A 62,076-nucleotide genomic window follows, 5' to 3' on the forward strand; every position below is an offset into this window, starting at 1 on the left:
ACATAAAACATTTTTTTACAGATCTCAGTCATATCGTGGCATCTGGCTCAAACCCTAAGGCTGAGGCCCAGTTTAACACTTGCTTTATAGTAAAGCCCCACTCTGAAAATATTTCCCTCTAAGATTGGTGAACACTGTTCTGCTGGTGACAATCCTAACTTCTCTCTTCTTCTCTTTTCCCTCCACAAGATGGGAAACATCTCTGAAGCTCCTTTTAGCACCCTCAAAGACTGCTCCTGGAGCCTTTCACAAGTAGCACACAATCTGGCTATTTCCCTAGACATGACAGTGCCTGCCTGGGAACTCCCAAAGTACCTCTGTTATTAGACACTTGCAGAGATCACATTTATACACAATGGGGGAAAAAATTCTGCCTGGATAAGTTCAATTTCCCACCGCTTGTTTCAAGTAAGCTGACAACAAATGTATAACCATGCACATTTAACCAAATAGCACATGTAGAGCTAATTTCAAACTAAATATTTGAACATTACCCTAACTGATTTATATCTAGTTAGATGTTTGTACAGATTAACTTTACCATAATATTAAGGTTAAGGGAAAAAAAAAAAAAACACAAAACAACAACAACAACAACAACAAACATAGGGAATACAATAATAGTCATGAATAAATTCAGTAGTGGTTCAACTGAAGTATCCATATTACATTAAAGGAAGTGTGAAAATGAATTATTATAGCTAAATGTGTATGTTTTATTGTTTTGAGTTTCATAACTAATATTTTCTTTTTATCTCAAGACAACATAATTTAATATAAAGACATATTACCTTTTCGAATACCAGAAACGCCAAAGCCAAAACATAACATGTGACACATAATGTGAAACATAAAGAGGATAGGCATGGCCCCATCCACTAGATTTATTCCATGAAACAAAATGGAATCACTTAACTAGGAGATTTTGAGAAATATTGCCAACTACCTTTTAATTATACTAATGTTACCAATGTCCTTGAAAGTATTTGTAATTCAACAATTAAGAGGCATAAAATTTTGTGTCTCATATTTTGCCTTTTCTTTTTTTTATAATGGATAGTGATATAGTTGCTATTCCATATGGAATTTCTTCACCAACTTCATATAAATCCATTTCCTCTTAGAGCACAGACGCCTTTATAGCAAGTTGAAAGTCACCAGATGACAACTATGCTCTGCTTAAGCCAAAGATAAAGATACTAGAATTTCAATCACCGTATCGTAGGAGCATGTTTTTGAATTCAATGTTTATACTTAGTAATTGGCAGAACCCATAAACAGACTTACTGACAATATATAAATCATGGTAATAGTGATACAATTACACATCAATACAGAGTGCATCTTGACAGCTCACCTACACAATTAAAAAGTTGAAAGGTTGTGAGACAAGTTTATGATCTTTTATAGAAATAACTTCCTAACTCAATCTTAAATACCTTTCTCTTTCAGATATGTGATATCTCATCAACTAGACTTGTTGTTTTAACCTAATAATTTAATTCCAGTGTTTGACTCATCTTTAACTACAAGTGTTTCCTCAACCACTTCATCATGTAGTTAGGTAGTGAAAAAAGTAATTTCAAAAGTCCCCAAGTTTATAGCTATCTTAATGAAATCCGTTTTGAATAATTCAGTACCCAAATTATATAACGCATTATGACTGGAAAGAAAGGTGTTAAACTGTACAAACTATTCAAGTTTGATCGAGCAGATTTTGTTATTACTTTGTAGGGTGTTTTTTTTTTTTTTTTTTCCTTTTTCTCTTCCTCATCATTTAGAAACTACATCCTCTTTTGCCTACCAGATTAGAGATGTGGGTTGTTTTAATTCTGTCTAATTTATGCCATGCTGATTAACAAACAAAACTTAAATTTGCCTACCTAATTTTGCCACAGTAAAGTGGACTTATACTGCCCTATTTTGTCACTCAGTACCATAAATCAGCAGTCGGTAGTGTGTATTTCTAGTTTGACTTTGAACTTTGCGTATTGTTAATTATCTCAATGTTGCTGTTGGAATTGATTAAAAATAAGAATTCCAGTATTGTTCTCAAATGTTATAAGTCCTATAATCTTTTCCTATGAAATAGAAAAGTTCATTCAACAGTCTTAGAACAGCTTTAAAACAGTTGCATCAGCAATGATAATTAGAAGACAACCTAGATACTTTTCCACTTTCCAGTGTACAGGTGCTTCTTTATAAGGCAAAAATTTCAGCTCTAGCTACTGATATCAGCTGAGGCATACACTGAGAAGTATCTATGGGCTATCATCATCCTCAGAGGCAGATAAATTTAGGTGAAAAGTGATTGGTGCAACAGGCATTTTTAGCAGTTCAAGAGCCCTGACGTAGATTGGTTTCATTAGCTACAGTATTGCTGGGTGCATTGAATCATTATGTAAATAACATAGAAGACTTTTAAAAAGTAAAAAATTAAAAGAAAGAAAAATACTGATACTTCCTATCTCTACCACTCTGATAAGCAGTTGAAGATGTCACCTGACATTAGCAGTTAGATTCCAATTGCTCGTTTCATACTTCTGCAGCTGAGAAATAAACTCAAACAGTGATCACTTGTCATTATCACTCCTCTTGCTTTTTTTGTAAGACTTAGGATACATTATTTGTTTTGTGGTGTTTTCTGATCTTTAACATTATGCAGAGACACCTGAAATTTCTGCTAAGATCAGAATTTAGCCGTCTTAGTGTCAGTGATATTTACTGTTACCATGATTCAGCTTTCATTTCTAATCAATGGAAATTCACTGGAGATCTTGTGCCAAACCGATGCTAATTCCCCCATCATGCACACTGTCAGAAGATGGTATTTGCACTTTGTCCCCTAATTGTGCCTGGGAGATAGCCCCACAGCAGCCCTGAGGGTGGGTTGATGGAGAAATCACACAGAAGCTTGGGTAGAAGAGGAGGAATAGCTTTTTAAACTCATCTTTGCATGTGTCAGTGTGCAAAATGAGGCAGGCTAAGCAAAACTAGAATTCATATATTATCTAATACTCTTTTTAAAGTCTTAGATTTCTTCAGAATGGAATGTTTTCTGCATTTTTATTCCTCCTTTTTTTTGTCTAGGACCATGAATAAGAATCTTGCAGTTTAAGGTAAGAAAAACAAGCAAACAAACAAGAAAACCTGGTAACAAGGGACAAGGAAAAAAAATTTAACAATACCTTGGATAGTTAAGAGTTTACTGTTGTGCTAGCCATTATTAAAGAAACAAAAGTAAAATAGCTAGAAAGAGCTAGGGCCACTCAGGCAAGAAAATGATTGCACATAAATTTAATGACTTTCCTTTACGGATTACGTGATAATACTAAAGATATATCATGGGAAATTATTCATAAAACATAGCTCCATTTATACACCCAGCATGGGCAGTTTTATGAAATGATTCTTTTGACCAGCTTTAGATGTAGGAGAAAAATTTAATTTCAAGATCATTTTTGCAAGTAGATCAAGATTTCCAGAACAAACCACAACAATACTAATGTGGGACGGGCTATCAATTTTTCTGCATTAAACTGTATTGCTTGCAACTAAATTATGAGAGAGCTTTAAAAGCATGTTTATTGTATTACGAGCTTGTGGAAGCCATTAGTAAAAAGTATTTTCCAAAAGTAGTAATATTTTCAATTTTTTTCTCTGCTTGTTTTTATTAAAAAAAAAAAACAAAAAACTCATATTAAAATTTCTGTTGCTTAGGAGTACATTTGTTCCACAGGGATTTTGATTTCAAGTTAGGAAAAAGCAGCAGCAGCAGATAAATTCCTATGTGTGTATTTTTATGCAAATATCTCTAGTAATCAATGGGAAAAAGTGATAAAAAACATATATGCTGTAGAAACAGAATTATTTCTATATAAAATGTTTTCAGAATTTCCCATGAGAAGACTATTGTTTTAAAAAGTAAGTTGCAAATGCCATCCCTAATCAGGAAAAAAAAATGTGGTGAATTTTTCGCAATATATTTGTGAAAGGCATAGAAATAAAGATTTAAGGGTGCATGCACTGTCAACTTTGGAAACAATTCACATTAGTTAAATATGTGCACCCTTCTAGCAATGACACTGAAAATGCCTCTATGGGAGCATCTGGCTGAGCACTCCTTGTCAGCTAGTTACCAGGTTACTGTCAAGGAGGGTATCATCCAAATATTTTAAGCCTCAAGAGTTTCAAGAGAGCCCAAACACTGTCTCATGTCCCTGCTCACTCAGGGGATGCTACTGTGCTGGTTAGATTCTTCCATAGAGCTTCCTCTCCAGAGACACTTTGCCTTCCTGTCTTGTTCTTATCACCTCATTGTTTTTATCACTTTTTCACTGTAATACAAATTTGCCTTTTCCCATTATTCCTGTCAAACCTGCAAGTTGTCTGATTTCCACTTCAGCTCCCTAGAAGGTACACCATAAACGTGCAGTGTATAGGGAAATGAAGTAGATACAAATGCACCATAGATTGCCATAATGCATTGCATTTGCTTGCATCATTACTCTTTTCTCAGAAAGATAAAGCCACTAAGCATTCAAACACAAACTTCTAGAAAACAGTGCTGCTCGGGGTGTTTTAGACTTCTCAGTTTAGCCAGTTATGTTTAAGGATACATGCAAGATCATGGTTGTCTGCCGTGCCTTTAAAGAGACTTGCAGCTTAACACAAAAATGAAAGGTCAAACTCTTGCATGACTTCTTCTCCAGTTGTTTCCCACACCCTTCTTCTTCTGCCACCTTGAGATTATTTTTCACACTATTGTATTTAGTCTTGTTTTTCAGTCCAGTCCTTTGAGACACCTTTCTGTGGATCAGATGCAAAAGTACCTTTTTTCCATTGCAGGAAGCCAATAAGATATACTCAGCTTTGCCTAAAACATGAAACACTCACAGCTCATAGTACATACGCAGATACAGGTGTTCATTTGCACAACTTTAAGAGTATCAGATACATTCCCTCTTGCCCAAATACAAAACAATCTTGAATCTAATGCAATCCTCTCCTTCCAAAGAGCAAACGTCATAAATAAAAAATACATTAAAAAAATGAAACTGCCACTGCACGTCCCACTGCCTTTTTCGTCTGACTCCATCCCCTATTCTCCTCCAGCAGGTAGTTGCATGAGAAGTAGGAAGCTAAAGAAAGTTCATATAACTTGATTTCTTCCTAGTACTGTGATATTTTTTCTCTTTGAGGAGCTATGCAGATAAATAGCCTTTAGGCTGTCATCCACTAAAAAAGGGTGAGTGGTATCTTTCAAATCTTAATGACTCAGGTCAAAAATCTGGCTTTATGTTCAAGATAATATGTTGAAAAATTCTTAATATTAGCATTAACTTCTAAACTGTATAAGTAGTTTCCTTAAATCATTGCCCCAAGTCAATCACTGATCAGGTCAGGGTGAGTTCGGTTTAACAGCCTTCACTGTCCTTTGGGCAAAGGATATATAAGGTACAAAATAGCTCACCCTCTGTTCATCTCTAGCAATGATAAAATCCCTTCACTGCATAGTAATTTTTTTATGTACTTAGCTAAAAATATTCACATTGAATCTAATAAATACTCAGAAAATGATGGGAACTTTCAAAATGAAAATTTCATACAGAAATTCTAAGACCGCTTCAGTATCGATAGGAAGGTAATCAATACTGGGCACAGATAACTTCTTATCTTGACTTCTTTTACGCATTCTTCACAAAAAAAAAAAAAAAAAAAAAAAAAAGTAAAACAGTTTTCATAAACTCAACTCAAACACCACTTAGGACACTTAAACTGTTTTATTAATATCAAATATAAGAAGCTTTGTATAACTACTTTAATCTAATTTATGATAATCTTTCTTTTCAAAGACTAAAAAAGAATTCAAAGTTCAAAAAATATAAAAGGATGTTTTAATGTGTTTTAAGTATAAACTACCAATGTAAACAGATATTGCCAGATTTAATATCATATTTTTGACCAATACAAATTGGACCAAATAGTATTCTATGTTGGAAAATTTAATATCAACAAATTTTCTAATGGCTTTGAGGATCAGAAAATGGATGAAAGAGAATGGAATTTAAAAAAAAAGGCAGAAATTGACATTCAGTGTATGTTCAGACAGTGTAATTTATATGTATAGGAGACAGAGGTAAGTCATTAAAGGAAAAGCAAATTATGGGATAGGGCAAGTCAAAATCTTTTCCCTTAGAACTTTAATTAGCCACCCTCATCATTGCTTTTTCTCTTTTAGGCACTTCTGCCCCCTCTCATTCAAACTACTTGGTGTAGCATGACACCTAAATTCAGGGATAAATTACGTTTTAATAAATACACCCATCCTCTGACAGGCTCAGTCTGCAGCTCGTCAGTCTTTATGATGTTGCTAAAGTTAAGTCAGCTTTGATGGAAGATTTGCTCACTTATTGCAGCCCAGATTTATCTGTCTTGGAAGAACAATCTGAGGCAAGCTCCTCACACTTTGTGAAACTGCAGTGGAAATTTTATGGCAGTAAATATCTAACTTTATGGATTATTTCATTTGATGAAATACAACAGTGCAGACCGTGATTTATATAGCACGTCGGATATTGCATTTATTTCATACTGTCTGGGCTGTTTCAGCTTCCAAAGCACCATAGGCTGTCATTTTTAGGTTTGAGTTAACAGTCCATTAATATGTGTAGGACACTTCACGTTCCTCAGCAATCATCCCGTGATGCCTTTAAGGTCTGGAAAACATCACTAGATCAGTTTACACTTGATTTATATTTTCAAGGCTGTCACCACGATAACAAGGTCTAGGATGTTGTTTATTTATTTGTCAACTGAAATCTGAGACTCTTGAGCACTGTTGTTGGGCAAGGGGTGAAAAGTATTTGAGACTGACTGTGCACAAAGGTTTTTGAAAGGACGGCATTATATTCAGCCCTGATCTTTGTACCATCTTCTTTATCTTCTTATTCCCGACTTTTTTACATCACTTTTGACTACCGTCTCTGGATGCATTTTCTTAAGTTACTATTAGCAATGCTATGAAGCACGTCATATTCCCATTCCTAGCCAGGACTCCGACAGCTATACAGTCATTGTCTCACTTTGCCAATTCACTGCAACAGGAATTCAGAATGAGCCCACTTTCTGCTCAAAACCATGAACCTTTCTGAAGTCACCCCTTCACACATTCAGAGTTCATTCCAAACATTCAGAGACATCCTCCATCAGGCTGGACAGGGGAGAGAGCTGCTCCCTACAGAGAGCAGGCTGAGGGCTGGTCCAGACTGATCCAGCCATCAAAGCCAGCATCAGCCAAAATGTCAGTGCTGCTGGAGCAGATCTCACAACAAGGTATGACAGCAGTTTCTCATTGAACTAGTATTGCTAATATGTGTGAGGGGAAAGATGTTAGAAGACAAATAATGAATTACACAATAAATCTCTTATGTTTCTGTTTCTCACTGCCATTCTCTCAAGTAGTCTACCAAATAGCAGTAAAAATATTTGGGTTTAGTGATCACACATCATTTTCTACACTGAAATAAAAATTAACATTGCTTATTTTACATTATAGTTTTAATATTCTCGTACATGAAGAATGCTTTTTTTTTTCTTTTCCCCAAATGATAGACAAAATAGTAAAATTCCTGTGAAGTGCTTATGAGAGGTGCCTAAAAATTCTTAATTTTATTCAAGACCTACTAGAAATTGCCATGCCTCCTATGGCAAGTCATGTCTCCTTATTATTTTTCTTTTTATAATCTTATCTTTTTCATACAATATTTGATGTAAAGACTAAAAGGAAATGTTTGTACTGTACTTTAACTGTGACAAGAGCTACCAAAAAACTGAATGCCTTTTTTGAATGAAATCTATATTATTTCTCCATATCAATTGAGGTACGCAACAAATAGAACATTTTAACTGAATCTGTGTTAAAATGATTTAAAAATTTTCATGATTTATAAATACAGTTCCCTCAAGGTTTTTGTTTTGTTTTTAAATGTTATTCAACTTTTAAATTAATAGCATTTAACTGGTAGGCCTTTAAGTGTCTTTTAACTTCTCTATTCTCAAAGCATAGTCAGTTATTCAAATTTTTATGAGATCTGAAATGAGCAATATTTGAATATAAACCTACTTTAATCTCTTCTGTTTTAAAACACTATATTGGGAAAACCTTTAATAAAATTGAATTCATTAGATTAAGTTGTAACTACAATATAAACAGGCATACATTAAAGACTTTAATCACCACATCCTTACAGTTACCTCTATTTTCCTACTGATAATAAGGTGAATTTATGGCTCCACAGCAACTGCAGGCAGCTCAAAGCTGGAGGACACACGCAGTGTTCATCTAAGCTTGGCGTGAAATGATGTAGGTGCTGACTTCTCCAAAGCCTGGTGATGGGGTGATGCCATGGCAAGTAGGCAGGGCTGTAGTGTGGCTGAGGGGCTGGGGTGAAGGGGTGGTGATGGGTCAGAAGGGACATTGCTGGTCACTGCCAGAGGGGAGCTGATTGTGCAGCTCGTGGTGCTTTCCCAAAGCACCATGGCAGGATACCAGCAGGTGTATGGCAGGGAGAGTAGGAAGAGGTCCCGGTGCCTTGCCTAAAGGAGAGGGGAGGTGAGAAAGGGACATGAGCTGGTCTGCTGCTTTCTTCTCTGTGTTCAGACTCAGACCCCTATTGACTGGGAACTCATTGTGGTGGGAAGGAATGAGCTTCGGTCTTATTTAAAAGGAATCACTAAACAATTTCAGCTTCGAGGATCAAGTCATGAGATGCATTAAGAACAATGATCTGGCTCTTTGGAGTGGATCCGATGCCCTAATACTTCATTGCTTTGTCCATAGCACTTTAAATCAAATGTGTCACAGACTGTAAGTAAAAGACATTTTACCTATGCACACTATTGATGTGAGATGTTGGAGAAGTCTGACATAAAACTAATTAGTTTTAGTCGCTAAAAATTGCAGAGCTTTTAGGAAGAAAAAAAAATGGGAGGAAGAGATGAAGATGTGAGGAGAAAATGTTGAAAGGAGAAATAGCAGGCATCAGTTGGAAATCTTTGCTCACAAGGGTATTATTGTTTAGACTATGAAAATACTGTTTGAATGTGTCATCTTCCCAATTTGTCTTCATTCATTGTATCTTCTCCTTTTCTTCGTGTATTCATTCATTGTTCTCCCCTGCTGCCTATGCCTCTTCATGGCTTGTTCTCAAAACAGAGAGATACTTTATAGACAGCGCCACCAGCTTATTTGAATTTAAGGTAATGGAAGCAAATAACGTTTAAGTGGCAGAGAAATGATTCCAGAATACTTACAGCTTATTCCTTTATATATTGCTATACTTCAGTGTTAAAAATGATGGCCTGAAATTACTTTAAAATACAATTTCCACTTTGAACATGCTAGAAAATGCTGTGAACGCTTAGCTCTTGACCTCTCTTCTTGTGCGCGGTAGTGAATAGCCATCTGGAAAGGTTGTAAGTATTGCTGCTTTTCCTGTGAGTGCATATTATAACTGACACCAAGGAGTACGTAGAAATGACCCCTTAATCCTCCTGTGTTAAGCAAACTGTGTTTTATTTTTAATTTAATATGGAATAGGTTTTAACACTAGTTTCAGAATGAATTTGGGAAGAAAATAAAGTCCAAATGAAGAGAAGTCATTCACTGTCTAAAAATCATTCAGATAGCATACAGTTTATCAACTCTAGTAATTTTAATGTTATGCAAATGAGAAATTTGCATGGTGATGTGTTTTTTGGAAAAACGTGATTTGTGGCAAACAGACTTAAAAACATACCTATATACAAGGACTTACATTAATTTAACGAAAGTCTTTATTCATGTCATTGCAACTCATTTTAAGGGTATATGAAGTCACTTAAATATCTATGTTTCCCCCTTATCATTTCTTTTAGTGTATCCAGTGAAAGAATCTAAGACTGACTCAATCAAAAATTGCCATAAAATATTCCAATGGAAATATTCAATCCAGCACTTGGAAACATTTCATCCTCATAAAAACTGACGGCTAATGGGATCACAAAGTTCTGAATAAGAGCCAGAAATAAAATCAGACAAATCTAATAACTTCTTCATGAAAATTTTAACAAAAGATAAATTAATTTAGTTAAAATAAGAATGCTCATAGTCTAGGTTCAGAAACTTCAGAATGCTCCAGTCACTTTTTTTCTAGCAAACTAAGTTGAGATCTCAGCACCACAAAATGGCTGAGGTAAGAAGGCCCCTCTGGAGATCATCTAGTCCAACCTCACTGTTCAGAGCTGGGTCACCTCCAGGAGGTTGCTCAAGGTTGTGCACAGATAGGCTTTGAGTATCTCCAAGGATGGAAACTCTTGGGCAACCTGTGCCAGTGCTCAGTCACACACACAGTAGAGAAGTGTCTTCTGTTGTTCAGAGGGAACCTCCTGTGTTTCATTTTGTCTCCATTGGTTCTTGTTCTGTCTGGATACCAATGAGAAGAGCCTGGCTATATTTTCTTTGCATCCTCCTTGAATGTACTTTATACACATTGATAAAATCCCCCTGAACTTTTTCTTCTACAGGCTGAACAATCTCATCTCTCCCAGCCTGTCCTCTCATGAAAATTGCTGCATACTCTTGAACAGCTCTGTGGTTCTTTGCTGGACTCGTTCCTATAAGTCCATATCCTTCTTATACTGGGGAGCCTAGCAGTGGACTCAATGTGGCCTCACCAGGGCTGAACAGAGGGGAAGGATCACCTATTGGCAGCACTCTTCCTCAAGCAACCTAGGAGGCTGTTAGAGTTCTTTGACACAAGGGTGCCTTGCTGGCTCACAGTCAGTTTGTGGTCCACCAAAACCCCCAGTGTCTTTTCTGCCAAGTTTTTTTCCAAACTGTTAGCCCCCAGACTGTCCTGATCCATAGATTTATTCCAACGCAGATGCAGGACTTGACATTTCCCCTTGTAGAACTTACCAGATTCATGTCAGTTCATTTTTTCCACCTGCTAAACACAAAACCTGTTATCTCATCACAGAAGGCTATCAGGATGTTAAAGCACATTTCTCCTTCATAAAGCCATGCTGACTGCTCCTAATCACCTTCTGGTCCTTTACATGTCTGGAAATGTTTTCCAGGAAAATTTGCTCCATCACCTTCACAATAATTGAGCAGAGGCTGACCAGATTGCAGTTCTCCATATCCTTCTTCTTACCATTCTTGGAGACAGGAGTGATGTTTGTTCTTTTCCAGTCCCTAGGAACCTCCTCCAGTCATCATGAGCTTTCAGAGTAATTGTGAGTGGCCTTGCAGTGAAACCAGCCAGCTCCCTGAGCACTCATGAGTGCCATCTCATCAGGTCCTGTGGACTGGTGTAAGTAGTAATTAAATTGCATTTGTAAAGATAAATAAATGTTGCTACAATTCCTTAGAATTCCTTAGAATACATTTTTCACTTTTTAGCCCTTTTGCTAAGAATATTTTACTCTACTACTTTTTAATTCTCTGAGAAAAACCTGAATTACCGCCTGTATAATTACGCCTGCTGCATTGGAGAAGGCCTGCTATAGCAAGACGTCTGACCAAATAATTAAAGTGCCTGAACTAAGTTTGAGGCTTAGCTTTGATAGAAGAAGGCTTTTCCCCTCAGAAGCAGGAAGATATCTGTATTTTGCCATGTTAGTTGGAATGACATATTGGATGTACAAGAAAGGTGTAAGGGAGGGTTAGTGTTGCTGCTGTGGTATGATTAGGGTGTGTGAGAGGAAAATACATGTATGAGAAGTGACTGTGTACTGCAAGCTGAGCAACCTAGTCAGCACTGGAGAGCATGAAGAGTATTATGCATGTGCAGCAGTGCAGGGGAATTGGCTGTGTGCTGACATGGGACATGAACAACTATTTTATGCCCATACTGAGTCTCTCTCTCATAGCGGAGTCTACCTTCTCTACCATGTTTGTGATGCCCTTGCTCTGGAGGAGGTGAATAACCAGCTGGCAGCCTTCAGCCCAGTCCATGGCCCCTGCAGATTTGGCTGCCCCACTAACCCTTGCCAACCTGCAGCCAACAGCAGCACAGGCCCCACTCATCCTGGTCTCTGGCTTCCCTTCTCCTTGCAGCCACTCTGGGCTGTGGTGAGCCCAAGTGTCTCTGCTTTCCTTCTAACACAAGGGAGCAACATCCCCATGTCACGCTCTGCCAGCAACTCGTTCATCTCAGGGCACTGCCCCACTCTCCCTCCAGCCACCGTCACCTGGTGAAGGACGTAAAGCACAGCTGGTCACCCCACATGGAAAGGTGTCTATGGATGGGGGGGACATCATCCCCCTCTGTCACCCCACCTGCCAGGGCTATGCCCTCACTTATCCCTTACCCTGGGTAATACTCAGCCTGGCAGAGCCTGCACCTATAAGGGGGATCCTGTGAGCACAGTCCTGCAAAATAAGTGTCACGGGCTGCAGATCAATGGACTTAGTAGTTGCACCTGGTACAGGAGATGAAAAGCTGGAGAAGGGCCAGCTGATGCGCAACCTAGTAGTGCTCTATTGGAACAAGGCCAGCTGAAAAATATCTTCTCTATTATGGGATCTTTCAAGTCTGTCACACAAGAGAAAACATGGATATTACTGTCATCTCATTTTTTTTCTTCTTGCTCCTTGTTCTTCCCATTTCTCACTTCATTTTTAACCTCTTTTTTACAGCTTGCTACCTACAAAACAGCTAAAGGGAAAACCTGTCTGTATAACCCATGGACACATCTCTCTCTCTCTCTTTTTTTTTTTTTTTACAAGATTTCTGCTGCTTTGAGGGGTTGTTTTGTTTTATTAAGCTGGAAAACAGCTCTTGTGGGAAAACCAGCATTTTACACATATAATTAGGAAGGTAGGATGCTCTATTTCTGGAGATGTACAGTCAAGAGCTGGGAGATTTTGGCACTTATTGAAACAAATAGCTTTTGAACATCTGAAATTACTCCTGAATATATTTTGATTACAGTGTGAGCATGGTAATAAAGGAGTCCCTTGAGAGATAGAAGATTTGGATTCAAATATTGATATTGCTTGGCTGGGAACTGATTATCTCCCAAGCTAAAGCTGTTAAACACTTTCTCATTGATAAACTCTTTCTACCAGCTTGTGGGAAGACTCAGCATTGGGCTTGCCCTGTATAGATGGGGTGAGCCCTGCTTCAGGCAGTAGCAATAGTGGTTCCCACACTGGTCAGTGACAATTTTCCTTTTAGCCTCCAACATGATGTTTGATTTTAATCCCAGATCCCTTATGTTTCATTGTTTCAGCTCCTTATCTTGATTCCCCTGAGTGTATATGGTGCAAGCTGCAGTTGCCAGTCCAGGCACTGCCCTTCATTTGAGGTAGCCTTGACACCAGTATCAGATTTGATAAAACGGGGACAGGAACCACACCTGCATATCTATTTTATTCCATTGGCTCATGGAATTCAAGAGGAGCTGGACCTACCACAAAAAGATGTTTCCTCCTTTTAAAGGACTTTGTTCTTCTTTTCTGCACAAAGACAGAAGTCTTTCTCTCCATTTTGTGCATTGTAACCAATGAGTAGGCTTGTAGACATAGTCCTTGCTTATGGATGTAAATATCTTTTAGTTGTGTTCCACAAAAGCAAGTTTTAGAAATTAAGAAATTCTTGGGGCCCTGCTCCAGGCAATTGATCATAAGCAGAGTAGAGAGATGACCACAAGTACAAAACCTGCTCTATCATTGCTAATTCTGGCAGCTGTATCACAAGTGTTTTGATAATTGCATTTATTTTCTTTTCAATCCTACTTTTTGGGCCAAGATTTTTAATAAAACTCGTGCTTTTTATTAAAAATTAAACATGTTGTTACTGAAAAAAAAGCTGCAAATGAGGGGCCATATGCTCTTGAAGCTTCCTTACTTATCAGTCCCCCAAAATCCACACTATTTTTTTTTAATTTCATAAATTTTAGAACAATCTGATGATTTTTGAATCTTCAACACTGATGAGCCTAATATTATTTTAGGCTTTTAGAGCTTTAGGGATTTTTTTAATGCTCTCAAACTCCAAAACAGTTTCCTCATCTGTAATGGAAGTATAGTTCATTAAAAAAAAAAAGAAAATCCATCAACATCAATGAGGCACTTAAAAAAACTATAAGAAAAGCTCTAAAAATAATGTAGCTGTTTTTCTCTTACTAGTCACTCAGTCACTGTTTATAGATATTCAATAAGTTCCTTTTACAAAGCTGGAGTTAGAGCACTGAAGAATAACCAAAGCTGAACCTTGGCCTCTGTTCCTTCTGAATTGTCTCTAAAAGAAAAGCAAACAAACAAACAAACAAATAAAAAATTTAAAAAGGAAAAATTTGCACTGTAGTTTCAAGAGCTTCCCTCTCTCCACAAATGTTGAATGGTTTATCAATTGTATTGTTCAGCTCCTTCACCATTCAATGAAGACAAATATCCCTCTCACTTCCTAGACATTATAAGGAAATATTTTATAAACATAATGTAACAATTAGAGAACCCAAATCCTCATTTGGTATAGTCTAATACAAAGTGAGTCTAATACACTCTGGTACAACCAGCATGCAAATGATTGTGAGAAGGTCTGCAAAATTAGAGCACCCTGATCCTCTGGGTCACTTGTTTACCTGTATCCACCTCTTTATGTAGCATAGTGAAGTTTATTGAATTCCTTGAGGTTACTAACAGACATAAAGCCAAGAACACAGAAAAACTATGAAAGGTCTACAGCAGAGTTCAGAGTCAACTGAAATTATTTTGCCTTTGAGAAACAAGGCATGCATATCTAATAGTAAAATTAGGACAGCCTAGCAAAATGAAATACATATAGGTATATGCATACAGTCTCATGATACTAATTAATTTGTCTTGTAAAGGGCAAGCACTGTTGAAAGTACTTAAAAAAATTACTAACAACCTCAGACAGAGATTGCTGTCAAACAGAACTAACTGCAATACAGATCTGTAGCAGTAATTGATATAAACATTGACATTAATGTTGAGATAGTTAAATGGAAGAATTCAGCACCTCATAAACCTCTTTCCATGCTAAAAGTGACCTTTCAAAACTAATGACAGAGTTGCTTGTCTCTTCCATGGGAAGTTAGCATGCCCATCACTGCTTTTTCCCCAGTCTGCTAGAACAAACCTGTTTTCATCCTTATTCTATATACTTTTTAGGACAGTTGTATCTCATGATAATGATAAAACAATATAGAAATGAAACACAGCTAGTTCTTTAATCAATAAAATATCCTTTCTTGAGTCTTGTCTGAACAGTTTGTGCTAGAAATTGGCTGAGATCACCGCAAATCAGTATAATAAAATGATGATGGCCAGTTCCTTTGTAGAAAATGAAGCAATAAAGTGCTTTTGTTTTAGCATTATGTTTTTATTGATAGATACCATACTGAAGACCACACACGTTATCGTTATATATGAGAAAAAACATAGCTGTTTCAACAGACAAAAAATAAAGTGCAATTGATTCATCGGCTCCTTTAAGAGCACTGGCATCTGGACCACATGCACATCAAAGTCTAATGCTGTACTGAGATGTGCTGCTTTGAAGTACAGCTGCTGATCCAGACAAATTTTGGAGCCTAAACCAGCATATGAATCTGCTGTACTCAGAAAAAAAAAATCTATTTCAGATGCCAGTTTTGACTCATTTTAGAAAATTGCTGTCTGGATCGGCTGAACTTCAAAGCAGAACATCGCAGTGCAGCATTTCCCTTTGAAGTGTAGCTAATCCAGATAGTGTTCTTTTTTTCTTTTTTTTTTTTCCCCCCTCCCCTTTTTGTAAAGTAGTTAAAATTGGCATCTGACCTTACCAGTATTTCTCCTCACTCTCTACACATTCTTCTCCCATTCTCCCTTATTTCCTTTCCTTTTGACCTCTGAAAAATACAGCAATGCTTGCTATCTTGTTAGCTCCTGCATTATCAAAGCTACTATAAAGAGGGTGGTTTGGGTAATAGCCTCTATCAAGTCACATAATAGACAATGGCCAAATAATGCACATGGCTTGCCACAAAATTTATTGATAAAGAATTCATAATTGTGCCAGCTAAGAAAAATAAAGCTGAAAATAAATTTATTGTAAATGCTTGCATTCAAAATATTCATAATCATGTTTCCAGGGTTCTGGTAACTCATATTTGTCATTAGTACTAGTTTAAAAAGTAGCTGAGCTTAATAGCAACTGAATTAAAAATAATAGTAATAATAATAATTTTAAGCTATATTGTCACCAAGAAGTCTTTGGGGCCAAGTCAGGAAGGCCTCAAGGAAATGGTTTTACTGGGTAAGGAAGGAGATCCTAGGCAGAGTTTGCATAGCTTCAGGGAAGGGGTCCAAGGGCAAATGCAGATCACTCATCAGGACAGGACAGAAAAAGAGCTAAGACCATGTCAGGACCTTCCTGCAAAGGCTATTGACCACATTTGAAAGCAGCCTGGGGGAGAAACCTCAGCTTCCTTCCCCCAGTAAGATCAGCTGCTGTCAGTTCCACAATATAAGCAGAGCCAAGGGGAAGGGATTCCCCTCTGGAGAAGTGCAGAAAAGGCACTAAATTATTATTCTTTCTTAGTAAAGGAAAATCAGAAAATGTGTTCTTTACATTGAATCAAATTATGGCGCTGGCCATTCAAATAACCACCTACTAAAAAGTCCTGGATAGACTAACCTTATTCTCTGATAAACTGACCTGTCAAAAGGTTTTGATCTTCCTGATAGATACTGAGTCCTGCTCACCCATTTTTGCAGGTGGCTCATTAAATCCTCGCTGGAACAAACCTCTGAGGAGAAGGAAATAGCTGAACATCCTCAGGACAAACTTGGCGGAACAGAAACATCTGGTTTTGTAAATAAAAACAAATCCTGGAAAAATGAGTAAACTCTAGCCCTGGACAGTATTTGTGTATTGCATTTGGAAGAGACTTGTATTTCCTGAGTACCTTAAGTGCTGCCAAAGCCACATCAGCAAATTGTGGGAGCAGGGTCAGGAGCACATGAAGAGCCACCTGCCAGGCTGCTTTAGCCACACATGTGAGAAAGGGACACAGCTTTCCTAAACCCTCTGTGCTCAGACCTCTGAAATAGGCATCCTCCCCTCACCTCATAGATAATGGACGAAGGCAGCTGAAGTTTGTGAGGCTTGACAGGGAAGCCTGGGAGGAAATTACTTGTTGCTTCTCTCCTCCTAGAAGCGAGGGAAGGAAGCAGGATTTGTGTCCTTACACCAAAGAGTAATAGGAGAAAGTAACTGCTTTTTTTTCGTTTCAGTCAACTGAATGAAAAACTATCATGCATTTTAACATTACCACAGCTACAAGAAATCCAAATGAATGTTGCAGGGGCACCCTTTATTCTGACAATTCCTGACTCCTGACTGGGTGACTTTGCCACCTCCAAGTTTGTTTTGTTGTGTGGTGTTTTGTTTGTTTCTTTGTTTGTTTTTTAGCAGTTCTGAGTACAGTTATGCACACATAAGGGATACTCTCATTTGCTACTAAATTAGAAGACAAATCACAAAAAACTCTGATATTCTGCTCAAATTGAAAAAAAAAAAAAAAGAAAAGTGAAAGAAAAGAAAAAGCAAACAAGACAATGTCAGTACAAGACAATTTAGTGACAGCATCTCTCATTTGCTGAGAAATAACTTTGAGGAGAAGGACTGGACAATGACCAACATTTTATTTACACAGGTCACGAGACACGTCACTTGGGTGATCTGCTCTTGTCGCAGAGTCCTTAATTAGAAAATTCCTAGAGAGCTCCTGCTCCCACTAGGTGCTTATTAAAACCTAAAGACAAAAGGAGTTAGTAGAAAAACCTGAGGAATAGATGGAGAACTCAGGTTACACTACAAGACAAGAGTCAGCTGCTCGTAGCATAGGAAGAGGCACTCAGGATGGCATGTTGGATTTTGAATGAAAAACTCTCGGTCCTGTTATTAGTGAGTATTTTTAGTATTAAAAAGAAAAAAAATAATTGGATATATATAAATATTTTAAGCTTGTTTAAAAGACATTTTATGGTTTGCTTACAGTAATACTCCCAAGTTAAATGTAAAACTTGCTATAAAATATTCAACAGCCTTTTTATAACTAGTCTTAAAAACAATTTAAAGTCTTACTGTTTTATTTTTAATTATTTCTAAGTCCGTATACATTACTCCTCAGATAAAGGCAACTGGGGTTTGGAATTGTGATTCAATTATATTCTGTATCATTTTCAGGGGCTTTGGTGAATGCATGGGGGGCAGAGAAAGGAATTTCCTTAGCTCCTAACTCCCTCCATTTCTGGAATTCTTTAATTTTAGATTTTATTGCCTTTTTAGAGACCAGACTAAGCTCTGTGTTTAAGATCAAGTTTACCATCACACAGTAAATGTCATCTATATCCTCTGTTGGGGTTGTGGGGATAGGGCTATAATCCTGCATTTGCTAAGATAGCCTCATTCCAGCAGGCATTTGTGATTTCTATCATCTGTGATCAAGAGCTGCATTGCACACCGATTTTGAAGTATCTCTCAGATACTTTTCAAACTATAACCATAACCAGTTTTATATGCATTAAAAATACTCTAAATGTCACTAATCTGCAGCCTGTCTGCTTTGTAGTTGGTGTGGCTGGGATTGAATTTATATTTGTTTATTGATACCTTCCATTGGTATGAAGATGAAGATGCTTACACTTATACACGGATTATGCTGGGAGTAAGTATAAATTTGATAAAGTGCTCCACAAGAAGAATGTATGCATAGTCTGATTTTATTCACAGCTTTCATGATAGTATTTTTTTGTTGATGCTTCAACAGTAAATTTCACATATAAAAGTATTATGTTACTGTAGTATTTCCTTTTCATTTTCTTTTCTTTTTTTTTTTTCTTACTATACCAAACTTGTAATCTAATTTCTTTATACTGTTATATATACAGTCAACGCTGGCTTGGGCAAGAGCTTCTGCAACGTGCCTTAATTTTAACTGCATGCTAATCCTGTTACCAGTCAGTAGAAATCTTATTTCATTCTTAAGAGGAGCAAACATTGTAAGTACCATTTCTCAAATAGACATATTATCCTCCCCTTTTTACTTCTGCAGTTCAGCAATATTGTCCATATCAAACAATTTCCAAGGAACTTTAATTTTTGATAGACAAGTTTGTACATTGTTGCCTAGCTATTACCATTTAAATTGTCAGTATTCATGACTGAGGAGAAACAAATGGCTTATTTAACACAGCACTGAATGCAACACTGATTTTGGCAGCCACTGCATAGCATGGTGTCATGAAGTGAAAAGTGAGGAGCTACAAAAAGGGGACATAAGAATGCAACTCGGCCAAATGGAGACAATATGTATACACCATGAGTATCCCGTGTAACTGCAAAGTGAAAATCAGTAAGAGGAAATGTATAGATAAATGTGTCACAAAGATAATAAGGAACATGTTTAAACCCTTTTGACTGAGTGGCCACCATTCAGGTCTTCCCTTCTTGTAAACATGAGTATTTGTAATTGAGTTGTCATCTGCTTAGAGGCATTTACATTAACTTCAGCATCACACATAGGAAGTACTTATGGCTTTATCTTTACTAGCTATAGCTTCAGCTTGCAGTGAACTATTACAGTCAGAGCAATTCCAATACCACAAGTTTAGGTAAAAAATGACTGATCACTTCCTGACTCAAAGAACAATTGGAATTTAGAAATCATAGCATTAATTTATTTTACTGTAAGCTTGTTATTATTCTCAGTTATGTCTTTTTTTTTTTTTTTTTTTCTTCAGAGCGCTGTTACATTTCAAACGGTCTTTAGGGGTTGGGAATTCATACTGTTTTATAACTTTTTGAGTCTAAGAGCTGAGAATTTAAGAAAAAAAAAATCTTCCTGGACTTCAGTTTGTGAATTATAAAATATTTCCCTGCCCTTAAATGCTGTTTAAGAACTTGGAGAACTGGAGCTCCTCTCACAGACGATTAAAATTTTGATTTTCTGAACAATATTCTGCCCTTTGTAAGAAACAACTTGACTGGCTCCAGCATGGTCAGCTCAGGGCTTGATCCAATGACCTTCCAAAAGTCATTGCCACCCCACATGGCAGATTTTTGGATGATTTGCTAGTTGGGAAGCAACGTGGATACACATCAGGATCTTTCGCATGGCAATTTGCCAGGCCAAATGAGCAATCCAGGCAGCCAGCACACACCTCAGAGGCTGAGTTAGGCCCACCAGTGCTGTCCAGGCTCCAGCAGAGCGTGTTAGCTTTGGCTCACTGCAGCCCACCCTGGCACCAGGTGGGTTCTGCACAGAGCCACCCAGCTGCCCACCAGCATGCCAACGTCCAGCACATCCTGTAATGGGAAGATGGCTCAGTAATGCACAAGCATGCAAACACCCGAAGTCTAGACAGTCTCACAATCCTGGGATCTGCATTTCCTGAAAGCAGCAAGAATGTTTTCATTATAAGTTGTGAGCTTGCAAGCAGTGGTGGCCCAGCCTGGTTATGCACGCAGCCAGGTCTTGTGTTTTTATGCCAGCAAATGAGTTGCCAGCCTAGATAAAACACATAAATATCACAGAGAAAAGCATCAGAGTTTTGCCCAACCTCATTTTGAGCCCCTCATAGACTGAATAGTTTTAAGAAAACCTGGAGTGTTGCTAAGCTGAAAACAGTTACTTATACCCCAAAGTTATGTTTGATTCAGAACTTCCACCAAATTCCTTCAGCATTAGATTTGAAAATGTACTGAACTCCTCTGTTCTCCTCTCCAGAATGTGAGTTGCAAGTAGTAATAGGAATGATGTAAAACAACTTTTGCTTTTTCACTAAGTGCTGTGGAGGAGCACTGAGGAGACAGCTTGACAAAAACATCATATTTCACAAGATGGTTGCCTATGGAATATCTGTAAATGCAAGTAAGCTTTCTTTATTTTACTTTGTTGTTCTTGTTTGCCTTTGAACTGTTTTGAATTTCACAGTGATTCTGTAGTCCCCATCTGCTCTGATATGTGCTATTTTAGTGCAATCATTTGGTGACTGCAAATTTAAATAGGTGCTGGAGTCCCAGCTGATTAATGATCTGTAACCTTTTTTTCTTTTTTTCTTTTTTTCTTTTTTTCTTTTTTTCTTTTTTTCTTTTTTTCTTTTTTTCTTTTTTTCTTTTTTTCTTTTTTTCTTTTTTTTCTTTTTTTCTTTTTTTCTTTTTTTCTTTTTTTCTTTTTTTCTTTTTCTTTTTTTCTTTCTTTCTTTTTTTCTTTTTTTCTTTTTTTCTTTTTTCTTTTTTTTCTTTTTTTCTTTTTTTCTTTTTTTCTTTTTTTTTTTTCCACGAGAAAAGTTTGATTGTTAATAAACTTTCAATTTGGATAGTAACTACTAGTTGCCCTTTAGCTAATGCGACCAGCTTGTGTGTTCTTAACATTTGGTGTAAGTAACTTCCACTAAATCCCCAAGAACAGATGTTTGGGTAGATGAAATAGCATTATAGTCTGAATTCCTAAGGAAATGGTGTTTACAAGTCCCATTGTTCATCTGTCCACTGCTGCATCCTCTTCTTCTATAACTTTTCATTCAGGTAATACATTTCATCTGACTTTGAGGCAAGCAGCTGTCTCAAAAATATTACATTCCTAAATATTTTTTAAAAATAGGTTATGGGTAAAGGAAACTCATTGCCCCTATGAAGAAAAACCTGCATTTTGAGATCTGAAGTTTTCTGTTCTGCTTGTTCTTCTGACTATTCATCTATAGGTGTTCATTCACCCGGCTGGGAAGAAGACACAGTACTATCCTGTTCCCAAAATGGTTAAAAGACCTGCACAGGACTGAAGTTTGGACGAATTTAGACTGACTATGGGGAACAGGAGATAGCGTGGGAAAGAGCAATATGCAGAGAAGAACAAATGGCAATGTGAGGAAGGACATAAGCACATAGAGATGGAGAGGTATTTAGGTCAGACAGCATTGTTCTCTTAGAAAAGGTGGAGGAGACACAGGAGTTAATCAGGATTATTTACAATCATAATACATTGGAGGGTAAAAGTTCTACCCCCGGGCTATCAGGTGGATCTTGGTCCCAATATTCTTTTCAGTCCGTATTTAGGAGCTTCTTTCCTTTGCATATATGGACAGTCAATATCCCCATGTTGAGAGACAAGAATCTGGAGTCAAGATTGTTATCAGGAACCAACAGCTAAAATTTGGCCTTTGTAAGTAGCATTAAAGAATTCAGAGGGGAGGGCTGGGGGATGAAAATGTGCATCCTATAGTACATTATGATGATTTACTTATCTGTCATGTCCATTCATTTATCAGAATTCAGTTTCAGCATATAGCAGATTCCTACAGAATGCAACATTGCTTCTCTAATTAACAAATCAACCCAGGAATGTAAATTAACCAGCTTCTACTTGGTGTATAATTTGTCATGCTCCAAAAAGAAAGCAAAACTGCACAGTCAAAACCTTTATGTTTTTGTTTTTTTTTGTGTGTGTGTGGTTTTTTTACTTTTGTTTGTTTGTTTGTTTGTTACATTTATATAAAAATGTTTGTTAGTGCACTACGATGGACAGCTTTGGAAGTGCAAGTCTATCAGAAAGGTGATTACATTATAGCCTCAGTATTTCCAAGAAAAAAACAAAAACAAACAAACAAACAAACAAAACAGAGAGCTCATATAAAATGTCAGAAAACACCGTTATTTAATTTAGTCACTCTCTAGACAGAAATTGAATGTTAGTAGGGTTTTTTTTGTTTGTTTGTTTTTGTTGTTGTTTTTTTGCTTGCTTGTTTTGTTTTTCCAGAATATAAAATGGACAAATAGTTGATGAGATAATTGAGGAAGAAAACCAAATACAGGGAAATTTGATGAAAAAACAAGACAACTTATAAACTCCTGCTTCTCTAATGGATAAGTTGAAAGCAAGTATCTTGTTTGGAAAAACACTACATCATTGTAAAGACAGCCTTGGGTGAAGAATTACAGAAGCTCAGTTGTCTGAAATAAATTTCAAATGCATTAAAAAAATAATAATAATAATAAAAATCAATCTACAGCACATATTGTGAAAGAAAACCACCATTCCTTCTTTCAGAGAAAAGAGGTACCCACAAGTATATCGAGTCCCTTTTAAAAAAATCTAACAATATTAAAATGATGTATAAGCAGATGCCATTTTTCTCTCAACTGACACATTATTTATCCAAGTACTACCAATATTGCCTTTTGTTACACAGAAGCATAGTCGACTCCTATTAGACTATTGCAATTTAGTAATTCTTAGTTAAGTGAATGTTCTCCCCTGTATGATCAATAGCTTAAATGTGGCAGCAAGAAGTTAAACCAATTTGCAGATCAGATCAGTAAGCTTATCCTCACAATATAAAATTGTAGACTTCTTTATTGTTAAAGTAACATGCATTCATCTCAGCTTGCCAGGTGGTGTTATTCCAGCATATTTATTTAATAGTGTGCTAAAAATAGTCAGCGTGACGTTTGTATTGTCTGGCTTCTAGCAGTCAGCCAGCTCAGCTGAGGTGTGCGTGGCCTTGGAAAAAGTACATCTGTATCTTTAATTTTTCATCAGCTCTAATACAAATTCAAGATCGGGCTTTAATTGGTCGGGTCATAAAGGGATATAATTAGAGACTAGTGGAAGAGGAAAGTTGGAGGGAAGAGAGGGTAAACAATGCTATCTATAATCAAGGGCATCATTGAAAATTCAGTAAAGGGAATTCTGCTTAGTTTGGCTTCCTGCATCCTGCATGCCAGTCTATGATAAGAGCTGTCTGGGAGTTATTCACCCACTAATAAATCTTCCTTATGGACCTGTAATTCTGCTAGAATAAAATCATTGTTTCATGCACTCAGTCTGATCAGTGCAAATCACTCTATACTTTCTAATTTCTAAAAAAGGGGTTTTGCAGTTGAGAGTGAATACACTGAACCTGAAGATATCTACAAGAGATAGTAAATAACATTTTGTACAACTTCTTTCTCTCACTGTTTTGTCTTCACTGTCATAAGAAAGTATACTTATATATTTTATGAAGCCAGCACTGTTGGGGGAACTTTTTTTTTACTTTGGCATACAGTGCATGTTTTGAAGAACAACCCATTCCTTGTATTGTTTTGATGCTTGCAGAAAGGTTATACAGATATATTGCTGCAACAGTGTTTGAATTATGAAACGAATAAAGCTTAAGCAATTAAGGGAAAGTAGGGGAAGGACAGAAGGTTTCTTTGTAGTTTGTCTGTTTCAAATGGTGGTTCCTCTTCCTTAGAAATTCCCATAGTGCATTTTTCTTTCAAAATGTGCTAAATGCAGACAGAAATACAGTGATACCAGATGTGTTTGGCTTATGACAAGATCTGAACTATCTACAATTAAAAAAAATAAAAAATAAATAGAAAACTTTTCCTTTTTTAACCATTGTTTGGTAGTGATTCCTATGTGGAGGGCTCTGGTGATCTGAGTAATATTTTTTTGTGTAAACTAGGAAGTTTTCAGGAAAATCAACTCTTATCTTCAAAAGAGGTTTAGCTGATATCTCAGTATCGTGCTTCCAGAAATTGCAGAAAATCAAATTTCCATTACGCTTTTTTTTTTTTGCTTTTTTTTTTTTTCAGTCAGATTGTTTAGCTTTAGACCTAGTGCAAATACTAGGAAAAAAAATACATTAAAGATTATAAGCTTCCAGCTAAGATAAAAACCGGTCCAAGTCAAGCTCTCGTTTGATGTTTACAACCATTAAAAATTAAAAATAAAAATCTAATGCAAGTTCATGTGTGGTCACTCTTGTACTTTTAACATAATCTGTACTTTTTTGATCCACATAGACAGCGCAAAGCTGAATTAAGTGTTGTCTGTAACCAGAAATGGCATAAGGCACTGAGTTTCAAAAGACTACAGTTTTGGTCAGGGGCAGAATTGCCTGTGCTCGTCTTAGGTTCCTGCAGAGCTGGTCTCTTCACCGTGGTCATAAAGGCCAGGATCTGACCCTTTGACCATGATGGGCTGGTTAACCAAAACATCCAACTGCTAGCAGCAAGCTTCAATTTGTTTACTATCCTGTACAAGCATGCAGAAAAAGACAGAAATGTTGTCCTCGGATAAACACATGTAATTTCTGTTTGGTTCAATGAGAGTTGTGCATGCTTCACTGAAGGCACAATTGGCTGAATAAGACTAGCTAAATTGACCAGACTTTCAAGATAATTTAATTACTTCTATTTGTGTTTAAGAATATGTACAGTAAACACCATGCTCTAATAGCAACACTTTCCCTCCCCCACTCTTTCCAATAAAACCTTTTATTTGAACTCAGAGGTGGACTGCATAGAACATCTCAGGGTCAAATACAAATTAATGCATGTTAAGTGCTTCAGAGGTTCCAGATGTTAAAAACAACAGTTGAAATCCTTCGGTCTTCATGCACTGATTAAAAAAAAAAAAAAAAAAAAAAAAAACTTTGTTTAAATGATTACATGATTTATTCTGTACTTTATATTTAGTCATGCAGAATGTGGAAAACATTGAACTGAAAATCCTAAGATGTAGTACCTGACACTTTGCTCTCATGATTAGCTTATCTAAGCAGTGCAGGAAAAAAAAAAAAATGCATGCACACAAAGACAAAAAAATGCTCTAAGCTCAGATTTCAGAAATTTGCATGCTAGTTTTGGAATTACTTTGTAATTTCTATACATTGCAGGTGCAAAGGACCTTCAGAAAGTATACTTTTGGGAAGTAAAATATTTTAGTTAATTGCAATGTATTCAGTGCCAGATTTTTCAGTCTGTTACAATTATTGTATATTAAATGAACCACATTGAAAATGGTATTAGATCTTTGCATTACTCTTACCATTCAGCTATAATTCACTTTTAGACTGAGTCATTTTTTCCTAGCAGCACAGAAAAACAACACCAGAAATATTAATCTAATGACTCTCAAGGCAAAATTTAAGATCATGGGAGATTGAGGTAAACCAATATATTCAGTACATTAGTTTGAATATTAATATTTTTCATCATATCATTATGTTCTATACACTAACAGCTACTACAGAATAGGTTGCAGACAAGGCCTATCCTGCTCATTCCATAAGTCTTCCACACTTGCAATATCTTCTACCTGATAGATGAAAGTTGGAGAGAATATTACCCAGAAGGGAAATGGGGTAAGTCCCTAAGAAGAGTGTAGGATGATATTTTCATTGACAGTAACATTTACAGTAAAGCAGAACAATATGCAGCTGGAAAAAAAAAAAAAAAAAAAAAGTAAAACCGTGTCTTTTAATAGCCTACAGAAAAATTGTGCTAGGTTAAGGAGCAGATAACAGATTTCTTCTGCCAGGGATACGTTGCAACATGATTACCCTTCCATATATGTTGGGTTAGAGACCTTCTTGGTCTTGAAGTGATGTCTATTCAACCCACAGGATTTTATTTATTTATTTGTTTGTTTGTTTGTTTATGTATTTATTTATTTATTTTGTGCAGGAATACAAATACTTTGTTAAGAAGCATGGACTTCAATTGTTCAGGAAGAAAGTACCACTTCATCTCACTTTAGGCACTCAACATGTAGTAGGTAGCACTGAATTTCCTGTCACTGCTGATGTGACTAGACATCACTGCACTTTGAGGAAAGTGCACAATTTGGCAGCTTTTTAAACAACAGAAATGTGTTCCTTTTTCATGAAGACTTCCCAATGTGCAACATCCATTCTTCATAGATTTAGATATTTTGAAGGAAAAGAAAATATATTATACTATGAACACAGATTCAAACCTCCAAATCTAGTCAATGTTTCTATTCTAAAGTGAACAAGTGTAGTCCAAAACCTGCAGTTTATTTGCTGCAGGGAACCCTTGGTAAGACAATGCTTTGGATTACAACTGTGTGAAATTCATGCGGTCTCAAGGCTGTGGTGACTATTTACACTATGTCAGAGTTATAAAGCTCATCCTGCAGGTATAGGTAACAAGAAGTCCAAGTACCATTACTGATTGCTCCACTAATCACTTGCAGATGCCAAGATAAAACTCCTCAATGGAAGTCCACTCAGAGATTCACTGTCAGGACTTACCAGCCTTGAAATTTTTTTTCTCCTCTTTCCCATGGTCAGGTAAAGGACTACAAGCAGCATACAGCTCCACAACTTCAATCCTACCCTCCAAGTGAGCTTTTTCAGATGTCATAGAAAACAGGTCTGCATCAAGCAATGACTTGGTTCCCTTCCAGCTGGATCTGATAACATCCTTACCAGGCCAAAACATCTGTTCGGAAAGGAGCTCCACGTAGGAACAGCTCCCTCCTTCCCACTCAGCATTTAAAAATGCTGTTACACTTAAACACATAAACAATGTTTATATACCGCTTATATATCAGTTGTACTCTTGGGAACAGATTGCCACAGCCCCCACACAGCTGCCACCTAAACCCTGCAGCTTGGAGCCTCTCAGGCATTTGGGTTCTGACAGTCTGCATCCACATGTCTCCCTCCCTGTTTGTGGTCCCATGCAATCTTCCAGCATACCGAGGGCATGGCTGCAGCAAGCACCTCGAGCCTGATGGTGGCCAGGCTGTTTTGCATGCATTGCCTAATACATAACGATGTACACAGGACATGCTGGATCACCAAGCCCAATACCCTCTAATGCTGGCAGTCACGTCATACACTTTATTTTATAAAATGACCAACCTTCAGCCTAAAGCTTCTTAGATTGCTTGATCCCATTATCCAGTTTATTGAAAGGTTATTTTAGAGTCTCATTCCTTTGATGGCTTGAACTTGTCTTCTAATTTCCAGTCTCATTTTATATCTATGCAGTTTATACCCTTTTGGATTCAGTCTACATACTGCTGAAGCTATTCTAGTTTGTATGAATTCATTATTTGTTGGAACAAAGATTCAGAAAAAATGGGATTTTGAAGTTGCATTGTGGATGTTCAGGATATTCACTTGGGATGACAATAAATTGTTGATTGTTTTTATTAAGGGTTTCATCAGAAGTAGCTCAGAAGAGAATACCCAGTCAGCCTGGTGACTAGAACATGTTCTTTGGTTTAAGTTCCTACTCTGTGTTACATATAGTAAGGACTTAAAGTAGGTTTTTCACCTAAACTGACATTACATTTTGTATGTACATTTTGTATGTTATACCTTCCGTATGTCAATCTGACAATCAGAGCATGTTTGGAGCAACCAGTGCTCTAGAAGGATCCCATCAGAACAGAGTGTAAATAGCCTCTCTCCAGCCTGGACAGATGCTGTTGAGGGGCAGAGTGCAATATTCCACCTTTTTGCCCTAGATGTTTTAAGCACTTCCATGGCCAGCATCCTGCCTTAACTTGTATTCCCATGCCTGTAGCTCTTTCCACATGATGTGTAGGAGTTGCATAGGGAGTGAGAGAGTTCACTAAGTGGATAGGCATCTAAAAGAATTGCAATACCAAAATCCTTATGCATTAAACCATGTGTTTATAGCTATAATTACACAATGACTAGTGCAGTAAGGTATTACTTTTGTGCAAGGAGTAATGATTAAAAAAGGGGAGAGAACAAAAAAGGAAAGGAAAAGGAAAAGGAAAAGGAAAAGAGGAAAAAGAGAAAAATAATTTTCTTTTGAGAGAATATTGTTCAGGGAAGCAGATCGTATTTGTTTTGCTACAAATACTGCTTTTTAGAAAGTTTTTTGTTGTTGTTTTGTTTTGTTTTGTTTTGATGGTCAGGGACAGTAAAAGATAAACACTGAAGGAGAGATGGTGATGGAAAACTAATTATAAAAATTAGAAATAGCGTATCCTAATAGCTCTACTGTAAACACAATTTTTTTTCAAGGTTTTTTCATCCTTCAGCGTTTAATACTTTGCCTTAATTACAACTTTCCTGTAATGGATTTGAGAATCTCTCATACTGAAAACTGTGAAACCCTACACCTAGCATGATTATGATCTATGTTAGCCAATAATAAAACAAAGTATTTTTTCCTCTTTTGAAATTATCATCTTCCTACTCAGGAAAAGGATTATGAGAGAGTTCTTACTTCACTCAGACATTTTTCTAAACTGGCCATTTGCTATCCCTTTTGGGAGCAGGCCAGAAGTAGAGGTGATATATTATTCTCAGGGCAAATCAGAGCTAATCCTGTGATTCAGACCTCTTCCTTAAAATCATAGTTCCTGTGGGTTTCCCAGGCTCCACCAGCATAATGTGATACTATATCTGCTTGGCTTGTTGATAAGGGAAGATTTTGAATGCATCTCTTAAGTCTTCTTATTTCAAGCTGCAACATAGTCTGTGCCTAAAATGGACAAGGTAGAATCTTGTGAACCAAAAACCGCCTTTATCTCATCTCTCAAGAGGTTCACCTTCAGTGACACCAAAGCCTGCTGGACACTTGACTGTAAACATGGGAGATGACCATGGAGCAATTCTTCTCCTCTCCAGTTTGAAGCAGTTGCAACTTATAAAACTTATAAAATCAAATTTTCAGTTTATTCCATGCAATGCTCTCGATCTGTGCACAGGCTTTTCAAATAGCCTGGAGTGTGCTTAATGAAGCTCCTTCTGGTGCAATGGACACACACAAGCATGTATAATTTTGCCCCATTCTTCCCTAATGCAGCCATCCATATTGTTGCCCACTTGATCAACATCGAGCGGTATCATAACAGCCAGTCAAAAGAAGCAGGGGAGTTACAGAAAAAACTTTCTGGCCTTGGCAAGAGCCCAAATGAAAGCTACTTGAACCCAATCAGAACCTATGAAATGGTAAGCTGCCACTTTTTGGTTTTCCTCATGAAAAAAATTTCCTCTGTGGATTCTATTGTCGGGAAAACTATATTTCAAAGCCTTTTAACCAGAGCGAGAAGGTGCTGCCAGAGGTTAACCTCAATTTCAGCTGAAAACACTTACTCGGAGCTGCAATTTTCAGGTTACTAAGCTCAAAGAAATGTCTATAGTATTTTAATTAGTTTGTCAGGAGACAGCTGGGGGGGGGTAAGGAGTGTCATGAATAGTAGACAATGAAACAAACCTGCAAGGAATTTAAAGAACTAAAGTAAACTATAAATATATAGAGCAAACACAACTTCTCTCTCTTTTTCTTTCTTCCTCCTTCTAGAAAGAGAAGCAACAAAGGATAAAACAGCAATTGTACATAACATTTCTTTCACAGTTGTTACTTGCCTCTCCCCATGTGTTATCTTCCCAGTCTGGGGGTTGGTTCTGCTCCATTACATGTAGAGTGTGGCTGACCAGGGAAAATAATATGCAACATCCAGAGGCTTGTTGTCTATAGGAAGCACTATATCCTATGCACTGGGAAGCTAGGGACAGTGTGTGCAGGACTATGGGCACCTGAGCCCTGCAAATAAATTGCTCTGATTGCTCTCAGCATGAGTGGAGATCTTCCTTAAAATACTCATGAAGTAAAGAGAAACACAGTCTTTCTGCAATGCATGAGTGTAAAACATGCAAAAGTTGCTCTGCTTTTTTCGTTATTACATTATACTGTACATCAGATGCTATCTGTTTCCTTGTGTACATTGCTGTATGCTGTATGTCCTGCCAAGACTCCCATATGTATTGCTTCTGCTCTTGAGGAAATTCCTGCATATCTAGCATATAGTGAAGGCTGTTTGAACATCATGGATTGGGGGCCTTTCAATCAGAAACAAAGTGAGATGATGGCTGGACAACCATCAGAAGATTTTCATAGTGCTTTTCAGTTACAAGGCATTTTGTCCTGTTTTTTCTCCATTCTTCTCCAGTTTAGATAATGTGACTTCTGCATCTTTCAAAACGAACAAATAAACAGTTCTTAAGTTTGAAGAAAAATAAGCAAATCAATGGTCTCAAGAGTATGAATACAAATGTTAGTGCTGAGAAAACAGCCAAAGCAGAATGGTGAGCAAGGACAACGCTGCCTAGTATCTCTGAATACTCGGTGCCCATTCTCACCACTTACATTTGAAATGTTCCCCCAGAACATAGCAGAGCTCGCAGTACTGAATGGCAACCTACTGCCTTCCAGTATGCATTTTTTTCTCCACTAAGTCTTCCTGTATAATTGATAGGTGGGCTTCTAATTAACATTAAGATCCTAAATACCCTTGAGAAGGAAAGCTAGCGTTTTCTGAGATTCTTTCCCAGATTTTTCATAGTAATAGACCCCACAATTACTTTCTAATTTATGGCCTAGATTATACTCTAAGCTCTAATGTTTATACTTCTCTTATCTCGCACTTCTGTCTTAGCAGCTATACTCAGAATTAATAAACTATGAAGGAAAGCAAAGAAAAGATTTCTTCTAACTTCAGAGAAGAAAGTTCTGAGAACAACAATTCAGGTTTCTCTTTCTGTTCCATTTTAACCCTCCAGTAGCGATGTACTAAGTGTCTTTGACATTTTTCCTTGTTTCATCTCAACATTCAAACTAGCCACTGTAGTGGAAATGTTCAAAATATCACCTAGATCAATCCTGTTAATATGTTAAAGAATCTGAATACACTCTTCACAGGCACCAATTTGAAAATGTGCTGTGTGCTGTCAAGTGTGAACATTTGAAAGAATGATTTTACTGTAAAAAGTGACTGTAAAAATGACATTGTGGAATTTTATCACCTCTAGCATTTCCATATCAGATGAGTGCACTTTGAAGCACAATATGTGTTGTTTTTTTTTCTTAGGGTATTAAGCTGTAGAACCAACTCACGATCCAGTAGGCATGCTCAATTCCCTCATTCTTGCACATCAGCCCCAGAAAAACAGATATATATAAATGCTTTGCAGGCCAAGTAGAGACTTCATTTACACTCTGCTGGCATATTTAGCTTGAGTCTCATCTTGTGTGTGAGATTTTTACTGCTGTTCTTCATGATTTGCACTTTCTGAGATCAGCATCTAACTGTTGTGTTCAAAATACATCTTCATTCTCACTTCAGTTTATTTTGGTGGGTTTAGACAGATGTAACAGACCTGTGCTGATGTCTGTGAGTCATGAACAAAAAAGGAACCTGATGTAGCCCAGAATATTAATGTTTCAATGCTGACAAGCAAAAAAATGTGAATATAAATATAAGCATAAACATGTCTTTCAAAAAAAGTAAATATTATCCAATGACTGTACAGGTAAATGTAAGGAACAAGTAAATGAGATATGCTGTTTAAGTAAATGAGAGCATGCCATTTTTATACACCATTTCAGGGCTGCTAAGAACTCACAGACTTTGAGATTTAAAAAAAGCACAGAAAAGCCCCACACTTTGCAGGTGTCTTAGCACCTCACTTTATCACCCTCACATGAATAGGACAGTTTGTAATGTTGTTTTGGTTATTACATCTCTAGGCTTAATCTTCTTTTTTCTCTACTCTGTTTCCTTTTTTTTTTTTTTTTCTGAGACACTTTTGCATAAGATAAATAGATAAAAGTACAACTGAGACTGCCTAATTTCCTCCTTTTAATTCTTGAAACAAATAAGTGGAAGCAAACATTTACACATCTGTTTGGGATAAACCTGAGATAAACCGGAGTAGAAATAGAACAGGGGGATGTTTTTCCGTGTTCTTCTACAGTGAAATTGAAGTTTGCCTTACCTGTGTGTCTTTTTATGTTGTTGTGGTTTTTTTTTTCGTATGCTGAAAATATATTGTAGAATTTGATTTCATATATAATAGTAACCACAGTAACAATATTAACAGTGAAAATAGTAGTAACAACACCAACAATAGTAATAGTAATAATATATGTTCATTCTAGAACACAACAGGAGAGGTGCTGACCACCATAGCTGGAGTAACTGGAGTTGTGATAACTGTGGCTCTTGTTTTGATCATGACTTCATCCACAGAGCTCATCAGAAGGTCCTGCTATGAGGTGTTCTGGTATACCCACCACCTCTTTGTGGTTTTCTTTATTGGTTTAATAATCCATGGTATGGGGTAAGTATCTGCATGAACTACATGGGGTATGTGTACACAGTTTGAGATGAAACACGATTCAAATCTTTCATTCTGTGCTTTTCTATTAACAAACTGCTGGGATCTTTGCTTGGAGACAGATTGCAAAATGAAAATATTTTGAAATTAAAACACACCACTTTTCTGAGGACTTTTCTGTGTTTTAGTTCTGTCAAATACTCTTCTGCCATCTACCTTTCTTATCACCTGCAGCTTATCAATGCATCAGTCTGAATGAACTTTCATCCCTGAGAATAGGGGCCTTCATGGGCTCTAATTGATAAGGAGTCCTTATGCTCATAGTTGTTGTGAGGCATTTTCAAGAGAGCTTGTACAAACTTGCCAGGCTTTCAGCACTTCAGCTGCTCAGAGGTGAATGTTCCTGTGCACAACAATCTCTTTTGCATCCATAAATATAAAATCATTTTCCCCCTCTTTCACTGTGGTGGAAGGAATCCCAAATTTCATCACTGCAGTAACAGTAGGCACTACACTGTGAACCACGGTCGTTCTCCAGGCTTAAACAACTCAAGGTTAAGACTAGCCCAGTCAGGTGGCTTTTATGGAGAGAAATGACTGCCAGGTCACTGATGGTCTCCCAGTTACTCAGCATGGAAGGAAGGTCCATCCTGTTGGTACAGGGCTCCTGGTTCTCATGCTGAGGGACAGCATGATGGGAGAGCCTTCCCAGGAAACTCAGGGGTTGATAAATCATGTGTGCAGTGTGAGAGCAAGGAGGAGACTGGGAATTAAAACATTTCCATCTTCTGTTTCCAGTTCCACTGACGTCTTACCCTTCCTCTCCCTTGTGCACTTCCCCTCATTTCCCTTTTTCATTTCTCTGCAATAGCATTATTATGAATCTCCAGCAGTGCATCTACATTCTTGTAATTCAGATAAGGAGTGCAGTTGTGAGGCAAATCTCATGCTCTTCCTCACTTACTATATTTTTTTCACATCATTGCATAACCTCAGACTGTATAGTGTGGAGTGTTTGGAGATGAAATTATACCAAAAGTCTTGTCTCTGTGGTCCAAGCACTAACAAATGATCCGTTCATGGGACAGAACTAGACCTAGTCCTAAGTCTTTGTAACACTAAAACTTGTACAGTGTAAGGCCCTCAACAAAAAGTGCTTTGTTCTATAGTTCTTCTCCTGCTGACTACCTAGTGTACGCATGACCTCAAGCTCTTGCAATGCTTTTCAGATCTAAGGGCAGTGTCACATGGTGTGATGACAATATCCTTTTATGTCCATTTCATAAAACATTCAGATGGTATTGCCCACCTGTGAAGCACATGCAGACCATCGCTCTTTGACACACAGGAATTTGTTAGCCCCCACCCAGTCTGTGCACGTCTGCTTCCGCGAGGTACATGGAATCACCATGGGACAGGTAACAGACTGGTTCAATGCTTTGAGGTCTGTTACTTTTTGCACCTCCTTCCTTGTGATTTGAGACTTGCCACACTTAGTTTGGCCTTGAGGGTTCCTGAAATTGGCCTAATTAATTAGTCCCAAGTTTCAGAGTCATGGCTGCAAATACATGCCGTAAACTATATCCTGGCCTGATTAAAAAACACCCCCTAGTTCTCACCTTTAAATCTTTAAGAATCCAATTTCAAACAACTACAGTGGACCCTTCAGAACTCTTTGGCTTTGTATGCTCCCTCTACCTAGCCAGCTGATTGAATTTTCCCAGCAATAGATTTCCCTGAAAAGGGGACACTCATTTAGCAGCTCTACTTATAAGATTAGGTGAATCTGATGCTTGCACCAAGTGGGGAGTGCACTGCAACAAAGCAGTTTCTGCTGCCCCAACACATCTCTAACACCACTTGATTTATGAAAAGTTGAGAGTCAAAAGTCAAGACTCAAGTCATCCAATCAAGACAAATTCATCCACTTCACATCTCTTCCTCCTTCCCAGCTGACTGCACAAAACCAACTGCTCACTTGAACCTACCTCCTTTTCTGTCCTTCCATCTGAACAGGTGGCAGATGATGACACTGCCATGTAAAAGAAGGCAGCACTTCTTGTCTCCTTGTCTTTTGTAAGACAAGTGAGCAGGACAGGCTAAACTTGTAGAGTCAAAGTAAGTACAGGAAAATTCAGAGAAACTATATGAAACGCACAGGATTTCTCATAAAAATCTTCCTTCTCTACCCATAACAAACACCAGCTGAAACCTATTTAAACTGAACAGTCAAGACTGATATGTTTGGGAAAATTCACATCATTAACATTCTCTGAAGTAAAGAAGCTAGAATTTAATATGTTTAGAAAGCACACATCTAATTACAGTCCTCCAACTTTATTTGCAGCTTTTAAAAATGCATTTAGAAAGCAGCAAAGGAAAGAGAAGGTCTGTCACTATAAAATTTTATTGTTTTTCTAAACAATACCAGATGTTCATATATAGAGGGGGTCAAAGTGTCTGCTCCAAAGAACTTGGAAATCATTTTGATTTTGCCACAGAAAGTAAGACATACATTCTTTGTGCAAGAACTCTCCACCCTTCATTGGCACTGATGTCTACCAATACTATAACATACTTCTTGCACTTGGTCAAAAAGTCATGGTAAACTTAAAGGAAATGTAAAGAGAAAAGAATAGGCACAAAATGTCCAGTCTTGAACTTCAGTTTTCTTCATGTCTGCTTTCAAGTACTAGTACAAAACCTACAGATGCATAGAAACATTGCAAAGAAGCATATTACTGATGAATATTTTTGTTTTAAGTCAGCTAATCCGAGGTCAGACATCCCAGAGTCTGCTGCTTCATAATGTTACTTACTGCAAAGATCACTACTTGGAATGGGAGAAAGTCACTCAGTGCCCTTTGCCGCAGTTTTCTGGCAAGAAACCTGTGGTAAGAGTGATGTTTGTTTTTTGTTTTTAACCTAATGTCCTTCCCTGAGAGGCTGTGTGTCTTAGATAGTGGGGGCTGGAGTGTACAATGCTAAAGACTGGCATTTAGTGTCATGTTTTGAGAGTAATTGCATATTTCTGCTCCACAACCTCTCCATGTGCCCAGAGAAGATAGTGATCCCCACCTCCTATATAACTCCTATATAATCTGTATAGACAGGTAAAGATAAAGATGTGTAAAAATTAGGTGTTATTAATAATTATTATTTCTGCAACATTAGTTAGCAAACATTCCCTTTGAAGGGTATAGATTTCAGAATTGGACCCTTTTTTTTCCTTTTTTTTTTTTTTTAAGACATTTAGTTTTTACTGTTCAGCATCACCAATATCCTTGATGTGTTTATTGCATGAAAATAGCCTCCAAGTGAAAATCTTATAAGGGTAGAGATACAGAAAATACAATGAACAGGACAGCTAGAGATTCAAATTATTATTATTATTATTTTAACTAATAGTGTTTTAATATGAATAGTCTATATGCCAAGGAAGAATAAGTTAGAGATAAAATTATGTCCTTGCTTTGGGGCACATCCTTCCTGTCGTCCAGCCTTGATGTCTTAAGTTGGGAAAAATGGATAGAATTTGAAACAATGAATTATGAAAGAGAAAGGCAAAAGGCAGGAAAAATGTCCCACGGAAGGGTGGTTTTGCTGCAACAAGATTGCAAATCCACAGGAGGTAATTAAGTAGCAGACTTGTACAGTGTGTCAGATGTCTAGCATCTAAACAAAATCATTTAACATTTACAGCTCAAGATTTAGCTTGCTCATATGCAAGTTTTTGTTGTTTCTTCCAGAAAGAGAAAACATATGAAAGGAAATCTTGAAGTAAAGGAGAAAAATTAGCATTCAGTATCTTGCAGCTCTTTTAATGGCTGACATAGATTTTTCTTAAACTAAACCATTGTTAGCCGCTACCCAACCTGCATATTAATGAGAAAATGAATGCCTCTCTAAAAATTTCAGCTACATGTCACCATAAAAATCAATACATGGCTACGCACTTTGAATACAGACACGAACTTTCTTCCAACAGCATGCTTTGACATTCATTATCGTAAAGCTAACTGGAGAGAACTTCCGCTTCTCCATGTTAAATGCACTTTGCCACACTCTCCTGCATACCCAAGGCCATACTTGCAAAGTTACATTACTTTAAATGAATTGTGATAATACCATAGGGCATATAGATTGTTTCTAGGAACAGTGCTTTGCTGGATGGGTGGTGTGCTATGGTGGGATACATGCTCGAAACTGCAGCGGGCTCAAATCCATTCAGAGGCTCAGAAGTGATGGCAGTACTGGCAGGGCAGGGGCAGATGTGGCTGAGCAGAGGGGGACAGGCTTGTGCACAGCTGGGATTGTGCAACATGGCACCAGTGCACACACAATGGCTCCCGGGGGAGGCTGAGGCAGTAGAGCCCCTCTCTCAGCCATCCCACCCTGCTCCAAATCTCATATCTCTGGCCAGAAGCCATGTTGTTTAGCAGCCCACCCCTCCTGGTAGATGCCCTGTTGTTGGAAACCAGCCACAAGATATTTTGGATTGAATGCTCCATTGCACGGGAGCAATGGCACATTTGAAATCTCACTTGAACTCTCGCATGGGAGAGCCTGCAGCCTTAACATTCCTGTCACGTGCTTTTATTTACAGGTAGCACAAATGGAAGGGAGGAAAAACAGGTCTCATCATTATTGTGCCTTGATGTATGCTAATATATTCAAGACGTGTGATTACCCACTGTGCAGAGACACCTGTAGTATTTAGGGACAATGGATGTATTGGCTTTCTGCTTTAACTCAGAATCTTCAGGCTTATGATGGTTTCTTCCCATTATTAAATCATGCTTTTTTTTTTTTTTTTTTAATTTATTTAATTTTCAAGACTTAACCTTGGGAAATTGCTACTCCATCCTCCAAGCATGTTCTAAGGAAGCCACATAATTTTATGGCTTGCTTCTCATAAAAGATACTTTATAACCCCTGTTACCCAGCTTGTGGAGCAAAGTCAATGTTTCAGCAAGTAAAGTTACCCTGGAAATTTTAAAAGCCAAATGATGGTGGAGTACTCAGATTGCTAACATGAGTTATGCATGTAGCTGAACTGGAAATAAAACTGTATCTCCTAAAACAAACAAACAAACTTTTTTTTTTTTTTTAATTCTGAAGATTCAATTACATCTAATTATCTAGGCTGTCATGGTACAACTCAGTAAAATCATCAGCTAGTATCCTTGAATAGCCAAGTACCCTGGATCATTCTAGTGATCAGGACATACAATCAGCAAGTACAAGTACAGCAATCCTCTGCAACAATTAAAGTACAATCATCTTAGTATCCTAGATGGAAAAAATACATTTATGGATACAGAGCTGACTAATGGATTAAATGGAAATACATTTTATTTCTCTAATTGCATATTTGGGACTGAATGTTTTCTCATGCAGCTTCAGAAAACACACAGCTGACAATAAGAGGTACTCGTATCCAACCCTTCTGAAATATTTCAGACTTTGAGGAGCAACAAAACAGTGAGGCTATAATGGTTATCAATGTATGCATCTATACTTCTTCGGGTCCAATAATCTCTCTATATAACTCCTAAATAGATTAATCTTTTTGCCTTTTAGTAGGAATGGATTTTAAAGGACTCTTCTTGCCCAGAACACAGATAGATATTAGCACTGCTTTTAGAGTGTGCCTGTGATGGAGTCCCATATGTCTGTTCTGTGAGAACGCCAGAATTGCTGTGGTAGCAACAGAAATACTCTCTTGAGAAAGGCAAATGAAAAATCACAGAAGAGAAAGCAAACACTTTCATTTTAGGCTATCTGCTGATTTAAACCAGAAATGCAAAACATTTTTGTAGAAGTTGAAATAAATGTTGTTTTTTAATATGCAACTTCCTGCAGGCTTGGAAGTGGGTTTTAAGTCCTGTGGTGTTGTATATCTGCGAAAGAATTGTTAGATTCTGGAGATTTCAACAGGAGGTGGTCATTACTAAGGTATGTAACATAGTGTGCATGTCTGTGTAAAAAGAACATAATGCCAATGACTTTTTTATCTTTTATAGATAACTTCTCTATATTATGACCTTATTTTTTACTTCCAGCTTCAGCAGCTCTTTCATCATTACTATGGTTTCAGCCAAGTATTGATTTTAGCATTTTTTGCATTTATTCCAATAGCAAGTCCGTAAGAATATTCCATACGGGACCAAGCCTGATTAATGAAATACCAGACTTACAAGGCTACACCAGTATATCACAAACCTCTGTGCTGAGGCTATCTCTTTTCAGTGAACTGAAGCACATCTTCCACTGCAGTAAACAGCACAGAGGCTCTTACTTTAGCACAGTACAGTTTTTACTTTAAAATCTGGAGTCTTCCAAGGAGATTAAGCGTTATATTATCAGTCAGCATAAATAGTCAAAGCATCATTAAAACTAGTACAACTGTGACAATTTATCCCAGTTGGAAATGCCTTTGTGTGCTGAGGCGCCATTTAATTTGTGGTAGAATGAATCAGGGATGTGGCTGCTGGAGCAGCTGTGTCTACACATATCAAGCCAGCGATCAGAAGCAGGCTTATCTTGTGCGAGGGGGAAAACATCCAGGATAAGTCATGCCTCTGATTTCATAGGGTGGTTGTGATCTGAGCATCTCAGTATGCCATGTGTGACATATAAAACTGTCTGCTTAACTGAGATTACCTCTTAATAAAAGTATTTTAGGATTGAACTCCACTGGGCTTGATTCTTCTTGCCAAACCAACAATAATCCTACCCATACATACAAGTTAATTGTGTTACATGAGAGTAAAATTGGAAAATTATTTTAGCCTGTCAAGGAGTACTTCTGCGTAGGCTCTACTAAGATGGAAAGTTGACAAAATGTTGCTTTGTTACAGCCTTTAATCTGTCTCTTAGACTCACAAAGCAAGCTGCTGCATGTTTCATACTGTGTATGCTTGCAAGTTATTGGGCAGCAGTAGCACTGCAACACAGAGGTTAGGCCATTACCTACAAGACATTTACAAATTACTGTGCATCCCAATTTTGATTAACTCATAGCTGAACTCAAGTAGAAATGATTAAATCTTCAGCTGTAGCTTAATGGAAACAAACTATTACTCTTCTCAAGGAAAACAAAGTCTTCCCTTTTATTATTGTTCAGGTGGTGACCCATTCTTCTGGAGTCCTTGAGCTTCACATGAAGAAGCATGGCTTTAAAATGGAAGCTGGTCAGTACATCTTTCTGCAGTGCTCATCGGTGTCGTCGCTGGAGTGGCACCCCTTCACCCTCACCTCAGCTCCTGAGGAAGACTTCTTCAGTGTTCACATCAGGGTGGTTGGGGACTGGACTGCAGCCCTCTTCAAGGCCTTTGGAGCAGAGGAAAAAGCTTTCAAGGAGTTGTGGATGTTACCAAGGTTTGAATATCAAACAATACATTTTAAAATATTAATTTTATGTTTTAAAATAAATTTTAACATTTTTTATTTCAATTAATTCTGTGGATGTTCCTTATGGCACTGTATTAGATCATAGTTCTGGATCCAGAAATATGCCATTATGATAAAAAAAAAGAAAAAAAAATAAATACAGTTATGAGCTTAGTCCAGTAGCTATTAAGAAGACCTGAAGAATAATCCAAGATTTAAAGTCCATATCGATATCTATATCATTATTGCTATCATCTAAATCTTCACCATCTATATCTATAGATATCTATTTTGATAGAGGGGTACGTGTGAACTAAATTAAAATAATCTTAGAAGATGTCTGGTAGATTTTTGCTTGGATGCTTATGTTCTGGCACATATCACCTGCCATCCAAATATCAAGTTTACCTCTTTTGGTTACACAGATATTTGGTGGCTGCAGAAACCTCTCACTGAACCTTATTTCTTTCTAACAGTCTCCCTCAACTCTGTCTCTGATGCCCAAATCTTGTCCTAATATATAAAAGTTATTGACATTTATATTCTGTATGTGGCATCTTAATCCAAGCAAAATGTTGATCCTTCATTGTTGCAAACAGCAGGGATCTGCTGAAGTTAATGGAGCCATCCTGACTTACACCTGCTAAATATTTGGCTCTACATGTGATGGATTCAAACCATTTAGCTACTCACAGCCATAGTGGAGATTTTCACCACAGAAAACAGAACAACAGAGGATCATTTCAATTGCAGGGGAGTGTGTAGGGTCTGCCACTGAAGTGACTGCTTCTCCCCCCAAGAAAGTTGCTTTTGATGAGGTGGTTGCAGTAAAACTAAACAGCAAAAGGCACTTGTTTAACTACATTTACATAATTTAGTGGGACTTGGATGCTAGTGAACTTTCCCCTAAAAAGCTTATGGATGCCATTAAGCTCCAGAGGCAAAAAGACTGTGGGGGCAGAGAAGAAAGTCTAGTGTGGTCCTTGCATTATCAGTTAATAAGAATTAGAAATGAAAGTTGAGCCTTTGTTAAAGGCAACTGGAATGAGAATTATGCCATTTCAGCAGAACTGGAGCACAAATGGCCCGAAGTGATTGACAGCCAGTGTAAGGGAGAAAGAGAAAAATATTATCAAATGTTGCTGGCCACAATGCAGCATTGAAATAAACAGCACTGTCATATATAAAACCTCTTCCTTATAATCTTGTTAGGCTGCCTAATATCACAGTCCAGTTGCTTTCTTGAAATATATTAAAAAGATTATTTCAATAGTTAAGCTAGCAATAAAGCAAAAAAACAAGTCCTTTTCACATTTTTCTATATCTAAAGATAAATACCAAACTGGCAGCTATAGTCAAAAATGACATTTTGCAGAAACCAAGCAGAAGACAAAAGACATTTAGCAATTGAATGATAAGGTAAGGTTCTAAAAACAAAGTATGCATACTGCAATTAATAAAGGAATACGAAAAGAAAATATACTTGTATCTAAAATATATTTGTAATCCATAGCTAGGAACAGTCTATGTCCCTATTTTCTAGTCCTCTCTTGGCATAAGCAAATGAAATATATTTTTTGTTACTTTGTTTACTATCTTCCTGCCTTCCAACATACTCTCTGGTTCAAATGAATGGGTTGTATAGTTCAGTTTCTCTTTCCCTGCCTTCTTGGAGTCTTTGTATTAGGCTAAGCTCTCTAGCTGCTGCACAGCAAGGCATTCAAACCAATGATGGGAGCTCTGTCACCTGGTCATTTAGGAACATACTGACAAGACAAATACCTGTAAGGAATGATTTAGATAAAATTGATCCTGGTTTATAGCATGCTGACAGATTAAATAATCTCTTGAAATTCCTTCCAGATCAATTTCTTCTCAATCTACTAACAATAATGAGAATTGCTACCAAGCCCACATTGAACTATGTAGAACATTTTACATATATAACCTAAATCATTCCCGTTTTACAAGAAATTTTGAGTGCTCAAAAAGCACAGGGCTTGACAGTAATCTGAATAATGACATATATTAAAAATAATTTATTTTGTTTATATCTGAGGCCAGATTTTCAAAAGTTATCCCCGAGTTCCTGTTTCATTTGCTACTGCAGTTGCAAAGCGTTTGGAATACTGAAATTAAAACAAGCCATGTGACAAGTATGAATGAAAGGGAGAACATTTGCTAGGACTTCAAGTACATTTCAGGAAAACAACAATCAGGTTTCAGATCCGTTGTGTCCCTATATTGATGTGTACCATTGCTTGGTGATCCTACTTTCCTTTCCTGTTAAAACACTTAATTGTCCCCATGTCTGCATATTTGTTCATACTGTTGAAACCGAACCTTTAAGATGACTTATGCAAGAAAGATCACAAAACATTAGAAAAACTGAAAGAAGGAGAAAAAGGCCATTTTTCTGAAGACTTGGTGTTAGATTGTGAAACAATCTTTCAGAGCACTTACGTTATTTAAAGACAGACTAGACAGAGCACTCAAAAGCAGTGTGTATTTACATTTCATGTTTCTAGAGGAATGAATCAGATTATTTAATAATCTTTTTCATCTCTAATGTTGATCAAAATAAATGCTTCAACATCAGCAACATTGATTATAGGGGCCAGCAATATAAATAAGTGTTTCTCCTTACAAATTTCACCTCTATGTCAGATACTAAGTACAGTATTATTGCCAAAAATGAATTTCTGAAATATTAGTTGTTCTGAAAGAGCTGAGAAAATATTAGTTTCCTTGCATATGATGACCTCTTTTTGTTTTCTCTTTTATTACTTTAATACATAAGAACTTTTCAAAATGATTTATATAATCAGTTCATCTTTACTTTGATATATACAATACAGAAAATAAAGCTCTAAAACAGGATGCTTTTCAGTAATTCGTAATTAAATATGCAAATTCCTCAGCTAAATTTGGACATGCAATTATATGACTAATCACATTTCAGAAAGCCAGAAAATTGCAATTGCATGCTTAAATAGATGGCCAGGCCCCAAACCCACATGGGTGCTCTTGTTCTTTCATTTCAGAAAAAAACAGTTGCTTTGCTATTAAATGACACCCAATGAAAATTAAATGTGTTTGTATGGGTTATTCACATGCCAACTTAGGCACATCATTCCTCTTTTATTTTAACAGAAGCTCAATTTTGAAAACACGTAGCCCAACACATTTTAACTTTTCTGTCACTTTATATGTTGCTGACCCCTGACTAAATGTTTTCTTGCTGTAGACTGGCTGTGGATGGACCGTATGGATCTGCAACCACAGATGTTTTTCACTACGGAGTGAGTGTGTGCATTGCAGCAGGGATAGGAGTCACACCGTTTGCCTCTATTTTAAAATCCATTTGGTACAAGTGCTGCAATCCTAACACGGTACTGGCGTTGCAGAAGGTAGGTGGGAAAGTTTATCACTCCATTAAAAAACTCCACAAATAAGCCAATTGTGTGCCAGGGTAGAAGGGCAATTCAGAGCTGGAGACTCACTTGAGTGCTATAACCTGCCCTCAGACACAATCATTCACTTTCCAGCTGCTTCAGGAGCCATTGTGTGGTAAGGTCTCCCAAATTCCCTGTCATTTCCTGAGGAATTAAGTAGCCCTAGTTGCAGTGTTTTTAGTAAAAGCTGAATAAGATTTTCCATAGAAAGTGGAGACAAATGCAGAATGTCTTTCATAACTAGACCAATATAGAGAGAGAGCTAGAAGACAAAATTGTCTTCTTTCCTATAAAACAAATCTTGCAGGGTCATTTCAGGGAGCCCTGATGACAGCACTTGCTCCTTGTCCAGCCACAGGCTTCACGCGGGCCCTTGGGGTGTCTGTCCTTACCCAAAATGCTGCTTTAAGCAACCACCAGCTGCTTTTCTCACCTTGAAGAATCAGAGGGACATTAGTAAGCAAGAAGGAACGAAAAAAGGCATTTAAGCTCTGGATGAGATTCATATATCAAGATGCATATTGCTGCCTGTAAACCACTTTAATTATTTCATTGAAAAAATATACTGTGGGCTCTAAGGCATGGATGGCACCAATTAACATAACAAACTCTTGATGGGAGAACCTGTTATACATCTTCTGCTAAAGAATAGTGTGGCAGCACAGGAAGAGGACAGGTGAAGAAAAAAATGGGTGAGGCAGGGTGAGCGATAAGAAGGTAACAGAGAAAAAAAAAATCAGCGTTAAACATGTTCTTCCCTATCTACCATGGCAAGTGGTAATTTGCAGATTTACAGCTTCCTTTAGCTCTTTTTTTCAATGTAAAAGCTGAATCAGGAACTGTTCAACATTTCACATTTAAGGACAGATGTTGGAATTGCATTGGAGTGGACAGATCTCTGAGAGGGTCAGTACATACGGAGCTGATTGTGGGGCCAAGGGGCTGATTTTTCTAAATGAAAGAGTGTTAAAGCTGGCATCTTAATGACAAGCTGCCACTGAGAAAGCGTCTGGGATTTTAGCAACTGAGGAGTTGAGGACAGGTTCAAATTGCCAGGGGGGATCTTTGAGGCAGAAAAAGCTGTGAGAAAGGAGGGAAATAAAAATGAAAATATGTGCTAGATGTGAAAAGTGTAGTTGCAAACATTCCCATTGTACCAGAATGATTATTTCCAGTGGAAGGAGAGCTACATATATGCATATGTGTTACAAATGTATATTTCACATATTATATATGCAAACACGTAAAATTGTTGTTATCATTGCTGTCATTGTCTTAAGGGGAAAAGAACTGAATTTAAATATACTTTGAGAGAATAGTATACCTCAGGGTGTTCACCTGTAGCTCAGGGAGAATATTGGCTAAGTGAGTCTACAAGGAAAATTGTATGGTGCATTCTGCCACAGTTTTCGGCTATAGAGTTCAGTTTTTTGAATTCCCGTGAAATACAAAATATAATGATTTCTATATGTCCTTTGTCTATATCTTGTTTTCCTTATTGGTGCAGTGGGAATAGCAATGCTTGTTTTTCACAGGTGTTATAAGGCTAAACTTCATCACTGTTTGTAAAGTACTTTGAAAGCCTGGATGAAAGGTTCTGGGGGAAGTTCACAGCATTCCTAAAAAAAAAAAAAACAGTCATATTGTCGAGAACGATTATTTATCTCCCCTCCATTGGTTAAAACCTTCCACTTGTGGTATAATTACAAATAATTTAATCTTCCTCAAAGTATTCAGCACTCTCTGCCACGATGAGTACCATAGAAATATCTATTAAGGAAATAAATAAGAGGTTTTTCTTTTTTTAACAGCTTCATTTTGATTTAAGTACAGCTATCATTATGCTTATTGAACTAATATTTCTTAGTGTTGCCCACATACAGTTGAGATATAAATACTCATAGCTTCCATAATGTCTGCAGCTGTATAACTTAAAAAATTAATTAAATAAATAAAACCCAGCAAATCAAAATGAGTACACTTTTATCTAATTGATTCTTCACAATTAAGTAGCCTTAGAGCCTTCATTTCCCCATCATTCTTTGTGATGAGGAAGGGAACTGCTACTCGTTATGGCTGGAAAGTTTCTACTGGCTGTAGTTGAGAACAAAATTATCTTTTTCTTTCACATTAGTGATATAATTTTTCAGAGCAAATGCTGTTGAAATTGATTAAATTGTACAGATCCATCAGATGCAAATTTTAGCAAACATCCACTTTCTCTTTTACCCTACATAAGGACATAAGAAAGAGTCTCACCAAAGACCCATCTAGCTCTATATCATTTCTCCAACAGTGGCTGTTTATGGATGCCATGGGAAAAATGTACAGAATGGAAAATCATACAGTGATATTTCTTTGTTGTACACTTTCTTGCCTTTGAGCAACTTGCAGTTCCGTAATAACTTGTTACAAGAGCTGCCTCTCTGTGTTTAATAACCCTTAATAGATTTTTCTTCCATGACTTTTTCTAATTGCTTTTTAAACCCATGTAGACTTTTGACAACTGTAGAATATCATGGCAGTAAGTTCAACAGCAGTCCAACTACTCATTGCTAAAATACCCTCCACCATATGCTTTGGGACTGACCATACCTATCTGAGGTAACCTTCTGCTTTAAAGTCCACTCCAGTCCGTGAGTTCCTCAGCATAACATTTTGGCCTGAAAAACTGGGCTATCTTACTTGTCAAATGTGACCTCAGCTGTCTTTGAGAGAAGTTTTGGCCTCTTGCATCAGATGTAGGGGTATGAATGTCTCATCCTGCACTTATATGAAAGGCTGCCTGCCGCCACCATAGCTCCAAATCAATGCCCTGTTGTGCATGCCCCTGGCTGCCGGCACTGCTGCACCTCACCTATAGAGGCCCACTGGCTGAGGCAGATCTCTTATCTTTTTAGATGTGCCCATGTGCCCATGGGCAGCATGGCTTATCCAGGAGCAGGAGGGGTTTTCCAGGGAGGTGTCCAGCTGCAGATACAGGAGGGCTTTGCAGTGAGCAGTCTCAAGTCTAGGGAGAGCAGCAAGATCTAGGGATGAAGGTGTCTCTCTGACAGCCCTGGGCTCATCACCTTTTACACCTCATTGGTGGAAAAATGGCTTTGCTCAGAGCCACAGCTCCCCTTCTGTCTTTGGGGAGCAGGGAGAAACAGACAGATGGTCACCAACAGATAATTATTAATGACTTTCTGCGTGATGAAAGATAATTTACACAGTATATTCTTTCACCTTACAGGAAAGAAGTATCTGAGCTTTTCCTCGTCTGTTGTACAAAATTAAGAATAGGGGAAAATGAATGATAAATATGCATGCATTGCAAGGGAGTAGAATATTATAGAAATATAGAAATAAGCGACTACTCAAGCCCTTGCATTACATTTCTGATTAATAGCAATACTGCATCTAACTCAATTTGCAAAAAGAGCACTCGGAAAATTTAAGACAGTTTACTTGGGCAAGCCATCAGGCTGATGAATGTAGTTGATGGGGGTGGGGTGGGTGGAGACTAATGAATCATAAATCTAAAACAGATTTTAAGGGTTCTAAATAATTGCACAGTCAGTTAATATTATCAGGCTTAAAGGAAAAACACAGAATTCAGAATAATTGTTTAATTATAGAAATGCACTGATTCTGGTCTTATTCTACAGTTTTAATAAGGACGAATTTTATGGTGTGTTTATTGTATTTTAATTATATGTGTAATATGCTGTGCTACATTATGGGTACTCAGTGTAAAGAAAGGAAGACTCCTTCATAAACAGCATTTATTTTAACGTATTATACTGGAAGTCCTCCTTGATCTAAGGGAAGAGCAAACTTTTTATCCATAGGCCAGCCCTCTTCACTAGCTCTTTTCTTTCTAAGATTATAGTCATGGCTGAAAATACTTTTTATAATGACAGTCTTTCTTCATTAGCCGATGTTTTCCACTGCTAACATGAAAATTAGAGGCAGTGCAATGGATACAGCTTCAGCAGAACTGCACCAGCAATGAGTTTAAGGAATTTCTGCAGCTTCAGAAAGTGATATCCTTTCTCAAGAGGATTGTGCCAGAGGCAGCTGACCTAATTCAGTCGAACTGGCTGTTACCGTGACAGCTAGGTCTGTAACCAGCTAAAACCACTCCTTCAAGTTCCATAGCCTGATATTCTGGAAAGCATTTCTGCATTTCCAGTACCACATTGTCTCAGCTCATCAGCTGGCTTTTCTTCCTCCTTCCCTGAACGTGCTTGCAGCCCAGTCCTGCCCACTTGCTCCCAGTTGCTACCCTGAACACAGTTCATTATTCATTTAGGAGCACATGCCTCCTCTCCACATACACATACTACAGATATATTTCCACAAAATGAACTGCTGAAAAGACTTGAGAAATAAGATGATCAAGTAGAGGTTGAGAGAAGAAATTTCTCACTACAAATCAACAGCCACAGTGTGATACAGACTGACAGCGCTCTGTGGCCTCATTTTCAAGGTGCAGTGGATCTGGAACAAGTAGGGACTTCAGGATTCATCTGCAAAATAATAAATAAATTAAGCTTAAGGCTATAAATTATATATTTCTGTTAATTTAAAATAATGCTGTTGTTAGGCACAAAAATGAAATGCTATGAAGTCAGTGGGCTTGCTTTTTCCTCATAACCTATGTCAGTGTAAATCAGCAGTGAACCCAGGTAAAGTAAAACATTAAAAGAGAACAGGAAAAAGCAAACAGCAAAGATGGTTGGTACTAACATTCTGCAGACAGTCCTATTCCTGGGCAGTAAAAATACCCTATTTAACCTTGAATGATTTATCTGTGCTTACTAGGCTCATACTTCATTTATATTTCTTACAGAAACCACAGATGGTCCCTTACGCCATGCTCAGATCTAGGAAACATCTCAAATTACTGTTAGTCTGTTTCACCAAATCTCCAGTGAAGCGTGGTATTACCACATTTTTCTCCCACCACCTTACCAGAAATCTGGCAACCTGCTATATTAAAACTTTGGGAAATCTCTTTATAGCTTCCTGGTTTCTCCTCTGATTTTTCACTTTAGAAATGTCTAATATGCATCTTTAGCTCATTGATCCTATGGAAAAGATCTATAATTTCCAATTATCAGACCTCCCCAGAGTGATCATCTTGGGGACAGACCTTCTAGATTACATTTTATACTGAGATATAATAAAAAACAGAAGGGTCTGGTGAGCACAAATAGAGATGTGTTGGAGGAAATTAAGAGATTTTGCAACAATATAAAAAATCATAGTCACAATAAAAATAGTGTCAGCCATCCCATCATTATAAGTTTATAGCTGACCTCCATGTCATTCCTTTTTAATCTGAGTTTGTGTATTTCTAAGCTTCTTCCATGTTTGTGAAGTATCCCTTTGGAGGCATTATATAAATTACACTCAAAATTACATTGTCCACAGAGAACCGCTGTCTATGAGCTGTTGAAATGACTGACAGCAGTCAGTCTCTGAATCCTTGGCAAAGAAGCGCACAGAACAAGCACTCTCTCCATCACTGTATTTTCTTGATCCTGCTTCCTGGTGAGCAAGCAGAGGAATCACGAAATTTAGGAATGTTGGGTTCTACCCCAGGATTTTAGGAAGAAAATTGTGTGTTGCAAATATGACCCTATGTTCTCTTTCCAAATTGTTGATGTTCTGATCTTTTTAAGATCTCATCCCTGTTTTCTTGTCTCATCTCTGGTTTCAGCCCCACTCCATATGCCTCGGATGTTTCATTACCTCTGAGCTTCTCAGTGGTCTGTTTTCCAAGAGTTCCAGTAACTCTCCTCAAATTTCTGGCCACAATTTCTTTATCTTATGTCAGTCCTAATTTTCTCTACACTACTTATCTTTGTTTACCTCTTTACCTTTTCCATGATATTTTTGTCTTATCCTTTTGCCATTATACCATAAAGACACAAACAACATCTTGCATTCAGATCTTGCTGCCCAGCTTCATGCTGGTCTGGAGAAGCATCCATTTCCCCAAAGGTAAAATTTACATTAGCTGAATGCATATCCTAAGCATGCAATGGGGCTATAAATAACTGAGGAAGAACTTTCAGGTCTTGCAGTTAGGCTTCAAAACTTCTCCACTCAGTATATGCAGACCATCTCACCACACAAGCTTGGACACCAGGTATCTTTTTTGGAAGGACATAATGGCCTTGGAGATGTACGCTTAAGGCTCTTGACTGAGAGACCTTATATTGCTTCCAGATGGTTGTCCCTGCATGCAGCTGTGCCTGGCACACAGGGTATTTCAAGGTCTGCTGCCCTCTGTTTGAATGTAATGATGGATTGCATTAGCATGGCAAGAGCTCCAGAACTTAAGTAATGAGAATGGCAATCAATTTGTGTATATATATATATATATATACACATATATATATAAATGGTATATATAATTATGGTTCATTTGTGCTTCATGGCAGTGGCTGGGCAGACACCAAGTGCACTTTGGACATTTATCTCCTGAGTGGTTCAGGAATTCCCCTTCTTGTCCTGTGCACAGCTGGATGGGCTTGAGACAATGGACTGAGATGAAATGAGGTGATGGGAGGCGCTGCCAGACACCTTCACAGCTCAGCATTTAACTGATTAGCGGAGGAGGTTTCCAGGTGGGAATTTCCAACTGTTCTGAAGACTCCCTGAGGCAGCTCCTGCCCTGCCTAAGCCAGCTGTATGTTTTAGTGTGTTGATTAAGATCCTGGGAGATGAGTCTCACAGGTTCTGAGACTCCACAGATGGTTCCAGATGAAAATTTGATTAACTTGTACATGCAAATAAACAGTTCCAGCAGGAATTGTTCCTGCAGAAATGGTCATGCAGGACAGTCTTTTATAAATAGTTAATTAGTTTAAAGATGCTTTTTATGTAGGTAAGATAATTCATCACAATAGATCATGTGCATGCTGGAGTGGTCACAGAGGTCCCCGGGCCACCTGGATTTAAGTATTGAGCTGAACAGGGATTTTGGGGAGTCTCACCTGATCCAGCTGAAGATACCACAGTGAGGACTCTTGAAATAGAAACATGCATCATCATATGGACAGTGATTGACCATCTGGTTTGAACAATTTGATTCCCTCTGCAAGCATTACCCTATGCCAAGATCCCAGTAAATTACAGGACAACTTGATCCCAGCCTCTAATTTTTGCCTGGGAAACAAAGCTTTAATAGTGGGCTCTTCAATCCAGCCTACAACATTAAAAAAAATAAAAAATAAATTAAAAAATACAGCATATGGAAGATGAAACTAGAGAAATTTAGAGGAAAAAAAACTGTGTAAATTTTTCATAGAGAGGAGGTCTTTAACCAATAGAAAACAAAATCATGGGACTGTGGTTCATTAGACCCCTGTGGCAACTGTAAAGTTACAGTTTAATGTTTTTCTAGAAATTATATGCTCCAAATTAAGCAAGACGTACATTAAAAAAAAAACTAGGGACATTTTGTAGACTTTATACAGGGTATTTAACTTGAAGTACATAACTAATACCTTTTGACCACATCAACTGTCAACCTATGGTACACAGTCTTGAGAAACAAGAATTCCTTTCTTCAGTGCTGAGTAAAATTGAAATTCCCTGTTCATCACAACTGAAAATCAATGCAAAGTTTCAAAGGATTTCAAGCTATTTGCAAGAAATGTAGGATTAGGTACTCTTAGTTAAAGGTGTACTGGCAGGAGAAGTTGGGAAACTTGTGCACTGCCTAGCTTCACTGACACATGAATCAATCTTCACTCAATCTTTAAGATGAAAATGTTTTGTTTTTTTTTTTAATTACAGAGCCTCTTCATCATCAAAATGATGTGTGATTCTGTTTAAATTTACAGTGGAGAAGAGTCACACACACTGTGGTTAATGACTTGAGCTAATCATTAGGAAGTTTTATTGAAAGTTTTCTTCTTGCTTAATCTCTTTACTTTTATCTGACAGGTTTATTTTTACTGGATCTGTCGAGACCCATCAACATTTGAGTGGTTTGCTGATCTTCTGTTCCTTTTGGAAACAAAAATGGCTGAAAAGGGGAAAAATGATTTTCTAAGTTATCATATATTTCTTACTGGCTGGGATGAAAGTCAGGTAATGATGAAACTCTTATGAGTCTGAGTTAATGTACCTTGCTTTTCCAGTATGGTAACATATGGAACAGGAACAGATGAATGAATGATGGATGAAACAGAGAGACAAAGAACTGTAAATATAAAGACACCAGACTGTTTCCACTTCCATCTCACATTTAGAAAACCAGGAACAGAGAAATCAAGCCAGTGATCCCTTCAGTCCAGTCTCTTGTCTTGGGCAGCCCTGACTACCAAGTGTTTCAAACACAAGTGCAGAGAGCCTTTTGGGAGCTTGTGAAGGGACATTTTGTCCATGTTTTTGGAACATCCTTTAAATAGATTATAGCATATTTACGCTGAAATATGGAGGGTTGTATAAAAAGCATTGGCTTTGTTTACTCTTATTATTCACTATAATTCTTGTTGTTCACATATATGTCCAGTACAGTTTTGAATCCTGCTGCATTCAGAACATTCTGGCAACAAACTCTATGGACTAATTTATGTTGTTTGAAAATATATTTTCTCTGATTGAGTTTGAATTCATGATTTTATGATTTCAAGTTGTCATCCCACCTTGAGGTACTTAATCCTTAGACTGGGTGGCTTTTATTCAACTTCTTTAGTCTTTACCTAGACCTAAAAGAGTTGATTTTCTCTTTCTGTATTTTTTTTAACTGATCTCTCAGATCACACTGTGATCAGAGTTAGGCACCTGCCAGAAAATCTCTCACAGAAAAGTCTTTGCTCTACTGTTTTATTTCCTGCTGTCTCTACTGAATGTATGGACTGTCTACTACAGATTAAAAATCAGATTTCAGAAATCTTTCCCCTTGCTGCTTACCACAAAAAAAAAAAAAAAATGTTTCTTTCTGCCTTTTTCAGGGATTTGATCAAGTAATGAGGTATGTGTAAAAAAATGTATTCAGAAAAATATCTTCCCATCGTAAAGTATAGTAGTCATAGAAGTAAACAGTAAAGCAGTCATAGAAGTCACTACTCTGCATTACCAATAACACGAGGTATTACCTAAAATCAGTTTTGAAAGAAGTTATTCACGAAACTAACAAAGCACAAAGCTGCCCTCATCTCTTAGCTGTCAACATCTCACTTCCTGGGCAAATACCAGACCAAAAGTCAGGTAGGCAGACAACTATTCTTGCTCAGATGTCTGACTCTCCTCACTTGTGTGCCCTGCACATTTCTGAAGTCTCTCCTTCCCTTCAAACCCCTTTGTCCAGTCTCCTATCAGCACTGCTATGTTATCTGGTGCTGCTGGTTACGTGATATAGAAGCATCCCCGGAGTCGTGCTGCCTCTCCTCTACGCTGGTACTGCTTTTGCTCCCGGAGCCCCTCAGCACCCCAACTCCAAAGAGCTAGGGCAGAAGAGGATTGCTTTTCAGTGGCTACATCTCAAACAAAGCCCAAGATCAGCTGTGCTTCATAACTGCTCCCCCTTCTTCAGAGATCCACAGAACTCCCTCTTATAGGTCTACTTTATTGTTACAAAATTCCAGTTCATCACTCATCAAAATTTGAAATTCATCTCCAGTAATATTTGGATGATGCTTAACTTTACTTCATCCTGAAATGAAGCAGGATGGACAATTTATGTCTTCTAGTGCACCTTCCACTGCTGGAGGGTGTTTACCTGCCCCCCACTTCCCTACCCCTTCCCCAGACATAAGGTTTTTTCAATGTCTCAGGCTCTTTGTATATTCTTTCTTGGTATTGGATGGCCAAACAGATATGGCACAGGTCTGCCTCTTCCTGGATAAGAAATTAAGTTTCAGCCTATTGTTTCTTGTAATGCTCTTGAGATTCTTCATTAACACTGTGAGCTATACAAAGGACTGACACCAAAAATCCTGGAAAAGTTCCACTTGATGTGAACCGAAATACCCCCTTTGCTCAGTGGCACAATTTTGCTGTAAGCAATTCAAATATCCTATGTCGTTCCCTGCCTCCCACTCCTACTGTTGTGGTTTAGCCCGGCTGGCAGCCAAACACCACACAGCCGTTCGCTCACCCTCCCCCCTCCCTCTCCGGGATGGGGGAGAGAAACGGGAAAGTGAAGCCTGTGAGTTGAGATAAAGACAGTTTATTAAGACAGGAAAAATAATAACAATAATAATAATAATAATAATAGTATTAATAGTAATAATGTGTACGAAATAAGTGATGCACAATGCAATTGCTCACCACCCGCTGACCAATGCCCAGCCTATCCCCGAGCAGCCGGCCCCCCACCCCAGCTAGCCAGCCCTATATATTGTTCAGCATGACGTCAGATGGTATGGAATACCCCTTTGGCCAGTTTGGGTCAGCTGTCCTGGGTCTGTCCCCTCCCAGCTCCTGCTGCACCCCCAGCCTGCTCGCTAGCAGGACAGAGCGAGAAGCTGAAAAGTCCTTGGCTTGGTGTAAGCACTGCTCTACAACAATTAAAACATCAGCATGTTATCAGCGCTCTTCTCATTCTAATCCAAAACATAGCACTCTGCCAGCTACTAGGAGGAAAATTAACTCTGTCCTACCTGAAACCAGGACACCTACCAAATACTTTGAGTTTTTTCTTAGACTCTTCCAAGCCCTCCATGACAGTGGCCCAAACTAACAAGGAGTTTTTGTGACCTCTTGTGACAAATGCACTTGACAAGACTAATAGATTTGTTAATCAACATGGAAGACTCATAAGATTCATTAGAATGAGAAATATACAATATTACCATGAAACGGATCTAAATTTCAGCAGCCACTTCTGAAAGAGATGATAGTGGCCTGAACTAAATGCAAAGCCCATTTTTTAACTTAGCTCTCCTCCAGTAATTTCTTGACAGCGATAATAACAGTGATAGTCTGTAATGAAAACAAGTGTATTACTCCCACACAATAGCAGCACAATTAAGAGAAATGGTGGGTTTGTTTCTATATCTAGTGGTACTCAGATAGCATGGAAATGGGTGTAGCATAAGAGCTGAGGGACAGTAAATGTCCATGAAAATCTGGATTTGTTTTCTTGGCACTCACACATGTCTAGCTCACTTAGATCAGTGCTTCACCTGAGCTGATCTAATTTCTGCACCTGCCTCCATGCCAGGAGAAGTCAAAACAGTCAGAGTTTTACCCCTGCAGAGCTGGTACATCTGTGACTATCTGCTGGTATGTCAGCAGCACAATGGTCAGGACATACCAAGAGTCCCTAAGGTGCAGGTAGTTTCTAATATTTATTGTCAAATTCTGTTACAATACACTTTTTTTCCCTTTCCTAAACTCCATCTCTAAGGCCAACTTGGCCTTAAAGTGGTGACTATCACTTCAGGATCTGCAGAGAATGAAGTGTAAGGTGTGATATTCAAAGACTGAGAAGAAGTTTAGGAATCCTGCCTGTAAAAGTGGCATAGTAAAAACAGATATTTAATCCATCTCATTTCAAACATTTTGTCTCAAGAAGCTGAACACCTTCGAGGGTATGAGCACTTTTGGAAGTGTTTATTAGACTTCTTGAGTACCCCTACTCTCCTCTCCTCCCCCCTCTTCTCTCCTCATTGCCATTTGATAATTACAGTTTTCTTTCCCTTATTAATACTTCTGTCTTTCACTGAGAAGCTGTATTATTGCTTTCTCCTATTACTTGGAGTATACACTGTTGATTCTAAAATGATTATCTTGTAAATTTGCCTTTAGGCTACTCACATAGCCCTACATTATGATGACAAGATGGATGTAATTACTGGTTTGAGACAGAAGACCTTCTATGGAAGGCCAAACTGGGACAATGAGTTCAAGCAGCTAGCCGAAAAACATCCTAGGTAAGGCAGGTTGGCTTCTAACCTTGTTAGGTAACTTGTCTCTCAGCATAAACAGTGGGAGGAGGGGAGGGCAAACCTTTCTAAATGACCCTTTTAAAATAATTCAGTTTTTTTAGCTGTGTGGAAAGAAGATTTATGCTTAATGAAGCTTTTAATGAAGAAATCTCGGAAAGAGAATGCCAATAAAATCTAATTTTTGGACAAGAAAATCTAATATTTAGAAGTATTTCAATATCCTGGCCTTTGTCCAGATATAATTGAAACACACAATCCAATTACTGTTCTGCACAAAGGACAAAGTAGCATTAATTTCCCTTGAAGATGGTTATTAAAGAGATAAACTGTGATTTTTTTCTTATGATGTCAAGGATATGTTTGTTCCCTGAACATATTTGGCTACTCTTGCAAGACTATGCTGTTCTGTTATTAGTTCATCTCTGCTGGCAAAGACAGTTCATTTGAACTTGGTGGATTCGCTAGTGGTCTGAGAAAAGCTTCTTTGTTCCTGAAAGTCTTTGAAGCAAGAATTTGAAATATTTTGTGTTCAGCGGTAGAAAATTCCAGAATCTTTGGGACCCTTTACGATTTCCAAACATTTACCTGCTAATGCAAAATAAAGGCTTGCACTTGGGACACAGAGATACAAAAAGAAAAAAGAAGAAAACTTTTTTTAAAGATGAGAAAGCTGAAAAGGAGGAGATCAAAGAGAATACAGTAAGCTACAAGAATACCATAAAATTACAAAAATAACAGTAATAGAGAAACTACTTGATAGAGGTCAAAATAAATACAATCAGGAAATAAGGGAAGATTAAAAATAGAAAGAGGCCAAGGGTAGAAAATATGATTTTTGAAAGACCTTTTATAGGGGTTCTACTGCAAAAACAGAGCTTTTTAAAGTTATAGCTGAAACATTATAATTTTATTACTTTTTTAAGAACAGCTGAGAAAAGTATGGTTTTCTGATGCACAGGGAAGGAGATGGGTATTAACTTTCTTTACTGGATCTTGTGATATTTCCTTAGAAAGCCAGTGCTCAAGTGACAGAAAAATCTGTATTTGCTTCTGAACCTAGATGCACATGTTGATGGTCAACTTTGAACCTCTTAAAGAAAACACTGCATGAAATATACACTCCTTGTGCACACTGAATCAAAAAACTCCCTACCTTTTCTTGCTCTGAGTTACAGAAGGTTCAAGAGGTGAAGAAACTCAAGAGTTTCTACTGTGTGTTGGAAAAATCAGTTTGTATGAACTGACTAAATTTTGGGTTGCTGCATCTAGGTCCACCAACTTTCCCATGGTGCAACAGTGTCTTTTTGCAGATTAGCATGAATATATCACACAGGTTGAACCTGAGTGCAATCAAGAACTAGAGCAGTATGGGGGGACTACAACTTTGGCACCAAAATCAGATCTACAGCCACTCCTTTCCTGAAGCAAACTTTTTGAAACACACTGTCACCTGTCACTTGCATTGTGCTTAAGTAGGCTCAGTTTCCCCCAGTAACACAGCATATGTGCATCTGTGTGCACATATATATGTTTAAAAGAACATGTGTTGTGTACTTAAAAGAAAACTCTTTAAAGCCCTTTGCAGCAAGAAACCAGGTTTCCAGTTCCTTTTAACACACTTGTGCACTTATGAGCACAACTGTTTGTTACATTGGTCATCATGTTCTTGTTATTTATGAGAACTATTTACTTTTTTTTTTTAAATCAGCCATCAGTATTAAAATGAAATAAACAACAACAACAAAGAAAAATACTAAGAAACAACTGAACGTTTTATGCATTTTTTAGGGGAAAAAAAAAAATTAACTCGTGGAAAAAAAGCACCGAACATTTTCAGGCCAAGCAGTGTGTTTGTTTCTCTGAATTAAAAAAAAAAAAAAAAAAAGTATGACAATCAAAACCAAAGAACTATGATTCAAAATAATTTATGACCTCTAATACAGCAATCCAAATAAATAAAGCAATATGACATAATAAACACTGAAGTATTAAAATAATTATACTATAATACTTTGTGACAGTAACAAAACTTTTCAAACGCATTTCTCAAAAAGCCATTTCAAAAGATGCAAACAAAGCTGGATGCTGTCAAAAAGTGCAGTTTATCTATTTATTCTGCTGTTTTTATGTTTTTTGTTGTTATTGTGATTACAGCAACAGTATTGGAGTATTCTTCTGTGGACCCAAGACTCTCTCTAAGATCCTTCAAAAGATGTGCAGCTCCTATTCATCAGTTGATCCAAGAGGAGCTCAGTTTAACTACAATGAAGAAAGTTTCTAGGCTGTACTTCTCAATTCTGTAATAGGTATTACCAAGTTGTGCATTTTTCCTCACCTTCTCCTGTCCTCTTCCCATTCTGCAGCATTCAGTCCAGATGTTGAGAACTGTAAATTGAAGCAGCTGCACTGACTTCAGCGGAAAAATGCCATCCTATGCCAACTAAAGTTTTGGACCCTATCCTTAGCCTTTCCTTCAAAGAACTGAAGGGCTGATTCTTCATTGCTTAGTCAATGATGCTGTGAATCCAACCACACCTCTGTGAAAACAAATACAAATCACTAAACTTTAAAGAAAAAGGTGCAAGAAAAATGGCCATTTAGATCTGTACATTGCTATTGTGTATGATCAAACTACTACTGCAGGCAATACTATCATTCCTGCTGTTTAAATCATGTCCAGTTATTCAAAGCATTTTCCCTTCTGATGTTCTGATCTTGTACTTCTAGTCTCCTACTGAGCACACATCTACATTGTCTTTTGTGCCATAGCAATACTGCTTAAATATACACTTCCTAACAAATTCCTTTTGACCTACCAAAGCAGACACCATTTAAACCTGCCATTTCTGCAGTGATACTGGTGGTACATGCAATAATCTAATATTTTCTGAAGGTTAAGTAGACTCCAGAAATTTTTGCTCTCAGCAAATGGATCTCCTGAGACAGGCAACTGAAACTGAGGGAAAAAGTAACGTGTCCTTTAAATGCCACACTGCTTCATGGGCATTGAAGAATAGGCTTTAAAATATATAGATTCACAGATTCAGAGATATCACAGGGTGGCTGAGGTGGGAAGGGACCTCTGGAGGTTCTGGGCCATGTGTCCCTTCTTCCACCTCTTCTGCACTTTTTTTTTTACTTTTTTTTTTTCTTTATGAGAGACTTGTTCATCCATGCAGGCCTCCTACCACCTTTGTTTGACATCCTCCACAGCCAGATGGATCATTTTTGAGCTTGGAGGAGGTGATTCTTGAAAATCATCCAATTATATGGATCTCTCTTTTCTTCAGGACCTTACATGGGATCGTTCCAAGCAGGTCCCTGCCAGAGTCTACTCTCCTGAAGCTTAGGGTTGTGATTTTGTTATTTGCCTTGTATCTCTCTCTCTGGATCCTGAACTCCACTATCTCATGGTCACTGCAGCCAAGGCTGCCCAGAACCTTTACATACTTGACCTGGTTTCTAAGTGTGAGCTCCAGCAGAGTGCCTGCCTTAATTAGATCCTCAAACACCTCCATAAGGAAGCCATCATCACTGTGCTCCAGAAATCACCTGAATCGCTTGGTCCCTGTCATGTTGTCCCTCCAGCAGATATCGGCGTGGTTCAAGTTCCTTATGAGGACCAACACGTGAACATGAGACTTCCAGTTGCCTGAAGGAGGTCTCATCTGCTTCTTTATTAGGTAGTTTGTAGCAAACGCCCACCACAACATAACCCACATTGGTCTGCCCACTAATCTTGACCAGCTCTCAGCTGGCTTCTCGTCCATCCCTAGGCCGAGCTCCATGTATTCCTGCTGCTCTCTCACATACAGGACAGCTGCCCTCCTCAGCATCCCAGCCTGTCCTTCCCAAAGAGCCTGTAGCCATCCACTGCTGCTCTACAAACACGTGAATTATCCCACCGTGTTCCTATGTTCCCAGTGAGATCATAGCCTTTCAATGGTATGCAAACCTCTAATTCTTCCTTTGTCCCCCCTATGACATGTGTGTCAGTGTACAGCACTTTAGAGAGGCATCCTCTCATGTGGGTTTTCCAGAGAAGGTATGAGAACTTCCTTCACCATGCTGTCTTGCAGGCACTTGCTTGTTTGCCTGTGTATACTTACGGTGGGCCTGTATTTCTGATTACTCAGCCTCTCCTGTTCACATCATCCTGCACACTTGGCCAACTGTGTTTCCTCACTTGGCCGTCAGTCAACCACTCCCTCCCATCATTCCTAGTTTAAAATTATCCTCACAGGCTGGCCAGCATATAGGCCTTTGCCCACTGCAGGCAGATCCCATGTTTTCCTAGGAGTCCTCGATCCTCGAAGGGGGTCCCACGGTTGTGTAAGCCACCTCCCTGTTGTCAACACCAGCTGCACAAACAGTTGTTGACTTGCAGGATCCATCCCCGAGTTCCGCATCACATCAAAAAGCCTTTTGGTTGGTTGGTTGTTCAACAAAGTCTGCAGATGTGGGAGGAACTGTATTTGCATGCCATTTCATCACATGCCAAGCTGACAGGCTTGAGAATGGTGTATCTAAAATGCACCCATACATATATCACTGCCTAGTGTTTTTTAACAAAGTCTAATTCTTATTTGCACTTCTTGGATTTCAGTTTGTCTTGTAAGTGATCCAGCCTTTCCTCACAGGTCACAGACTGTTACCCAGAACAGTTTTTTGTTCTCTGATATGCTGATGTAGCTCTGAGAGGTAGTTATGAAACAATAAGTCATCTTTTCACCTCTGCAGACCTTCTGAGGTGGCTGCTAGGAGTCCAGATGTACAGTTCAGACCAGCTACTGAGCTATCTGACAACCTTGTGACAAACAACCCAGCCAGGTGTCAGCAGTCCCTGGAGTCACATCTTCTAACGTGGTGAGACTAGTGTAAAGCTGTGCATGCCACAGTACAACCAATGGTGATGTCTCCAAGAGATGACTGTCTCCATCTGGTTAGGTGAGCCAGCCTTGCGGCACATTGTGTGTCAAAGTGATGAAACTATGGCCTTCATGAGACCCCAGTCTTTACTCCCACCTTCTAATGTCTCTCACTGGCACAAGAACTGCCATTGCTATAGTTCCTGTCCTCCAAAAGAGGTGCTTCCCTCGCAGCTTTGCATTGCTCATCCTCCAAGTCTGCCTGAGTGTATCATTGCTGCCTTTCAAGACCTGATGTTGTCTTGGACCTTCAAGTACTACTTTGTGACTTCAGCACTGTTAAGCATGTGGAACATCAGATAGCTTTAGAAGGATAGGGGGAAACAAAATAAAATATGTGGGACTCATGCAAGCTAGAAAACCATGGAAAATATTTCCTTACTTTGCTCCCCCAGCACAGAAAGTTAAAGAAAAACTACAACCAAATTGGCCTGAGGTGTAGTGAAGTTCACTAGGATCACATAATACATTTACCCAGCCACACAATAAAGGTGGGAGGTAGAAAACATCCTGTGTATATCTTGAATAAGACAAATGACAACATTATATATGTACACTTATACATACACGCGCGGGAAATGCCCACTAGAGGGGACATAGCTTTATAGACAAAAGAAACAATAATAAAAATTATGTCACAGAGGAGTACAAGATTATTTTATATCTTTTCTATTGGAGGTTAATGGTATGTGTGAACTGAGCTTGATCTACAAGATACAGTTGTATTATTATTAAGTTTAGGGCAATGCATCTTTATTTTAAAATTGTTGAAGTTTTCTTAAACGCCTGCCTGTGTGAAATGATTAATGTGGTGCATACCGTGTAGCAGTAGAGTGAGTGGAGAATTAGAGCCTCTGCCAGTTCACCTAGAGGCATTTATCTTTTATTTTTTTCCCTGGTGCCCGTGCTGAGCCTCAGGGTAAGCTGACACATTTTTTAATATAAATTAAGCTTCTTTTTTTATGTGCGTTGAAAATCTTGAAGGAAATGAGAAATGTGTGTAGGCACCAGTACCAGCTGCCATTGCATGAAAGAAAGAGGTGACAATTTCCTGCAGATTCTGAATGATTGTTTTAATGGGGTTGGATCGGAGGTAACAAGCACAAAGATATTGTGCTGCCAGAAAAACAGGATCTGTTCTCCCCCTAGCCTCATGCAACAAGATGTAACATTTAGCTTCTGGCTCAACGTGGCATCTCTTCAGTGCTTTGATTTATTCCCACTTTTGCAAATCACTGTGGTATGCTACGGGAGATGCATTTAGAGCCCTTGTTATAGTTCATTGAGTAGCACTGCTGTTATCACCACCAGAGGAGAATTTCACTTGTATCAGGACTGAGTGACCTAGAATAAAAGAAAAAAAATAATAATAATAAAAAAAAAAGAAGTGGGAAGGTTTGTTGGACTAGGATGAAACTGCATTTAAGTTGAAT

At 37.9% G+C, this 62,076-nt stretch overlaps 1 protein-coding gene across 2 annotated transcripts; it reads left to right on the forward strand.

The window, feature by feature from the left end:
* Window positions 1-17,921: 17,921 nt before the first annotated feature.
* NOX3 (NADPH oxidase 3) lies at window positions 17,922-60,601 on the forward strand. 2 transcript variants are annotated; one of them, XM_050709975.1, is made up of 14 exons: window positions 17,922-17,966; window positions 18,634-18,729; window positions 18,953-19,063; window positions 20,850-20,934; window positions 29,652-29,797; window positions 32,787-32,968; window positions 35,730-35,859; window positions 38,831-38,923; window positions 40,095-40,348; window positions 43,608-43,770; window positions 51,763-51,909; window positions 55,576-55,700; window positions 57,870-58,021; window positions 60,456-60,601. In XM_050709975.1, the coding sequence occupies exons 1-13, from the start codon at window positions 17,922-17,924 to the stop codon at window positions 57,994-57,996; spliced, it is 1,704 nt and encodes a 567-aa protein (XP_050565932.1). In that variant the 3' UTR covers window positions 57,997-58,021; window positions 60,456-60,601. The 2 variants fall into 2 exon arrangements, with proteins under 2 accessions (XP_050565932.1, XP_035394862.1); XM_035538969.2 differs by lacking the exon at window positions 60,456-60,601 and having other exon boundaries at window positions 57,870-58,794.
* The last annotated feature ends 1,475 nt before the right edge of the window (window positions 60,602-62,076 follow it).

The sequence above is a fragment of the Cygnus atratus genome, chromosome 3, assembly GCF_013377495.2.
Source record: "Cygnus atratus isolate AKBS03 ecotype Queensland, Australia chromosome 3, CAtr_DNAZoo_HiC_assembly, whole genome shotgun sequence".
Lineage (NCBI taxonomy): Eukaryota > Metazoa > Chordata > Aves > Anseriformes > Anatidae > Cygnus > Cygnus atratus.

What these genes read in the sequence shown, in the direction of transcription:
- NOX3 (XM_050709975.1), top strand. Translation starts at nt 17,922, where the DNA reads ATGGCATGTTGGATTTTGAATGAAAAACTCTCGGTCCTGTTATTA. An exon ending in TGGAATATCTGTAAATGCAA is followed by an intron (nt 20,935 to 29,651) that starts GTAAGCTTTCTT and finishes TCCCTAATGCAG; the next exon opens with CCATCCATATTGTTGCCCAC. An exon ending in AGGAGGTGGTCATTACTAAG is followed by an intron (nt 38,924 to 40,094) that starts GTATGTAACATA and finishes ATTATTGTTCAG; the next exon opens with GTGGTGACCCATTCTTCTGG.